Raw genomic sequence first — 69,684 nt, 5'->3', positions numbered from 1 at the left:
GGTGACCGCCCTCCAGACCCTCCAGCTGTGGTCCTCCAGTCGACCAGAGGGAGTCTCCAATGCAGGCCCTCCCTGCACCTCTTCTCCAGTTCCTGAGTCCTCTCTTCCTGTTGGCTCCTCCCCATGGACCATCTCTTCCTGGTGGTTCCTCCCCATGGGCTATTCAAGGAGGAGCCACCAGCACTGGTTGGGATGATGCACGGATGTGGATGACGCGGCAGGCCCCCGCGTGCTGGCCTGTGGTGCCTTGTGGCCTGTGCCCACGGCTGTCACTGCCTCTGAGGAGAGAACTGGGGCAGTGGCAGCCCCTCACTGGAAGGGCCCCTCCTTCCGGTCCCTGCTTCCTCCTCTCTCAGGAGGAAAACTGGTGTTCATGATCTACAGCAGAGGAATGGCTGCCACTGGGGACCCAAGCAAGTGCTCAGGAGGCCTAGAGGGCTGCTGGGTCCTCTTGTCCTAGAAGCTCATCACCCGGCAAGAATCAGGCTGCTGGAATCACACCCGCCTCCTGCACTTGGCCACAGGGCCCTGGCACCGTGGCCCCAGAAGCATGAGGACCCGAGGCTTCTGCAGCCTTGCCTTCTCAGCCCTTCCCTCCCTTGGAGCCCGAGGCCCAGGGGAGCCTCCTGGCCCCAGCCGCTGTCACCCTCACAGTCCCTGTGGCCACTGTCCACCTGGTCACTCGATGGTCCTGCCACTTTGTTCCTGCGGTGAGTGTGTGCTCAACGACAGATAACTGCCTGCTGATACTGGCCGTATGGGCGGGTGGGACCGAGTTCTGCGGTCCACAGAGCCGAAGAAGGAACAGCGGGAACAGCCAAGCATAGCAAGGGCTATTTAAGAAAGTGATAGAGGACAGCTCCCGAAGAGGAGGGGACTTTTGGAACTGAAGATCCTGCGGAAGGGGGCACCTTGCCTTTTCATAACCCTCGGAACTTCTCTCTTTCATTAATCGTTGTCTTTTTTCTTCCCCTTAGGTGCCTAGGAGCACGAACATCAAATTTTTTTGAAAAATAACCTCAGTGACTCTTTGTTCTTCCTTTGAAAACAATCGCCCCCTCTCGACCCTCGTTACTTTTACCCGTGTTGACTGCCCGATGTGAAAAACAGTTGTTAACTGATTTTCTCATTCCCAGACCCTTGTCGTTCGTACCCACGTTGACTACCTTGCCTTTCCCCTGTCTCACGGATTGGGGAAGAAAGGCGACCCTGTTTGCCTGAGATTGGGGAGGGGAGAGGTTAGAGAGGAGCAGGGAGCGAGGAGGAGAGAGAAGCATGTCTTGGAATGTAGCAGCAAGGGCTGTATTCAGGAGGGCCGTGGCCCCCAGCCATGGCGTCTCTGTCACCTGCTGGCTGCTCAGGATCTCATCAGAAGAGCTTGGGTGTGTCTCCCCAGGATGTGGGAAGACCCCAAAGTCAGCCTCACATGCTGAGCCACCTTCACCCCAAGCCCAGGTGCCACCTTCTGGTGACCCCTTCACCCAGGAGAACTGCCTACAGGTGGGGACAGGAGGGAGGAACTGACCTCCCATCTGGAACCCAAACCTCCGGCCCACAGCTCACGCTGTTCCTGCAGACCAGCCCCTGGCCACTTGCTCCACGCGTCCCGGAGCTCCTGCCACTGCGGGGTCGGCCACCCTGCCGCGGGTGCCTATTCAGAATTCACAGTGAGACCTAACCCCATTGTGGTGTTAAGACACGGGGACGTTGGGAGTGCACGGTGGCTCCGTCCTGTGGTGGAGTGGCCAGTGACTGGGGTGCTGGCCGAGGCCCTTCTGCCCTCCGCCTTCTTGCCAGGCCAGGACGTGGCACTGAGGCACCCTCTCTGAACAGAGAGCAGCCTTCTCCAGAGACTCTGCCCTGTGGGTGCCTTGCGTCTGGCTTTCCAGCCGCCACAATTGAGCAATGGATTTCTGTGGCTTCTGACTCGTGCAGTCCGTCACAGCAGCACAATAGGTAGGACACCCCCAACCCAGTAACTTCATCGACGCCCAAGTGGGAGGCTCGGACCTTGGAATCCTCAGAGCCACTTTCAAAGCATCTCAGGCCCCTGGTGGTTAATCAGTCTCATGCTGGGCCTGTGCAGCTGGACAGGAGCCTCTAGCACTCTCACGTGCAGGGCAGACACCCAGCGAGGAAGGGAGAAGGTCTGAGGGGTTCTCGCTGCCAGGACGATGGAGATGTGGTGCCCGCCCAGGGAGCCTGCGACAGACGCTGAACAATCAGAGCCTGCAGAGGCTCTGGGCCAAGAAGGCCAGAGACACCCGAGGAGAGCGGTCAGGGCAGGGACCTAGTCGGGTGCACTAAAGCTCTCCCCAGAGGCATGTCAGCTCCAGAGCACAGTGGCACTGCTGGCACAGCTGCAAGAGGAGTCAGGGCCAGGTGAGGGTGAGGAGGAGGCACCTGCCTCAGGCACAGACCACAGGTTCGACCACGGCCCAGTCAGTATCCAGAGGGGTGACATTTTAATGCAACTCTAAATAAGTTGAATTGCAAACTGCAGACTGTGGACTGGCCACCTGCTTTTATTTATTTTTTTAATTTTATTTTTGGTACTGGAGACTGAACCCAGGGGCACTTAACCACTGAACCACGTCCCCAGCCCTTTTTGTTTTTTATTTTCAGACGGGGTCTGGCTGAGTTGCTGAGGCTGGTCTTGAATTTGAGATTCTCCTGCCTCAGCCTCCTGAGCGACTGGGATTACCTGTTTTTTATAAATGAAGTTTTATTGGAATGAGAGTTAGGGTTTGGGTGAGTGGGGTGAAGCACACTTGTTCAAAAATAGGATTGGACCCTGTGTTAGAATTTTCGTATTTTGTTCATCATACTTTTTTTTTTTATTATTATTTATGATTTCTTTCTCTTGAAAGCTCTTGGCAGAAAATCAAGTGGAGTCACTTTGGTATTCAGTCAATTCCAGGACCTGCTGTCTCTCTGGGCGAACAGTCCATTAAAGGGTCTTAAAGGGTTGCCTCTGGGCCGGGGTGATGAGGTTGGCCTCCGCTTTTCCTAGGGTGCTGGGATGGAAGTGGGCTGGATCCCCATCTTTCTGCTTTTGATTCCTCACTTCCATGGGAACTTAGGGATACTTCCTGCCTCCCTCTGGGGCCCCAGGCAGGGTGTGTTAGGAGCAAGGACAGGGCACCCCAAGAGAGTTCCCTGAATATAGTGTTGGAGCAGACGGGGACCATTCTGCTATCTGGTGGACACAGCAGAAACTGCGCTCAAACCACCGAAGGACCAACCTTGCCCTCTCCTTGCGCCTTGGGTTACTGAGCTCCTTGCCAATCAGCAGGCTTGGCTTGTACCTCCCTCCTTGACAGAACACAGAACCCAACCACACCCCATCATGGGTTACCCCACCTCTGACAGCACTGGATCCTGAGCTGACCCCTTTCTCCCACCTCCCCAACGTCACTAGGGCAACCCCGAACCCACAACAATTCTGGCTGACCTCTCTCACTTGGCTGCCCCGAGGTGCGGTGGTCTGCCTTGCCGTCCATACGCCGGACTTGGCAGGCACAACACTCTGGTGGTCTCAGGTGGGCCACAGGTAGGCCGGAGCAGCTCCTGTCCTGCCTGTCTCCAAGCCTGTTCTGGGCTCCCTGGTCCCAATCTTGACCTGCTCTACGACTGGTTTGTGTGGCCAGGACTGGAGACATGTGTTCTAACCCAGTGGAGGCTGTACGAACCGGGCCATTTGGAAAGCTGGGGGTGTGTCTCTGAGTGTCCTACAAATGGGTCCTGGGATGGCAGGAGTCTGCGAAATGCAGGGTCCTCACAGGCCACTGCCTGCAGTCCACCCTGTAGGCTAGCTCTGGAGGGACACACCTGTCTGTGTGAGCCTGAAGGCCATTCTGTCCTGTATCCTAACACAAAGCTGCTTCTGCCTCTGTGGTCTTCTTGGTTTGAAAGTGCCTATTTTCCAGCGACACCTAGCACGTGCGACTGGGGAGCCTGTCTGTCTAGTTTGGAGCTTGGCTGAGCTGTTCCTTTCAAATACGAGACACCCCTAGTGGCCCATGAGCTGCCTGCTTGGCCTGCCTGGCTCCTGCCTCCGTGGTTGACCCTTCACTGTGATTAGGGCACCCCCATGCAGGGGCTTGGGCAGCAGGCTGTCTCTGGGCATCTGAGTGGCCCCTCTAGGTGGCCTAGAGCTTCCCTTTGCTGTGTGACTGAGGCCCTGCAGGGATCTGCCTCCTCCAGAGGTTGACAGTTCTCCCCGTCCTGCATCTTTAGGTTGAAGAGGCATCGTCAAGTATCGCAAAGGACCAGAGACCATCTGGGTTTCAGGTCCCTGTCAGCAGAATGGGGACAGTCACAGTTGCTGTCATGACCACCCAGCAAAGTGCTGGCTGAAAAGACTCCTCATGGCTGGGCACCTGGAGGCCAGACCCACCCACGCTCACGCCTGCTGCTGTCGGGGGAAGCGCTCCTCCTTTTTGAACTTGGGACTCCCTTTCTTTCTTAGGTTTTATTGTGTCTTAAAAACCCAGTGTGCTTCATGCTAAGTGAAAAAAGCCAGACTCAAAAGAGCAATGCCGTATGGTTTTATTCACATGAGATGCGCAGATCAGGCAGACCCACAGACGCAGAAGGCGGGCCCAGGCCCGGGCAGGCGAGGCTGGGAGAGGGTGTGATGAGCGGGTGTCCCTCCGGGAGGTGAGGCGTGGTGATGGCCTGCTGTGCGCTTCCTGGTGACCTCCACCTCTGTGAATGCTATCTCAAGGGCACCTGTGCACTTACACCTCTGCTGATCCGCCCACTTAGGTGATGTCTGGCTTCCTAGTTGGAGAACCGAGAGTTCACCTCCGAGGGCGTGCAGAACACCAGCATGTGGCTGGCTCACCCAGCCTCAATGCCGTCGGTCCTGCTGTGTGGCTTCGGAGGTGACCTCTCAAGCCCTTGAGCCTGGGAGGCCACACTCAGGGTGCCAGAATCATCTGCCACTTCTCTCTGGGCAGCTGTCCTTGCCCCACTTGACCTGGACCCTGCAGGTCTTCCCTTTCTGCTGCCCATCCCCCAGACCTGCCTCCCGGTGCCCTGCCCTGAGGGCAGGCTCCTGGCCCCTGTGGTGCCCGGCTCTGGAGGGCACCCTTGGACAGCTACAGGGTTTGGCCACTGCTGTGCTCCTCCCACAGCCCAGTCCTCACCAACCCGGGAATTAATGTGGGAGCAGTGGAGGTCCTATTTCCTCTGACCCCTGCACTCACGCACGGCACCCAGGGGAGGGAATCAGGAGAAGCAGGTCCTAGCGATCCCCAGGTCACAGAGCCAACGAGCAGCCAGGCTGCCAGGCCCTGGGGGATGAGCTGCCTTGGTCTTTTCAGAGCAGGGCAGCACTGAGCACAGGTCAGCATCACCACTTGCAGGGGACAGCAAAGGAAGGGAAATGGCAGGGGAATCCACCGTTCCTCAGAACACCACGGGCCCCACCTGCTTTACGTAAACCGTGATGTGCCAATTAAGAATCGATAGAAGGAAGACCTACAGAGCAGACGTGGGGCCAGAGGCAGGGAGGAGGACAGGGAAGGGAAGGACTGGGGACGGAAATAGAGCAGACCAAGTTAGGCGCACGCCTGAATATGTCAGAATGGACCCCGCCCTTGTGTATCACTGCAACGGGCTAAATAAACGCCAGCAGGCTCCTGGCTTCAAACAGGCGGCAGCCTCATGGGGAATCAGGTGCCCATGCACCTGCAACCCTGAGAGCCTGCCTGCAGGCGTCCCCTGGATGCCAGGGTGGGCCCTTCTGCATCAGAGATGGAGGGCTCAGGGCAGGGTTGCAGCGCCACCTGCAGGCCGCTCTTCTCTACGCCTCTGTCTCACATCTGCCTCTCCTTCCTTGGGTTTCCGGAAAGGCTTCTCAGCTTGAACTGCAGAGTGTAAGGACAGAAGAATGTTTGCTAATTTTCAGGTGGATTAAAGCATGGTTTATTGTAGAAACAACACAGTAGAGTCCCTCAGAAGGGGAATGTCTGCATGGATTCTGGAACATTCCAAGGATGGTGTTCCCACACCTCTTAAGGCCAGAATGGGCAGCACGGTGCCTGGTGGTCTGGCACATGGGCTGTGATGGGGTGGGCCAGGGTGGAGGACGCAGAGTGGGCGCCGTGCCTTCTGAGTGTGGCGGAGGGGAGGGAACAGGCTGTGTTCTGGTGTCACCTGGGTTGTCCTGTGGGCTGGTCCCGTGCACATGGGCAAGGCAGGCCCCATTGTCCATAAAAATATCTTCAGAAAAACCCAACCACGGGACCCTCAGATTCAGAGGTGTCCTGCATCTCCAGGGAAGATCCTGCTTTCCCTGTCCTGATCCTGCTGTCACCGACTTTCCATCAACCCCTGGTGTGCCTGGACCAGCCGCAGGCCCACCGCCAGGTCCCCGAAAACGGGAGACGATTTGGCAACTCCCCAGAATGGACGAGCCTGTGGTGTCCTCGGCACGCTCCCGTTTGGCAGTGTTCTCGGAGCTCCAGGGGCCCGCTGGGCACACTGCCCTGCTGGGATGAGGCAGGTGACGCAGAAGTGACAAGCCAGCGGGCAGCACCAGCAGGAAGGGCTTCGCCAGGTCTCCTTCAAGGAGACCTGGGGGAACTGAGGGCTGGCCCCAAGCAGGCCTCGAGGGCGGGGCCGCCCACCCGCTGGGCGGCATCTTGGCCTGCTCAGCTCCCATCAAGGGGAGAGACCTCAGGGGGGTCCCAGGTGTCCAGATGTCAGGTCCTGTAAAGTCAGTTGGCATGAACACCACCTATAACCGTGGGCACGTTTGAGTCCACATCCAGGTACACGCCCAGGGCACCCACAGGACAGCCACCCTGGCAAGAGGAGACCCTCGCCGGGTGAACCCTCCGTGTTAGTGTGGCCTGAACTCACCCTTTCCCAAGATCTCAGGGGTGGAGAGGCTGTCCCCAAGCCCTGACCCCCAGGGACAACACAATCCCTCTGCACCTGTGGCCATGTCCTGGCTGTGGACCTGAAAGGGGCGGTCGTGGGGTGGCTCCCCGGGAGGGTGAGAGGCTGGGACGAGATCATACCACAGTGTGGGAAGCCCCCGCCCAGGGCTCTGCCTCTGCACACAGGCAGCCTTCGAAGAGCAGAGCGAGGCCCAGCTGTGGCCTCACAGGCTGTGACAAGCGAGAGTGCTTCTGTGCTTCCCTCCTGTCTCTGCAGACCCGCAGTGGCGGCCAGGTGTGGGAAAGCCCCGACTCTGCCCCGGCACGGCACTGCCTCCCCTGCAGGATGCGGAGCCCGTGTGCACCGGAGGGCTTCTCCCTCTGATGCCAGGGGACTATTTAAGACAGGGAGGCGTCAGGTGCTGACCTCATGCAGGAGTGCTTCCCTGCTGGCCTTGGGCACGCTGGGCGGCACAGAAGTCTGCTGCAGGAACATCTGCAAGTTGGCACGTTGAGAGGCAATGGGAGGATGAGCTGAGGCTGAGCCTCTGCCTCCCCAAGATGGAGGAGGAAAAGGGGAGGGTAGAGAAGGGTCATCAGGAAACAGGCAGGCCCACCTGGCACCCCACTCTTTCCTCTGCCTGGAGGCCTGCCTTCTTGGTCAGTGGTCCTCCTCACCGAGGCCTTGCTTCCCTGCGGTCAGTTACCTGTGGTCAGGCACAGTCCACAAATATGGAAGAGATTTGAGGGAGAGAACATATCCATAACACTTTTATGATGGCTTATTGATATAACTGTTCTCTGTTGTTAGTTGTCAATCTCTCACTGTGCCTAATTTATAGGTCAGTCCTCATCCTGGGTGTTCGTCATAGTCTATATAGGATCCTACTATGTGCAGATTCAGCCACCTCTGGGGACCTCGGAATGGACCTCCCTGGGACAAGGGGGCACCGAGGTAGAGACAAGAGTAAGAAGTGGCCTGCAGTGGCAGTGGGCCCCTCTCTGTTTCCCCCTGGGGCGCCAGCCTTCATGCCCATGTGCCCTCCCTCCCTGCCCTTAGAGGACTGTAGGGACCACCATGTGGCTGCTGTGACCTTGCCCAGCCTGCTTTCTGCTCTGTCCTAGAGGTGGGAGCAAGTCCAATGTGAAAGCCCAGCCTAAGTCACTGCTGCCCTTGGAAAATGACCATTTTTCAGGCACATAACCTGGATGAAGCGCCAGGAACCATGAACTAAGGCAGCAGCTGACCCCACTCCCGGTCCTGCCCAGCTGGACTTGGGGCAAACCTCCTGGGGGCCACCTTCCCCACCAGCAGCTTCTTGACAGAGTCTGGGCCTGGGAAATTAATTTCCTGCCAAACTAGCACAGCCGGCAGGGATGTCCTCTGCTGGAGCTGTCCCTGGGTCCTGGGGGTGGAGACCCCGGCAGTGGTGCAGAGGACAGAGGGGCAGCACTGATGGGCAGGTCCAAATGGGCTGCTGCATGTGAGGCCAGAATGGCTCCAAGCCCGGAGCCTGGGCTGGCATGTTGTGAGGCAGGGGTCACAGGAACACAGCAGGAGAGACGGGCGAGGATTCTGGGAGGACAGCAGGAAATCCCACCACCTGGGGCAGTCCAAGTAAAACCTGTCCCGAGGGAGCAAGCACAGGGGAGGCCTCACCAGGGGGGTAAATACAACCTCGGTTGCGTCATTGGCTTAGCAAAAACCAAGCAATCACTTGAAGCATTTGACACCCGATGCAAGTAAAAGTTTTATACAAAATATTTTATTAGCAGTCTTTATTTCTTAAAATGATCTGACTTCCTATTCATACATTCGACACCTCCCTCTGCCCACTGGGTTGTCTGACTTCTTGTCACACTCTGACTTAGCTGGTGTCGGACAGAAGCCTGGGCGGGTAAGGACCACGCTCTCCCGTCTGCAGCACAGGCACAAGACGAGAGAAGGTTCTCTTTACTTCTTGGGGTGGAGGGCAGCGAAGGCTTGCAGGCCACCATGCTACTGAGATGAAGGAAATGCCATGGAATGACACTACCCGGCACGCACTGGAGAGGGTCTGCGCCCCTGCACGTCCGGGCCCACGTGGGCACAGCTACGCCAGCCCGAGCCCCAGCTGGCCCGAGGGGTGCAGCACGGGGAAGCTAAGAGCAGACAAAGGCAGGATGGTCCCTCTCCACTGAGACAAGGCCAGCCAGCGACACCCCAGTGGGCACTCAGATGTGAGACCCTCAAAGAAGAGGGGTGCCGCCACCTTCTGCTCGCCAATCTGCTTGGCGAGAGGGGAGACTGAATAGCTGCTCATGTGCTACATCAGCAGACGCCTCTGCTGAAGCTCTCAGTTCATTTGCAGGGATCAACAGGAGGCAGCAGGGCAAAGCAGAAAAGCAGGGACACCAGGCCCGACCGGGGCTCCGGCCACTGCTCTTCCGAGCTCAGGGTCCAGCACGCCCAGCCTCTCCCAGCCTCAGCCGTCCTCACCTGCACAGGGAGAGGGCGGAGCTTCCTCCTCCAGGGCCAGCACAGCACCAGGCCTGGCTGGATCAGGGAGGTTTGATGAGAAAGCAAAGGAACAGAGGGACCGTAGGGCAGCCACTCGGCACGCAGCATCCTGCACTCTCCCAGAGGCACACCAAGGCAGCTGCCACCTCGAGGACTCTGTCCACCTCTGACCTCCAGCTGGGAAACAACCCTTCAGTGGGCTTCTGACATGAGTGTTCACCCAAGACCCCCATGGTGCAGTTCCTGGTGCTGAAGGTGCCTCCCCAGCCGGTGGGATCATACGCCAGCACCACCCTCGGGTGTCACAGGGCTGCTCCCCTTCCTGGGGACAGTCTCCTCCCTCTCAAAGGAGCTGGGAGGGACTTGATTCACTGGGGCTGGTCAGCAGAGTAGAAGGGGTGGCTGTGGATTCTCCAAGGGGGGAGGGGACGTGCTACAGCCAGAAGTCACCAAAGGCACCAGACATGGGCATTGTGGGTTACATCCCAGCACAGGAAAGAGTGTGCCACCACGCAGCTTCACCGTGATGATTTACAAAAGCAGCTGGCTGCTTGGTTGTTGTCTTAGGTCACTGGGGCAGTTACTGTGCAAAAGTTCCCAAGAACAAAAGGCTGAGGGGAGGCAGCCCCTGCAAACCAAGCCACGGCCGGCAGGGTGATGGGGGACCCGCTCAGCACCAGGGCACTTGTGGGCACTGGGAGAGGGATGGACGCCCTGGCCTGCCTGGCTGCCCCCTCAGGACTGCAGGGGAGGGGCCAGCAACACTTGCTGTGGGTGGGCGCCTTTAAGATAACCTGTGGCAGTTGGCACGTGCCTTCCCTTCTAGCAGCCAGATGAACAGCCCTCTCGTCCCCTATATCTGTCCTTTGCAAGGACCCCAATCAGATCCTTATTTATTAAGGGGTAAAAATAATCTGTTCACAGTGGAAATTGGAAATGGGGCCGCATGAGCTTCTAGGCAGCGAATCCCTTCAGAGGGCTTTGGTGCTCTTTGGACACAAATTCTAAATCTGGGGGATCCTCGGGTTCCCTTCTGAACTCGAGAAGGGAGGGAGCCGTCTTTGGAGTGCATGTCCTTGTGGGTCCACAGCACTCCCCCACGAGGGAAGGGCTCCTGAGGGCCAGGGGGCTTCTGGCTGGCTTTGCCTGGGGACTCTGAGGCTCTGCGAAGGGCCTTTCGCTTTTCCAGCTCCACGACCAGGCCCGGCCTGTGTGCAGCGTCTTACACTTGAAGTTAAATGAAGACTTTTATAAAGGCTAAGTTTGACCCTGGTTACAAGCTGAATCTAGAAGGCCGTGTCTGTACAGAACAAGCAAACTTAAAACTACATTTTAATATGCGTTTCCATTGGATTTACTAAAAAAGATCTAGGAGTGAAAAAATAAAAAGACTCTCTAACATTTTCCAACCAAATGCATGTGCAAGTAAGATCCAGACGCGTTCCATCTCTACCAGCAGGAAACGAGACCTGCGGGCCTCCGGACCTTCCAAAGCTGAAGAGGACCTTGCGCCGCGCGGTCTAGTGCAATTATTTACAGGCGAGGACACTGGCTCAGAGAGGTTAGCGACCTGCCCCCACAAACACAGTCTTCACAGGAGACTGGCCCTAGCACAGGGGTTCTGGAAAGAGAGGGTCTCGTGGCAGCTCCCCTCTGGTCCAGCTGCTCCTCTCTCAGGGCTGCTCCAGCTGACCCATCGCCCCGGCCACAGCTGCAACTCCTGAAGCTCAGCTTCCAGGCTCAGCGGAGGTAGATGGAGTGAGAGAAGAGCCAGGAGACCTCTTCAGAATCAGCAGGGTCATCTTCTAATCTTCTACACAAGTTGGTTTTTTTTTTTTTTTTTTTTTTTTAGGCAAAACGAAGGTAGTCAGAAAGTTAGGGAGGAACAATCTAGTTGGCTTAAAGTAAGAAGCACATGGAAATGAAAGGGCTTGCAGGAGGGGGCCGCAGCGTCGCACCCTGGGGTCGGAGGGGGAGGGACAGCACGGAGCCCCGCCCCCTGCAGTGGCACCTGCCCTTCCAGGAGGTCCGCCTGCGGGGGACCCGCTCTGGGATCAGGCCCAACTCTCTACACAAAGCACGGACTCTACCCTGGGTAAGTCCTCAGCAAGTGCTGAAAAGATACAACTTCTTAAAACAGATGAAATCTATCGACTTTTGACCCGAAAAGTGACTCTGTTGGAAAAGAGAAACCTCAGGAAGATGACCTTGAGACACCGCAGTCCTGGAGCAGAGGCCTGCACTTGGACATCCTGCCCAGGACATCCAGCTCCCCAGCGGCCTCAGGAGGACTAGCCTCACGGGGCCACAGCAGGAACCTCACGGCGGGCGCCCCTTGGCGCCAGCTGCGGCAGTTCTAAACTCTGCCCCAGTTCTGGCACTTTAAAGCCTGCATGTAAAACAGACCTTTCTACATCTTCCTAGTACAGCTAGAAAAGGTGGTGGAGAGGAGGGCCGGCCCGGCCGGCAGAGGCGGGCCCAGAGCCCTCCGGCCCGTGCTCTGCAGTCTGTCTCCGGCTCGGCCGCGCAGCGCCTCGGGCCCTTGGCTGCACGCCTCCTTGGCCTCCTTGGCCTCCTTGCTGGTGCCCAGGGCTTCTACCTCTCTGCCCGGATCTTGTACCTCAGGACAAGGTAGGCGATGAGGCGCAGGGAGATGAAGAAGACCCCGAGGACAACGAAGTCCAGGTACAGCTTGGCGTTCTCCACGTCCAGCTCACGCAGGATGGCCTCCGACTTCTGGAAGTGGCAGGTCTCGTCAATGTCACAGTGCAGGTCCTCCCGGTCCAGACCGTAGATGGACAGGATGACCCCCTCGAAGCCATACCTGGGGAGGAAAGCACCAGCATGGGGCCCACATGCGGCCCGAGGTCCCCCGGGCCTCCCGGCCCACACAGCTCTCCTTCCAGAAGCTTCCTAGCTTCTCATCAGTGCCCCAAGCTGAGCACGAGCAACAGCTCCTCTAGGCTTCCTCCCAATTCTGTTTCCTCCAGCAAAACGCAAGGGGGTGAAGAGAGGTACCCACTCAGAGGAGGAATGAGCTGACACTTGGATTCCGTCTGTGCGGTCATGGTCAGGCATGACTAGGGGTTGGAACCCTGCCAAGCCATCGGAGCATCTGCGTGCAATGCCTGTGTGCCCTCTACGGCTCACCTGGCCAGCACAAAAACACTGATTTTCAGAAAGAAGACACAGGCCTCTGGCTTCCTGGTGCTGGTGCGCACGTGTCCTGTGGGGACTCCGTACCGGGGCTCTGTGCCGACTTTGTGTTCCTGAACAGTGCACCTGGGTCTGAGCTGACATTCTAGAAGAGCAGCCCTTGTTCCTAGCTGGGATCTTGTGTGTCACTGGCCTGGCTGCAGTGGGGGGCGGTGAAGCCTGAAGTCAGGCACTGCCCACAGAAGGGCCAGCGTGCCGAGAGCCACTCCACAGAGGGCAGAACAGCCCTGGGGCCGAGGCCAGCGTTCTTGTGCAGTGACCCTGGGATGTTTGCAAGGTCACCCGTTCGCCATGGATTTCTTCCTAGCACTTTACAAACCACCAGGACCTTGTTGTGGCTTCTTCCATGTAAAATTCAGAAGTATTCCCGCCGAGGCGGCTCTCGGGATCACCCAGACTTCCAGGTGCCCCTGGCTTCTCTAGGCAGCCACGTGCTGGTGCTTATTTTGTCCTTGTTCTGTGTGTGTGTGCATGCACGTGTGTGCATGTGCGTGTGTGCACGTGCACGTATGTGTGTGTGTACACATGTGCCGTGTGCGTGCACGTGCATGTGGGTGTGTGCATGTGTGTGTACACATGTGCCCGTGGGTGTGTGCACGTGTGTGTGCGTATGTGCACGTGTGCATGTGTGCACGTCTGGCTGATGGGCACTGGGTGCCTCGTGAGCACGGGTTTGCCAGCCGCAGCCCCTCGCCGCTCGCCAGGTCCCCCTGCCCCGGCTACCTGACGTAGGAGATGTATGACATCCACTGCAGGTACGTGGGGATCGTGTCGAAGCTGACGAAGAACCCTGAGAACAGCAGGACGGGGATGGCCGTCACAGGACCCACGAACGTGGCCACCTGGGGGGCAGGGACACAGAACTTACTGGGGGAACTGTGGTGTCCTCCTGAGTTCTGTTCTGTGACCCTGAGGACAGTCACCCTCGGCTGGAAGATGAGGCCCCAAAGGGTCAGAGTTTCCACGAGCCAACCGGGACTGCAGCAGAGAACTGCCCTGCAGCAGGGCCTGGTCCCCAGCAGGGCCCGCCAGCAAGGCGGAGTGAGGAGGGAGTCTCCTCCAGCGTGGTGGCCAGCATCTTCTGGGAAGGTGACCCCCGGGGCGTCTCCATGTCTGGGGACCCTCTCTGGGACACCTCAGCCCAGAGCCAGGCTGACATCAGGGACCCTCCAGGTCCCACTGGAAGGTGCCCTTCTCAGGGGGTGGCCGAGGACAGCACCTCTCCCAGGTCCTGAGGGAGGGCTCCAGCCTCTCCCAGGCATGGCACACCTGGGGCTGTCACCACGGGGCTCGAGACAGACACAGCAGCACAGCACAGAGGCTGGACTCACTGAGGCCACAGCCTCTAAGGGCAGGTGTGTGTGCAGGTGTGAGTGGGTGTGTGCAGTGGGTGTTTCGTGGTACATGGTGTGTCCTTGTTTGCTGTGTGTGGTGTGAGGTGTATTTGGTTGTCTGGTGCGAGGTGTGTATGTTATATTGTGTATGGTGATGTGTGTCATGCGCAGAGTGTATGTGTGTGATGCGTGTATGCATGTGTGGCGTGTGGTATGAGTGGTGTGTGTATTTGTGCTGTGTGTGGCATGTGTGTGTGTAGGGTGTGCGTGTGTGCAGTGTGTGTGTCGTGGCCCGGGGAGCGTATGCAGGGTGAGCAGGGTGGTGGTGAACTCGGAGCAGCCAGCCGTGAGCACGCAGAGCACTGTGGGGTCTGTGTCCGGCAGGGCCACATGGCCCCAGGCGGGCGGCTGTCCCACTGGGACTGTGCCCCCGGGGAGCTGGTGGAGGCCGCAGGGGTGGACTGGGCACTTTGCTGGGGAACGGATGAGGAGGACCAACCGGCTTCAGTGGTAAGGGGGTCAGGGCTGGTGTGAGTGGGGAGCCGCCCCACAGGGTGAGGGTGCAGTGTCCCCAGAGGGAGAGGGCAGGGAGAGCCGGGCCTTCACGGATGGGCCAGCATGGCAGGCTCAAAGGAAGCGCCTGCCTCCAAAGGCCATCGCTGGCCTGCAAGGGTCAGAGCAGCAGGGCGGGTGGGCGTTTGCAGGAGGGGTAGGGTGCCGTCCCTGTGGCCTGGCTGGGGCTGGGGTTCCAGCACCTTCTCTGGAGAGTCATCTTTCACCTTTTGACAGGCCGTGAGGCACACACCGTGGCCATCCCGCCCACAGGTGAGGAAACCCAGAGGCCAAGCAGCTGCTGCTGGTGGACTGGAGACAACCCTGGGTCCTCAGGGTGTACAGAGCACCCCCCAGTCTGGTTCCAAGGATGGCACTGGCCCGAGACCCTGAAGCCATGAAGTGTGGTCGGCAGGTTCAGCGAGGGTGGCCCCAGGCTTCTCTGGATAACGGGGCTGGGGGACCATCGAGAGGCTGGGGTGGGGTGGGGAGCAGGTACATGTTCAGGGGTGACCAGGGATGGCTGCAGAGCACAGAGGCAGCAGTACTGCAGGGATCGGGGGCTTGGCCTGAAGCCAGCTGTGTGACCCCAACAAGTCCCTTTGCCTCTCTGGGCCTCAGTCTCCCTACCTGTAAAATGGTGTGTCTGGGACTAAACGAGCTGACGGTTAGAAAGCATGGGGCGGCCTGGTAGCATGCAGCGGCACTCCATGGGTGCAGGTGCTGTGGCCACCATCCACGGTCAGTGCAACCCTCCTGGCCACCCAGGACAATGTGATCCTCCCCTCGGGACTGACCTAGTCTGGGAAGCTCAAGGCAGAATTCAGAGGAGGTCTCAGGGAGGGTGGGGAGACCCTGGGCAGCCGAGGCCTGGCAGGCCAGGTGGAGGACGCCCACCCACAGAGCTGCTCCACGGTACCTGCAGGGACGTGGAGGCCGCTCCGATCAGCAGGCCTAGAGACTGAGCCACGAGGGAGGTCATGGTGCCCAGGGCCGCGAACAGGACGAAGCGCACTGCGTCAGACGGCTGCGAGGTCATCCAGTACACGATGCTGCAGTAGGCCACGGGGAACATGATCTGGGAACACACAGCCTGTCACCCAGCGGCCGCAGCGGGGGCTGTGGCTCTGCCTGCTTCCAGACCTCCCGCCCCTGGCCTAGCCTCCCAAGGGCAGACCCTGGACACACCTGGAAGGGGACGTCGGCCATGGTCTTGGCCAGGTAGTAGGCCTTCAGGCTGTACCAGTAGTTCAGGTGTTCCCGGAGGAAGACGCCCATCTCCAGGGGAACTAGGGACAATGCAGAGGGTCACACGGCAGCCCCAGGAGCCAAACGCCCAGGCCCCTTGGGCTGAGCCTCGTGCAGCCCAGCAGAGCACCTGCCTGCAGCCTGGGCCCGGCACACTAAAGCACAACAGGATGGAGTGAGGAGGCCGATCCCAATGTGCGAGGTGATCCGCAGGTGCGTCAGGACCTGGGGCAGGAGCGGATCTTACCCTGGGCAGGAGCCTGGCTTCTGGGGTTGGGGGTCTATGCACCATCCTCCCTATTCCAGGGAAACAATCCCAGCCCATCCATAAGCCAGAGCGCTGGTGAGGAACAGGCGAGGTGAGTGGGGACCCAGCCGGCTCCCCCTCCCGCCACCTGCCTGGTCCCGCTCGGTCTGCCCGACTGCGGGTGTGGCCCTCTGCAGCCGAGGGTGTGCTGCTCTTGGAGACTCAGGGCAGCAGGCAGGAGGGCCCGTGGGAAGCGAGTGTGCAAGCGGGCTTCCCACCATGCAGCCGAGACGGCCAGGGGCAGGCCGCATGTGGACAGACCGGAACTGCCTGGAGTTCCAGCCTGAAGCACTTATCCACACCCAAGGCCCGCGCCCAGGCCATCCCCACGCTGAACATGCGAGCGCAGCCGAATCGAGGGCCCCTGATTAGTGAACCTTTGGGAAGTATCCCTCCATCCGCCTTCTACTGTGTCAGTCTCCCATTACAGATTCAGTCCTCTGGGTAACACTGTATTTTGGTGTCTAACAGCAAATACAATAAAACCTCCATCTGTTCACGTATAAAATGGAATTTGAGGAAACAGGACCCTCATGTCCAGAAAAATCATCTAATGGTCTAGGCTGGCCCTGAGTCCCCCACCACTGGGTAGGAACCCAGCTAACGGAAGGCTGGGGTGTGGGCACCACTCACAGGTCAGAACGGTGGGCATGAGGGCGGCAAACATGAGGAACAGCATGGAGAAGAAGAGGAAGCCGGAGTTGCTCAGGACCTTCTTGGCTTCGTTCCCGATGCCCAGGTACAGCAGGCCGATGAGGAGGCCGATCCCGATGTGCGAGGTGATCCGCAGGTGCGTCAGGACCTGGGGCAGGAGCGGATCTTACCCTGGGCTTCTGGGGTTGGGGGTCTATGCACCATCCTCCCTATCCCAGGGAAACAAGCCCTCGCCCTCGCCCAAATCACACGCGTGCCCACGCACGTGTGCTCACACAAGCACGGCAAGCTTTGCAGCTGCTAAAATGGGAGTATTTACTGTCCTTTGTTCACTTCTCTTCAAAACCAGCAAACAAGGAGGTCTCACCCCTGGGCAGAGGGAGCAAAAGCAGGCTGGAGACTGCAGAGCTCAGAGGTTGCCAGGAGCCTGAGGCAGGAGCTGCTGTGCACCGGCCTCTCCCAGCCAGGTGGCCTGCCTGTCCACTTAGAGCTGCTGTTGTCAGGGCTCCTGCTCAGCCGCCTCCTTCCCTACCAGGGACCACGGCCCACCCAGGGCTCATGCCTTCAGCTGCTCTTCTGAAGGGACACACGCCCCTCCACCCTGATGGGGCCCGGGCCACCCGGCTCTTCGGCCAACGGGACGTGAGCACCAGTGACCACTGCCACCCTCTGACTTCCCTCTGGCTCGCCCTCCGCGGGCCTCCAGAAGGGCAGTTCAACTGGGAGCTGTTCCTCCATTCCTGGCCCCAGAATGAGAGAGGTGGGGCTGGGCCACCCCGCCAGCCAGCCGCACGCTTACTGGCTCCTGTGGACACTGACGTCTTGGGATCGTCTGTCGCCCCAGCCCCACAGTGACAGGACTAATGCAAATGGGAGAAAAGCAACCTGAAAGCTGGGTCAGGAGAGTCCAGAGAAGCGCCTGCAGGTGACCGGAGGTGCTCTTACCGAGTCCCTCATGATGCTGAGGAAGGTCCTTCTGAAGAGGATGCAGAACTGGGTGAGGCAGCTGGCGGAGAAGCTGTGGCAGCCCTCCATGGAAGCAGAGTCCTGGGGACACACCGGGAAGGGCACCGTGAGCCCCCAGCCAGCCCTGTCCCGTGCAGAGCAGGAGTGCACAATACAGGGGCAGGGAGTAGCACGCGGCTGTGGGCCCGCATCACCTGTCTCCATCCCGTCAACCCATCTGCCTGCCTTACCTCTTCAGGGGGCCGGTGCCAGAGGAAGGGGTTCACCTGGGCGTCCCCCGCGAGGTCTCTCTTGTAGTCGGAGTCGCACAGGCCCTCCCGCACTGCCCTCACCAGCCGGCCGTTCTGGTCGCCATACTCGCCCGAGGCCACCTCCATGACTGCAGGAGACAGGCAGGTCAGGCCTGGCCCAGGACAGGTGCGCCCCGCAGGACAGGACCCTCGGGCTTGTTCACTTGGAGGGGCCCCGTCACAGCTCCCGTGGGGAAGCTCTAAGCAGCTTGGGAGCTGCCCCGTGAGGACGGCCACGGTGGAGGCCAGATGGCTCATCAGTCGACGCTCGGCTCTCAAACCCCACGCGGCCATTCATCATGTCAGGAGATGGAAATGCAGACGTGCACTGAGCGCGGACAGCCTGGGAGGTAAGGAGCCCAGCTCCACAGGCTCACTCCACCCAGACTCACTGCCCGCCGCCTGCTGCCCCGCGGGCTCACCCTGCAGGGTCTGACGCGTGCTTGAGTCCCAGGAGACACGGGGAGGGGCCCTCACCCCCAGGTGTGCTCGTGCCCGAGGACCCGAGGCCACAGGCCAGTCGCCCGCATCCCCAGGTCCGGGCGCTGCCCCTCCCCCGGCCTTCCTCAGCGGCTCCCGCCATCCCTCCCTGCCTTGTCCAGCCTTGCATGGCAGAGAGCCCCTCTGCCCCACTTCCTCTGCTGTAGCCGGCTGGCCCTCGCTCACCCCACCCCTGGGCGGCAGCCTCTGCACTCCACCCCCTGCCCCTCACGTCCTCCCTGGGCCATGCCCTGGTTCCCACCCCAACGCCATCCTGCCTGATGCCCAAAGCTCCCTGCCCCCAGCCGTCTGCTTTCCCAGGCTGGAACCAGGGTGCTGAGCACTCCTACATCAAACCCTGAGCCAGGACCTGCTGGGTTGCCTGGCGAGGTCTCCAAGCTCCCCCTGTCACCCACCCACCCCTGGCCACAGCCCCTGGGCTCCTGCCCCCTCAGCAGAGCATGTTGAGGGGCCCCTCGTCTCCCAGACCCGGGGCACTTCCCAGGGGCGAATTTCTCCTCCTCATCCCGCTTCCCTCTGCAAGTGCGCCCCCAGGCAGACTGTGGGTCCCACCTCCCCTCCCCTGCTCAGCGGCACCGGTCCCGCCTGCCCTTCTCTCTGGTGGAACTATAAACTGGGTCCTGCCCATGGCTTCTGCAAATGCTCCAGCCTCACCCCTCGCCTCCGTCCCACACCGGGGCCGTACCTCCCGCTCCCGCGACATCCTAGCCTGCCTCTTGCGAGTGGGACGCGTGTCCCAGGAGCAGTGCCTGCTGAGCATAACTTGGAAAAGTGTCATGGGAGTTACGAATTCTGGGGGCAGTAGGCCAGACATTTTACAGAGATCAAGAGAGAGAAAGGCTGGAGACAGGAAGACCAGAAGGAGGGGCGTCCACCCAGCCTCAGTGTGACCAGGGGGAAGGGTCTTTGCAGGGGATTAGTGGTGGGTTTGAGATAAGTTTATCCTGGATGTAGGGTCAGTCCTAATTCTAGGGACCGGTGACATCATGAGAGGGGAGCACACAGAGCTGGTCATCAGATATGTCCACCTGGAGACAAGAAAACTGCTTTGTTCTTTACAAGTTCCACCACAGGACGGCACGCAAGCCATTTGGGGGAATATTCAAGCAACTCCTCAGATCAAAGTGAAGCCACAAGCCTGGGACCCTCTTCCTCCCATACTCACCAAAATCTGCGGGGTTGTGGTAGGTGGGGCAGTTCAGGCCCAAACCCCTCAAGTATGGCACCAGGTTGGAGACCTTCCCCCGGTACACACACTGTCCTTGACTTAGGACATACAGCTGTCAGCAGGGAGGAGAGAGAAGAAATCAATTGACCTTGAAGGCTACAGCAACAGAAGCTGCCAGTCAGTCACCAGACTCCCAGGACCCACGGAAGGGGAGCGTCCAGCCAGCCTCAGCCTGGCTGGGAGTCTGGGGCAGGGGTCCGGGGCAGGGGTCCAGGGGCTGCTGGGAAGGGTGAGGCAGGGACCAGGAGGGGTCCAGGAGGGCGCTGGGACCTCGTACCTGGTCGAAGAGCTCGAAGAGCTTGGCGCTGGGCTGGTGGATGGTGCAGACGATGGACCGCCCCCCCTGGGCCAGCCCCTTCATCAGGGACACCACCTGGAAGCAGGAGGCACTGTCCAGGCCGCTGCAAGTCAAGGGCACCATGAGACACTGGGCAGCAGGGACAAACCCGCTGCCCCCAGTCCTGGAGGAGCCGAGAAGCTGCTGCCACGAGGATCCTCCCGGTCAGGCCCTGCTCCTGCTCCCTCAGGGGGCCGAGGGTCCTACATGTTCCTCCTGACAAGCATGCAGGGGGATTCCCACTGGCTCGGGAGGGGGATGCAGAACTGTCCAGGTGGGCAGCTGTGCCTGGGAGTGAGCAGCAGCCTGCTGGGTAGCAGTTGCAAACCCCTGGCCCTGGGCCCACTGGGGACAGGGGCATCGGCCAGAGAGGGCCAGCTTCAGGGCACCTGGGCCACAGCCTGGCAGGAGCTTCACTGACTGAGGTCTCTTTCATGGGGTGCAGCACCCCAAGCTCGCTGTGGGCACTTCTCCAGAAGGTCCTAGGTGACCTCTCTTTTCTCCTTTCCCTTCTTAGCACCCAGCCCTACTGCTTCTGTCCCCGACTCCTCAGGACAGGGCGAGGGGAAGGGTGCGTGCCTGGCGGCCCCTGCAGCTCACTGCTCCCAGGACGGGCGGCCTGCCAGAGGAGATTAAGGCCTCATTGCTTTGCTTTGCCTCAAACACCTTTAGGGGCTGCCACTGTGGGTGGGCGCTGGGTGGGTTCAGGGGACGTGGTAGACATGCCTCTCCCTCCAGACAGCCCAGGCTGCTGGCAAGTCCAGCTGGCCAGCTGGCCTGTGGAGAGGGGAGAAGCAGGCAGGAAGTTGGTGACACAGCCTGGCTGAAGTCATTCAGAGTAGCCCTGCCCGAACCCTGACGGCTCATTCTGCTGGGGACACTGGAATATGATGTGACCAGGAGCGGGTGGCCGACTCACTGCCTGTGAGCTCCAGGGCCAGGCTATAGAGCAGCATCTCTCCACAGCCCCAAACCCATGGGGGCATCAAGGGGGACTTGCTTCACGTGGCTTCTCTGAGCCACGAAGTGCTAACACAGTGGAGTTTCCAGAACACACAAGAGGAGGGCAGGCCCCTTCTCAGGGCACAGAGGTGCTGGCCAGGGTGGCTGTGCGTGGGGAACCCTGTGTCATGGGAGAGACGGGCACATTTCCCTCAGACCAGGTCCCCACCAGCAATGCACGGTGCAGGGCCGAGCACACACATGCGTCTGAGAACATGGACAGCAAAGCCTGCCACTCTGAGCGCCCGGAGCCCTCTCTGTGCTCCAGGCAGGAGGGAGGGAGGGATGCAGGGGCGGTGGTGGCTCCTCCCTGTCCCTCCCAGGCTGGCTTGGCTTACCTGGTGGGCTCATCAAAGAACATGACTGGAGGGTTGTTGACCAGCTCCAGGGCGATGGCCAGGCGCTTCCGCTGGCCGCCCGACAGGCTCCCAGTCCGCGTGTTGGCACAGGACAGCAAGCCGAGTGCGGTCAGGATCTCCTTGACCTGGAGGTGGCAGGACCAGAGTCCAGTTAGGAGCTGCGCTCCTGACCTTGCCGCCTACCAGGGCTCATGTGCAAAGCCTGCCCACCGCCCACCCTGCTGGACACACGTCACCCATCCACCCAGGGGCCTGCACGCTGGGGCTGCCGAGGTGAGAAGCACCTCCTGGTTCATAGACAGTGCTGACTTGGGCCAGGAGGCCGTGCTGCCCAGAGGCTGAGAAGCAGTGTGGACCTAAGTCCTCGCTTCACTCTGGCCTCCAGCAGGTGACCCCAGCACCTCCAGTTCTAGGCCCGGCCCAGAGCCCAACATAGAGAAAGTGTCTGAAAAGTATTTGGGCAGTGGAGAGACTAATGGACATGTAAGTGGATGGATGATCAGGCTGCTGACCAGCACCAAGGGTCACTGTGACCAGTAAATCAAACTACTGCAAGGCTCATGGTGCAGCACCTGGCACACACGAGGCCTGCTGCCCACGGCCACCACAGCTGTGCCATCCCTGTGGTTCACACAGCCCTTGCGGTTCACGACCTGCGGGCCTCTCAGGAAGTCTGTTCTGCACATGTTGGTGGAAAACAGCCGCTAATGGCACAGGACAATAAACAACTTGAGGCCACAGGCCCTGGCCCCAGGGATGTGGCTGAGCACTCAGACGAAACTGCACTGTGCACTGAGCCCTCCATCAGCTCAGGATGGGCCACCTCACAGTGACTCAAGGGTCAGCCAGCTTCCAGGCAGGCATGGGGCTGGTTTCTGCTGTTGTGACCAGGTGTACCCTGATGGCTGCTCAGGCAAGTCAGCAGGAGGTGGTCAGGCCAGGGGCCACCTTCCCACCAGGCTCCCCTACTAGGGGGCAGCAGCCTTAAAGCTCTCTCCAGAATTTGCCCAGCCTTGTCCCCACCCAGGCAGGGCGGCCCTATGGTGGGCCCCTGCAGACACAGTGAGTGGACTCCAGGCCAGTGGCTTCTTGGGAGATGAAGTCATCCGAAAGGAGGAGGAAATCTTTGCAAGGAAGATTTTGAATTATTTATGCATGGTCAGTGCAAAGTGGAGCTTTGGTGACAAAGAACCAGGCACTATTGTCGGGCAGATTCCAAACCTGCTCTGCCTCTGCTGGCAGGGGCCTGTCCTGCCACCTCCTGCACCTCCACCACCAGGCCTGGCCCCTTGTCTGCAAAGTGATGCTATGCAGGTTGGTTTGAAAGACTGGTCAGGAAAACAGTGGGCTCACTGCTTATTCCTATTCCCCTAAACAAGCAAATAAAATCACTCAGTGCTTATAACTCAGTTCCCCCAGGGCCTTGATGACCAGGAGGCTTGGCAGTGCAGACCTGCCCATGGAGACCTCCCCTGCAGAAGCAGCCTGGCCAGAGGGATGGCCAGGGCTGAGGTGCCTTTCCTGGGAAAGGAAGGCTGTGAACAGCACACGCCACTACCTGCTAGAACATTCCATTCTATTCCACTGTGTTTTCACAAGACAAAAACAACTGCCACCCAGGTAAGAGAGGGGGTTGGCAGGAAGCAAGTTAGGGTACGGAGCCAGCAGTGCTGCCAGATGGTTCTGGGGGCTGGAGGCCACACTCGGCCAAGAGGAGAGGGTTGGTGCAAACTGGAGCTCAGGTGAGGAAGGTCTGCAGGACAGCGTGCTGCCTGTGCTGCAGGGATGGCAGGGCACGCCCCCTCCACGACCCCCGCACACGAGCTGAAGGGGCGCCAGGGTCCTCTACCGGGTCCTCTGTGCTTGTCCAGACCAGCTGAGAACGGCACAGGGACCCTTCCTGTCTGTGTTCCAGGCCCGGCCCACGGAGGACATGCACACGTGGGTGCCGTCTACTGGAAGCCACGACACGGCTCCTCCCAGGAGACGCCTCTGTTCTCATAAGGCGCCATCTGTCTTTGGTCCCTTCCACTCCAGCAGGCAGAGCGGGTTCCATGGCCCTCCTGGAGACGCTGACCAGGCCGCCCAGATGAGGGGCAGGAGCCTGGGCTCATGGTGCAGGGCTGAGCACTGTCACGTCAGAGCTGGCGTGGGAGGCAGAGGGGCCCAGACGGCGGGGCTCACCATGGACCCTCCTGCTGGCCAGGGTCTGCACTGCCCACCTGGCTCTCCTCACAGCCATGACCCCACCTCCCTGGGGAAGGCCCGTACAGCCACAGCTGCAGGGAGGAGGCCCAGGGCTCCTCCCTAAGCTCACACTGGTCCCAGAAGCTCAGACTCAAACGACATCAGCTAACTCAGCTGCCCCCATTCCCAAGGCAGTAGCCGGGCCTTACATCCCGAGTCACAGAGGGAAGATCATGTGCTGGCGAGGAGGCCCAGGGTTATCCAGGGGATGCTGGGCCCAGGGCCAAAGGTGCCCCCCATGAGCTCAGCTTAGCCTCGTTGCTAGGCCCTGTCGGCAGCAAACCCCCAGGCCCTGGCTGCTCCTCCTAGCCCTGTGAACCCTGCGCTAGGCCTATTCTTAGGCCTTAGGTCTGGGGAGCCCCTCTCCCCAAGCCGCGTGCCCTCGCCCTGTGCCTCCCCCAGGGTCAGGGGCCACATCGGCAGCCTCTCCACGGAGCCTCTACACTGTGCTTGAGACGACTGTCTGAAGGGACCCCTGGGACCCCTGGTGAAGCCACCATATCTAAGAGGTTGACTGCACTTCTGGCCTCTGTGGAAGTGGGGAGGCTGAAGGACAGGGGTGACCAGGTGCTAGAGGTGGGTCCTGAGGCCACCACGGCCTCTGGTCACCGGATGAGAGTCACTTCTTGCGAAAGGAAGGCTTTGCCTCCTGGTGCCTCCAGCTCTGGCGGTGCTACTCTGGGCCCTGCTGCGGATGACTCTCCTCCTCAAGAGTGGGCAGGGCCTGGGAGGACGGAGCTGGCCGGGCACAGGCTGTTCCCACACTGGCATCTCCTCTTCTCCTCCCAAGCCAAGGCTTTCCTTGCCCATCTCCACGGTCACATGTGCCAGCTCAGTCTGCGCACAAAGGTCCCAGACTGGGCCTTAAACAGGGAGAGGATTGCTTCAGATTCCCGAGGCTAGAAGTCCAAATCGAAATGCTGGTAGGGCCGTCCCTCCTGGGGCCTTTCTCCTTGGCTTACAGACAGGGTCCCCGTGTCCTCACAGGGTTAACTTCGGTGTGCATCTGTGTCCGGTCTCTTCTGAGGACACCGGTCAGTTGGATCAGGGTCACTGATGACCCCATTTCACCTTAGTCACCTCTGTAAAGACCCCCCTGTCTCCGAATACAGGCAGAGGGGCAAGGGGTCGGGTTCCAGCATCTTTGGAGGATGCAGCCCATAAACCTCGTCTTCACTCAGGTGCAGCTGCAGGGAGCGTGAGGTGTCTGCTGCCTTAGTCACCCATTCAGAGAAGACCAGAGACCCCAGAGGGCTGTCTGCTCTCAGCCTTCATGATGGGGTCCAGCCCAGCCTTCTGCCTCTGTAAAGGGAGCCACACGCATGGCTCCATGTTCCCCACATCTCTGTCCTGGGCTGGACTGGTCCACGTCCTCCCTTCTGCCTCAGAGCCAGGCTGCACATGGGACATTTTCAGGAGCAATGAGGCATTTCTTTACTTCTCAGAAGTGGGCTCTTCACCCTGTCCCCACTACCAGTGTCTAGGCTGACCCCCAAGAGCTTGAGGAAGGAGCCCGGGGACCCAGCACATCCCTTCCACACCAGGCTGGTCTACCTCGGCTTAGCGGTGACTCTTCTGTGCAATAGGAGAGCAACAGCCCACGTGGAGTCATGACAACATGTCCTCAGTGTGTCTGACTGTCCCCCTGACCATCCCAGGTTACACCGAGACGTAAGCAGCCTCTCGTGCCACCCATGTGGACCCTGCCAATCCTGCTTTCTCAGCTGCTGGACTGTGGCCCCCGAAAGGTGTCAGAAGACACAGGCAGTTTATAAAAGTGGGATTTCACCAAATTCACCTTACGCTGAAAATCCCAGGAGTGCCAGGCAGGGGCTCCCTGGACCACGAGAGACGGCTGGGCGCCCTCGGGTGGCCTCTGGGGCCCCTGCTGGCCCTGTGTTCCAGCACCTCACTGCTCACGGGGGTGTAAGGAAGCAAACAGGTGACTGAGGGGAGGCCACGGCCTGCTGGACGCTGCTTCCCTTCCTCTCTAAAGTCTGGGAGCAACGCGCAGAACGAAGCTGCTTCTGCCAGTGTGTGGTCGGGAGGGTGGTCATTTCTAAACCGATGACACCGTCCCCAGTGCTAGTGTCTGATAACCAGCAGCTCTGTCTGAAGTGTGGTGAAGACACAATGCTCGGCCCAGCATGGAGCTGGCCCCTGCCACCTCAGCGCCCAGTCTGTCACTCCCGGACTGACAGCCGGCGCTGCCCCGAGGCCCCGGAGCCCTCTGGCGCGGTCCCTGGCTGCTGCGGCCCACGCCTGGGGCTGGGACTCCCCCCACGCACGAGGAGGGAAGCAGGGCAAGCCACGCCAGAGCAGCACCCAAGCCCAGCGCACCCTGCCGAGCGCCCGCCTGGCCACGTGCCCGAGGCCACACTCACCATCTCCCTCCTGCCTTCGTCCTTCTCCTGCAGCTTCAGATGTGCCGACACCTGTGGGGACAAGGGCGGAGCTTTCAGTGGCCATCGCCAGGGCGAGCCACACGGGGTACACCTCTGGGCCTCCTGATGGTCACAGGAAACCTGGGAGGCCCCGGCTGCCACGTCCCTGGGCTTTGGCAGGGGAGCAGAGGGAGGGAGTCTGGGGACTCCCAGGTGAGATTCCTGCTGGATGTGGGCAACAGAGACAAGGGAACCAGGCGGCAGGGCCCCGAAGACCTTCCTGGCAGGGACCAGACGTGTAGTCAGGAATTCCACAAACCACTGGTCAAATCAGGGGCGGCTTGGAACCATGCCTGGTGGGGAATCGCGCCACAGGGACCGGCGAGAGCCACTCCTCGGATGCCCCTTCCAGCTGTTGGCCAGCCCAGCACTGGGCCCCTCAGCCACCTGGTGAAGCCCTGCATGGGGACCGCCATGCCCACCGTCAGCCTGGGTTCTCTCTGCCACTGTCCCCCCGGGGGCAAGCCGGGAGGCTTGGCTCCTCTGGGCCACAATGGTGAGGTTAGAGCCCACCCTCCTCATTAGTCGGTGAAGTCCCTGAAGGGGCCGAATGAGAGACCGAGAAACAGGAGGCAGGTAGAGAGGCCACAGCCCAGAGTGGGGCGGGGCCGGCCGCCTTCCATGTGACACCGAGTGTCACTTCTGTCTGCTGCTGGGTGTGAGGGACAGAAACAGCAGGTAAAAGTCAGCAACGGCGGCCAACGCAGGCCGCGTGAGCTGGACCTGGAGGGGGAAGGTGCCACAGCGTGGTCAGAGGCCTCCTCAAAGGGGGCACCACACCCCAACCCAGAGGCAGGCTGAATTTAGTTCTGAAATAGGTGCTATTCCACAGCAGAGCCTGGTGACAAGACTGGGGGAAGACACGGGAGCCCCCAATCACATCTGCAAAAGAAGGTGGCAGTGAGCTGGAGGGTGAAGGCCACATCCTCATGCCTGCCCAGTCCAGCCGCTCTCGCTGAGCGCTAGGCCTAGGGGCCCAGGACGCAGGCAGGACACAGGGAGGCTGCGGGTGCCTAGAGTGATGTTTACCAAAGACTGACGGCGAGCCGCGGCCGAGGGAACGCTTCAGCCCAGGCTGCGCGTCCCGGTCTCCACACTCCTAAGTCCCCTGTGCCATGAACGACCACTCTGGGCCAGTCAGACACGCGGGCTCCCCGGCACAGACCGTTAGTGGGGCTGGGCCAGTGCAGAGGTGCCCCATGCCCACAAACAGCAGCAGGAGGATGAATGAGACAAGCCCTGCCGCCCCCAGGCCCTTCTTCACAGAGCAGCTGGGGAGCAGGTGGCGCATCTGAAGTCTCAGCCTGCCCCTCTCTGCGAGTTTAGGAGCCTTTGGACTCACAGGCAACACTGGGGCTGCCACTCACTGACGCCACCGGAGGCTCTGCCCAGGGCACACCAGAAACCCCCAGGTGGGACACTAAGCAAACACCCAGCTCCAGAGCCAGCAGCCCTGGCTGAGAAATCCATGTGTGCCTGGAGCGCACCAGCTTGCTGGGCCCACCAGGGACACGGAGAAGGCGGGAGGCAGCACCAAGAGGGCGCGATGGACAGCCAGAGCTCTGGGCTGCTTGGCAACCTTCTTTCTGTGGGAGGCATTCAGGAGGCTTCTGCTGCCCTCAGATTAGCGTGCCCCGCACGCCGTGGGCTGGGCCTTTTGAAAATGGCGCTGGAGATGGGCGTGGTTCTGCACCCCTGTAATCCCAGCGACTCAGGAGGATGAGGCAGGATTTCGAGTTCAAAGCCAGCCTCAGCAACTAAGTGGAAAGCGCTCCTGGGTTCAATACCCAGTACCAAAAACAAGCAGACCACCAAAACCCACCAGCCCTGGACACCCAGAGTCCTGGCACAAGGCGAGGTCATGGTGTTCAGTCACATCCAGGCTCTTCTGGAAACCCACTCACAGGCTCCACCCGTCCAGCCTCCACAGTGGGTTTACCTGGACCGAGTGAAGACACGGGGGCTTAGCAGGCTTGGGAAGAAACTGACTGAGCTGCGACAACTGAGCACGGGCAGGGCCGTCTGGGCCACCCGCCTTCCTGCCCCCCACTCCCACCCCAGCTGGCCCTGCGAGGTCCTGCAGAAACCAGGGCTGCAGGAGCTGAGGCCACGCACGGCAGGAGGTGAGAGGATTGCCTCCGGAGTCAGGTTTACCTGCAGGAGCCCAGTGCCCCGTGGCTGCGTGTGTGGCCCAGGCTCCCAGCTTAGCTCTCACAGGCCCTGCTCCCCCTCTGCTGTCCTGCAGCTGCACACCTGGTGACGGCTAGGGTCACTGCAAGCTCAACAGGTGATCAACAAGAGCTGACTTTGCTCTGCACCCGGCAGGCAGGTGTTCGGAGGGTGACCAGGTGAGTTGGGACTCGGGCCAGAGACACAAGGATGGCTGATGGAAGCCGACTCCTCAGCCCACGGGGAGGAGGACTTGTGGTTATCATGGAGATGAACACCCACATCAGTGATCAGTAATCTCAGCAACCCCACCATTTGCCAAATGAGGGCCACTGAAACTCATGGTCGTGGGGGTTTGTTGTCCGTGCAGCTGTCCACACAGCCCGCCTGGGATGGACTCCACCAAGAGGGGGGAGGCTGCAGGGGCCTGGAGGGCGCCCGGCCCACGAGCAGCAGCTCCTGATGCAGGGGCGGGGCGGGGCCTGCAGCGCTGGCAGTGGCAGCTCACCATCATGGCCTCCTGCACCGTGAGGTGCGGCAGCAGCATGTCGTCCTGCATGATGTAACAGGACACCTTCCGGAAGCAGCGCAGGTCGCGGGGCATGCCGTTGATGAGGACGGCCCCCTTCATGCCGGTCTCCCTGCAAAGCCAAGGACGGGGAGGTTTTCAGACCAGCTCCTTCCGCAGCTCTGCCTCCTCGGCTTGGAGGGGGTGAACCAAAGAGGAGGGCCTCCTTCCCGCTGGACCCGTAGCCACAGAGGCACGAGGGGCAGGAGGGCTCCGAGGCCCAGGGCACCACTGGGAGACAGCACCCGCTGGAAGAGGCCACACAGGGAGCTCTCGGGGACGGTGCATCTGCCATGTGCTTCCTGCTCAACAAAGACACCGGGTGGCTCCAGGTGCAGCGCCCCACTGGAGGTGCACCCGGGTGCAGGGTTGTGAGGCCGGCTTCTGGCCTTCGTGTGCAGCACAGGCGACGGCAAATGCCCTCGGCTAGGGACCACAGTCAGGGTGCTTCTGGAAGGACACTGGCAGCTGCCTTGGGCTCAGAGCTCAAAGAGAGAGCCAGGTGGATAGTCCTTCTGCAAGGGGACCATTCTGTGCTCACAGGTGAGCTGTCCGGAAGCCTCCGTGTGCTCACGCGGGGGAGAGGGGCCTGGCCCAGCAGCCCCATGGCTCATCACTGGCCTCCTCCTGAGGACCCATCTCTGCAGCCCTGCCTCCCAGAGCCATGGAGAACAGGAGCGTCCAGCCAGCCCCTGCAGCAGCTGGAGGGCCTTGCAGTGGGGCCTTCCTCCCTTCAGGCTCCCCGGATATCCAGGCCTAGAAGGACAGCCTCCTGGGAAAGCCAAACACCCTCAGGTCTTCCAGGAACTGTGGGGCGTGATGTGCTGGAAAATAGCCCCTCTCAGAAAATACTCCACCCCCACACCCCTCTCATGATTCTGGGTGCTCAGAATTTGGTTCCAAATTTTAGATGTGTTTGCAACAGGCAGGAGTTTGTCATAAGTGAGATTTGTAAAAATCCTAGTTTCTGGTAAGAAGGAGTAATTCAGAAGCTCTAAGGAAGGGGTGACATTGGCCATTTGTCTCAGTGAATGAAGTAATGATCACAGTAGCCCCCTGATCTACAGGGTCTGCTAACCCACAGGTAGTACTGAACTCTGTTTATACTATGTTTACTCCTATGCTGTACATACACTCATGATAAAGTCTAAAATTATAAATTTATCTGGGAAAGAGATAAGCAATAGCTTATGAGAAAACAGAACAATGATGACAAAGTACTATAGTAAAATCACCAGCATTGCTGCTCTTGAACTTGGGGGCTACTGTTGAGTGAGATAAGGGTCACTTGTCTGCAGCTGATCTGATAACACAGACAACTACAAAGTGACTAGTGGGCAGGTAGCACATACAGGATGTATACACTGGACAAAGGGATGAGTCTCCAACCGGGTGGGGCAAAGTGTGGTGGCCTGAGATTTCATGACACTTCTCAGAAGGGTCTGCAATTAAAATTGTATGAATTGTTTCTTTCTGAAATTTCCATGTAATATTTTTGAATCATGGTTGACCGTGGGTAAGTGAAGCTGCAGAACCCAAAACCACGGATGGAGGAGTATCCTCAGTGCTGCTGGGAGCTGGTTAGCGGAGGACAGGCCTTAAGGAAGCATGTTAGAACTCCGTCTGAAGATTCGGCTTTCCAGTTATTCATCAGTGAATGGCACTGGGCACGGCACCAGGGACTGATCGCCAAAGTTGCCAACAACCACATTATAAGCCCTGCCCAGCAGGGCCCGCATCCTGCTCTGGAAACGCCCCTCTCTCCCAGTGCGCCCTGCTGTGTGTTCCCACGGTCCTCCTGCTTCCCTCTCCCCAACTTAGCCTTCCCACTTCCTCCTGTCCCAGAAGGGCCGGCCAAGGCCTGACCCTCAGGATGCCACTCGTCTGTCTGCCTAGTCTCTTGTCCCCCACTCACCTGTGGCCGTCTGCAGCCCTCTGTGCTGCTGTCATCCCCGCACTGTCCCCTCACAGATCCTGAAGCTCAAGATGCCCACACCCCTGTGCTTCCCCAAGTCCGTGTGGCCAGGCCGTCCAGCAGCTACCACAGTGGACAGCAGGACACCCCAGTGATGGGAGGTGGAGCAGCAAGCGTGGGGGATGGCTCTGCTGGTGGGGCTCGCTCACCTGTATCCAGCCAGAATGTTCATGAGTGTGGACTTCCCAGCCCCGGAGGGCCCCATGATGGCCACCAACTCTCCACTGTTGAACTTCCCAGAGATGCCTTTCAGGAGGGTCTTATATCCTGCAAAAAGCAGACGGAGTTCATTTCTGTCACAGGACTCCCAGCGTGGTGCATGGACAGCTTGCCTGCAGAGCTGAGGCCAGAGGCCCGCTTCTCGTGCAGGGGGTGAAACGCAGGCCGAGGCTGGGAAACAGGCCTCGAGCCGACTTCATGCCTGGTCTACCTCCCTGACCATTCCACAGGTGTATGAGTGGTCACAGCTGCCAGCTCGTGCCTAAGGCCTCAGAGTTTGCAAAGCACTTTCCCCTCCCTCATCTGGCCTCTACGGGTCCACCACTGCCCCTCAGCGAGGAGGCCAGGCCACTGGCAGAGCCCACACAGCCAGGCACTGGCCCAGGCTCACTCCCGACACACCAAGGTCCCACGTGCCTGTGTTAATTAAACAATCCACTCAGCATTTCATTTACAAACTATTTATATTTTATGAAAGCATGAATTATCTAGTTATAACTTATTTATAAGTAGTTGCTTTATAATTAATCGATACAGTATTAATTCCTTAATTAATAATGAAGAGCATCCCATCATGTCAGCACTTCAAACAGCTTTGGCATCTCCGCCAAGTCTCCCATCCAGGAGCTTCATGAAGGGAAAAGCTACCTGTCCCAAGAAAAGCCACGTGACCTTCCTCAGCTGAGCGCTGGAGCGCGCTCGGGAGGACGAAGCCCAGCTCACGGGGCTCCACAGGGACACCTCGCTGCCGCGTCCGATCCCCACACACCCTCCCGTGGCCAAGAGCCCGGCTCCCACAGGCACCATGAGGCGGACACGCGGGGGTCCTGCCCTCGTCATCGGACTCCCCACAGTGGCACCCAGAGCCCTGCCCGGGTTCCTCCCGGCTGCCTTCCTGCCCTTCACAACTGGACACCTAAACATGCCAACTGTCGCCAGGTGGAGTCCCTGAGGCCCTGCTGAGTGAGGCGCGGGGAAGCGGAAGCCAGAGGCGGTTGTGGCACTGCCACTCGGGCTCATTAAGGACAGGAGGGCAGCCGTCGCCCCAGGAGGCCAGGGAGGGTAGGGGTAGAGGGGAGCTGGTGCGGCACAGGGACCGCCCTCCACCAGGACAGGCCCACCAGTGAGGAGGACGAGTGGGCACGGGGCGGGGAGCCCAGGAGCCCCTGGGTGCCCAGCTGCACTGCCCTGGGCGAGGGTCACGGAGGCGCTTCCTGCACAAGGCCACGCTCCCGGCACAGCGGCTCAGCAGAGCCAGCGCCCGCCGGGAGAGGTGTGCTCCCAGGACCCATGACGCCATCAAGGGAGCACGGAACGCCAGGTCTTTCCGCCCGTCGCTCCGGCTGGGGCTGAGGCTCCTCCCGAGTGAGCCTTCCTGAGGCGCTCTCCTCCTGAAGCTGGGACAGCGCCCGGCTGGGCCCCACAGGCCAGAAGGGCCTGAGCGAGCAGGCAGGTCGCTGAGACGACCCCAGCCACGCAGAGACCAAGCGCAGTCTGCTCGTGGCCCTTTGCCCCTGGGGCAGCCCAGGGCCGCTTCCCAGCTCCCAGGCAGGGTCCATCTGTCCACTGGGGCACAGTCTCAGGGCCCTCTGCCTTGACAGTGCCAGGGGCTGGCCCTCGGCCCGGGCTCCATGCTGGGGCGCCAGATGACGTTACTGACTGAAGGAAGCTCATACAGGCTGTGGTGTCCACAGCCAGAGCCCAGGAGCAGGATGGGGTGGGGAGACGGGGAGCACCCAGCCCGTTCATGGGAAAGGCAAGCAGGGACACAGACCGTGGCCTCACCATTGGCAGGTCACCCAGCTGCAGTTCCAGGCCTGACCGCAGTGAACCCAGGACCTCGACACAGTCTGCGGCTGCCCTCCCTCACAGAGGGACATGGTCCCAGGGTAAAGGGCACAGGTCACTGAGGGGCACAGGGTGCTGTCCGTGAGCTGTGTGGGGTCCAGCCGGGGAGAGGACCCCGGCCCTGCTCGCTCTCCCTCCCTCCTCTCCTCTCACTCTTTTCTCTGGCCGTCTCTCTTCTCTTTCCCTCCCTCTCTGTTCCTCTCTTCTCCCACCACCCCTGCCATTTCTTCTTTCTCCGCCTCCCTCTCTCTCTGGTCCTCTTTCCTGCTCTCTCTGTTCTCTGACAAGCAGGAGCCTTCCTCCATCTTTGGGGACACACACATTGCTGGGTGGTGGCAGCTGGCTGCTCCTTTACCACCAAGCAGTGACTCTGGGCACTGAGAGAGGGTTTCCTTAGTTACGCCTTCGCTGAGTGACGTTGATGTCATCGGCAATGCAGATCCTGGATTCCAATGATCGTGAGAAAAAGAAGGGGATGCTGAGGAGGCTGGAGGGAGGCTGCTTCCCCTAGAGGCTGGCCAGCCCAGAGAGGCCCCGCTGGAGCCCAGGCACCGACCGCGGCTCCAACACGCACTTGATCTGCTTCCCAGCTGTCCCTGTCCCTGGAGGTGCTGAGAATGCCAGACTGACTTCTCCACCTCCAGGTGCTGCGCCTGGAGCCTGCCTGGCGTATGGCCACCCAGTGTCCGTGGGGCTCAGGAGCAGAAGGGCGCCCCGGCCCAGAGGGCCCAGAGTGACCGCCACGGTGGGAAAGACCTCTGTGTGAGGCAGCACCAGGGCCTGGGGCTCTGCAGGTCCAGCTGCTGCCTGGCCCCAGCGGCCCAGGGGCTGGACGGTGTCGTGAAGGGAGGGGCCGCCCCAGAAGCCCCGCAGGCTTCCCTCTGGGCCGAGTCGATGCACAGAGCCTCGAGCAGAGAACCGCTGGGGGTTTCCTCTCAGAGGGAGGCACTTTTCCCCCCAAAGGAAACAGCTTCCTCCCTTAGAAATGGAGACCACACTCCAAACGGGATCAAAGGGCCCTTCCTTTGCAGATGGGCAACTGCCCCTCCAGCCTTGAGCCTCGGTGACAGGATGCTCGGTTCTGGGCCGGGAGGATTCAGGAAGCCCGGGAAGCGGAAGGCGCCCACTGCTTCCATTTCCTACAGGCCTTACGGGAGAAATGAAACCCGCGGGCACCTACAAAGATTGGGGGCACACAGCATTGTAACTCGGGGTGGGTTTCCCTGTTTTGTAGAAACGCGGCCTGACAGGTGTCACAGAACAGCGGCACTGGGCTCCCTCGCCGTGTCTGGCTGGTGCCAGCCCATCATTCTGTTTATGCCTCACAGCAAGCAGAGAACTGTGTTCTCTGTATACTGCAGACAGCATTCAAGGGTCAGAGAGGGTGAATGAGTGTCCAAGGCCACACAGCAGTCAGCAGAGCAGCCAAGGTTCCAACCACTTCAGCCAAGCCCCGGGGACTCTTTGCACTTGGACCACAAGGGCCTTGGTCAGCCCCTGCCGGGCAGTTCTGGGTCCTGGCAGCCACCTCCACCTCCCTGTCCTGCAAGCAGGCTTGTCTCCACCGAGTAAGAGCTCAGGACCCTGCGCCTAGCCTGCCGGTGTGACGTAACTAACAGAGGACGGGAAGAAGTCACATGCCTTTCCTCAGAAAGAAGAAACCCCGGTCACCCAAGGGCAAGCTTGGCACAGGTGTGGGCAGGGCAGTAGCGGAGCTGAGGCGGCACAGTGGGAAATGAAGGTGCCAGGAGACCCCGGCCCCCGGAGCTCCTCACTCTTGCTTCCATTCTTCTTCATCCACAAAACATCCTCCATTAAACCAGAATTCCTGCCAGGGCGCGGGAGGGCGGCGCGCCCCTTGGGGAGGACTGAGCCCTGTTGATGTGAGGACCGACACTCGCAGGAGCTGCTCAGGATCAAACCGCTCCTGCTGCCCCGGGCCACCTGGCAACGCAGCAGCGGGCGGAGGCGCTGCAGCGGCTCACCAGCAACCTGGGTGGAACGCCGGCCATGGCGGAGCCCCTGGGAGCCATTAGGCCCGATCCTGGCTACCTGCAGAAATAACAAGCAAGCGAATACCCGACTCAGGGTGCGTCCAAGAAGCCGCAGTCGGGAAGGGCTACGCTTCCTAGGTGCCCGGGAGATCCGCCGTCCGCTGTTTCCCAGCCTCCAAAAGAGGCGGGCATCTCCCGCGTCTGGGGCTGGGGCCAGGTGAAGGGGTGCCTCAGAGAAGCAGGCCACTGTTCTGTGACCGTGCAAGAGTGAAACGCCACACCGAGAGCGCAGGTCCTGACCTCTCCAGGGGTTAAGTGTGCCACAGACAACTGGGCAGACAGGACGGTCATCGGGTTCAGAGCCCAGCTGGCAGAGGGGCTTTGCCACACCACCTCTGCAGACACGGGTGGCCGGCAGGGGGCAGACAGAGGAATGTGTCTACTCCAATGCAGAGATGCTCAGACTTCTGGGGGAGGGAGAGGGGGTGGAGAGAGAGAGAGAGAGAGAGAGAGAGAGAGAGAGAGAGAGAAGGAGGAGGAGGAGGAGGGGAGAGAGAGAGAGGAGGAGGTGGGGGAGAAAGGAAGAGAGACAGGGAGGGGGAGAGAGGGAGGGAGGAAGACAAGGAAGGAGAGAGAGGGAGAGGGGGGAGAGAAGGGGAGAGGGAGGGGTGACGGGGTGGGGGGAGAAAGAGAGAGGTGGGGAGAGAGGGGGCAGCTGTCCGCATCACCCTCTTCTGCACCTGCTGCCGGGTATACCTGTCAGCCGGTGCATCTGAGCCTCTGAGTGGACTCCTAAGTCCTGCCTGTCATTTTCTCAACAGGGGACATTCTCTCCCAGGAGACGGTCAAGCAGACTGTCCTGGTCTGCTCCGATCACTCCACATCCCTGAGGTCATTTTTCAACTACAAGATCACACCCTGCCAGCCTGCCTCACACACAGGTGTTCCTGAAACCCCCTTAGAGATGCCCCCTGCCCAGGAAACACGCTGCCACTGTGACCCCAACACGCTGCCCCAGGTGGGCTGGGAGTGGCCTTACTCTCCTACAAGACGGTTGTCAAGAATTGGGAAGGGAAGCGGGCAGCCGCCACTCCTTTGGAGGCCCAGAGGGCTGACTGTGCGCGCTGCGTGCTGCTGGGGTCTGCTTTTTCCTTCCTGCCCCTTGGCTCCTTGCAGAAGAGGGGGCTGGGCTGTGTGTGGATCGAAGAGGGAAAATAAGAACTCCATCTGCTTCCCCCTGTCACCCCATGCCACTGGTTGGTGTGCTGAGGCCAGGAAGGGGTTGTGGGTTCAGAGCGTCCCCGCCCTGGCTCCTTAGCTGCCGACAGACCTGCCACACACAGACCAGCTGCTCTGCTCCTGTGAAAGCAGTTTAGCAAAGCCACAGCTAAACTGCTCAGCGGACACCTGGGAAGGAACACGCCGTCCTCAGTTGCTGGCCCTCAGTTCATGCTGCAGAGGAGGCAAGCCCAGGAGGGACAGCACTGTCCACGCTCTCTCAGCCTCCTGGAGATGAGTCCAGGGCCCGGCTTGGGTGCTGTCTAGAGGTGTCTGAGGGGCCACCCCTGATGCTGAGGAGGAAGTCCTGCTGTTCTAGAAGAGAGCAGAGCTGCTGTCCTGTCTCTGCCAGGGGTGCTTCTTCCACCCAGGGCACCAAATCTGACCAGAGCTCATACCCTGCTGAGGCTCAGAAAGCAGAGTAAGATCGGCACTCTCGACAATTGACCCTAGAGTTCCCACAGGGATCTCTGGGGGGGAACCAGCAAGAATGTGGGAGTCCAAGGCAGTGGGCCCCCCTTCCAGCCATGACCACAACCAGTGGGGGGCCTCAAACACCCTCTCCTCCTCTGGGTCTCTGTCCCTCCCCAGAGCTGCTTCCCACACTAGGATTCACTGGGCATGAGTCACGTATGGCTGGAATTTCTTTGGAAGCTGAGGGTAATTCCAGGTTTCCTATGCAGACCTCCCCAGGGTCCTGACAGGATGGCTAGGGATGGGTAATCCCGAGGGTATATTCAATGCTTGTGCAAACTGTGATTTTATTGAGGCCAGGCCCAAACTCACCATCACACAGAGAGTGGACCAAGTTTCCCTGACTGCACGCGGCTCTTCATTTCACATAGATGTTTTCCAATTGCTTTAGTGGCCTAAACAAAGACCACTAAAAGAAACATTTGTGTTCCAAGCTAATTAAGAAGAGGTGATAAACACAGATCACTGACTATTTTTAAATAAACATGCATCTTTAACTTTTTTAAAACTGCAAAATCTTGCACGACATGTTCACAGAACTCTGGAGCCAGGCATTTCCCAGCTATGCCCGGCAGGACCCACCAAACCCCACCGGGTTCCTCCTCCTTCCACACACACCAGGGACCCTGGCTGAGGCACGAGGAACTGTTTTCTACCGACCCTTCATTCTTTGCAGTAGAAAGCACGACCAGATAGTCCCACCCTCCAGATGAAAGTCAGTGCTGACGTCAGGGGATGTGGGGATCACCTCAGTCGAGGACTGTCTGGTCTGGTTAGCACCAAGATACTCCTGGCCACTTCCAAGGTTTGACACCGGTGGCTGGTCAGTTGCACGAAGGGACAGAGAGGGCGGGCAGGGATGGGGGGAGGGCATCTGCCCTGGGCAGAGGCTACCGGGTGGCTCAGGAGAGGGCTATCGCCACCATGCGCACGGTCTCCTGTGCACTGGGTTGGGCCTCTTTAGAATGGCAGTGCAGAGCCTGGTGGGCCCACAGGCAAGTGCTCCATCTTGGAAACTCCTTCCTCACTCGTTTGAGGGACACCTGTCTGAACTTGGGGCTGTGCTTTGCCCGCACCATGCAGGGGAGTCCCTGGACTGCATTTCAGTGGCCAGTCTAGTCAGGTCCTGAGTGGGTGGCAGTCCTCTGCCTGATTTAAACACATCTTGACTTCTGGAATCCTGTGCCCACTGAGGGAGGCAGTGGGCACGATAGGGGTGTGGCCAGGCCTGACCCTCCCAGCACTGCCTTTTCCCAGGGCGACTCTGGACCTGGCACCGCAGCTTTAGGGGAGGGTGCAGGGCACCCAGCACAGCCAGTCCCTCCCAGCACAGCTCCAGGCACAGGTCTACGGACGCCGTGCTGTGGTGACCGGTCCCGTGTCTCCTTAGTAAGGGCCAGCTGGCATGGGAGGCCTCAGCTGCTTGAAGACCCCTGGGAAACCATCTGGAATTCTGGAACAGCCCAGTGCATGGTCCGGGTCATGGCCCAGCTCATTCTGGTAGTCCCCAAAGTTTCCAGTGCCCGTCTCTGGTCTTCTGCCTCTAATCAGCTGTGTGACCTTGAGCAAGTTCCTTTGGTTTTCAAAACTGTTTTCTCATCTGCTATTGAGTGTGAAGCCAGCATGTGACCTTGAGGGTGTCGCTGAAGTGGCTCGAAGCACTTTGCTTTGAGCCTGGCATCAGAAGGGGCTCAGTAAGTGATGGTAGCGTGGTAGCCGGAGTCACAGAGTCAAAATGTGACCCAGAGGCACTCTGGGAAACGCAAGTGACAGATAACGAGGGCCAAAGGTCCCTCTTCATCTGGCCCACGGGAACGGAGGATCCTGCTGTGCCCGGCACGCATGCGGCGCGTGAGTTCCCACCCAGGAGCCTGGCCCAAGATCGACCGCTCCGGACCCCGTTGCCAGACCCCGTTGCCTGCCTGCAAAGCCATTCCTGGGACACTCCTGCTCCCCAGGTGCTGTCCATCTCTGGAAGATTCGCATCCCTGCCCCAGAGCCGATCTGCCCCTGTCGTATCCAGAAGAACCAGTCTCCTGAGGGCCAGTGCCCTGGAGGAAGGTGAGGGGACGCTCCCTGTGACGTTCCCAGCACGCCGGGCACTCGGGCCACCTGGCGCTGGCACCCCCTGGTCAGTGCTCACCACTGCACTGATGCTGATGCAGAGACCCCTGGGGTCTCCAGACCTTGGCAGGAAGATGTGATCGGGGTTCGCTGCAGACACCACCCCAGGATTCGGCAGAGAGTGGTCACCTGGAAACCTACCTGACGGGGGAGGCAAGTGTCCTGCCTGCACTATGGCCCTAGGGGCCAAGCCCTGTGCACATGGGATGGAGGCTGCCTCCATGATCCCCACAGTCCCTAGGGGAGGTTCAAGCACACCCATATTTCAGAGGAGGGAGTTGCTTGGGAAGCCAAGGGGTTTCCCAGGGGCCCCTGTAAGGGAGGGGTCTACACTTGGACCCAGAGACTCCCAAGAGGCCACCCAGCTCCAGCCAGTTAGGCAGAGATGGGCCAGGAAAGAGGGTGCGCGCCTGCCAGATAACAAGAGTTCCCAGAGGCTGAACAACAGATCCTGCTCAGAACTTTCTGGAAAGCCAGGCAGGGGGCAAAGTCACCCCCAAAGGGATGAATCCAGAGTGCTGTTCCTGCACCTGAGGGGCAAGAGCAGGGACTTGAAAGGGCTGTGGGTAAAAGCAAGGCCCTGGCGGGGAGGTGCAGAGACCTGAATTTAAAGCAGCCCAGTAGGACGGACAGGAACGGTGGTGCTGAGCAGCTCTGGGGCTCCCCCAGGGTGCTCCAGCCTCAAGTGGAGGAGGAAGGTGCACAGACTGAGCGGGCAGCTCTGTAGCCCACTGGGGTCTCCTCCAGCATTTGCGCCTGGGAGGGCCCTCAACGATGTGCCAAGTGTGTGTGCACCCACGCGCACCGTGCACACACAGGTGCACATGCACACACATGCTCATACACACCCCAGCACGCACACACCACGTGCACACCTATGTATGCACACCATGAGCACACCCACCGTGGCCAGGGTCAGGAACTACAACAGAGCTGGAAGTCATCTGCACCTGCTGATGGGCTTGGAGGGGTTTCTTTCCTATCGTCGTCATATTTTAATCCTTCCAAAATCAGAACTGGTCTTCTCCCAGGTTTTTGAACTTGGTTAGAACAATTGAGAAAATACCTTCCAACTGTTCAAATCCCAATGGCACCAACGAGGCTGCCAAAGGATCTCCCGTATGGCACGCTGACACCTGCGCCGTGGAGCCGGGCTCCCCACCAGGCAGGATGGGAGCCAGGGTTGGCAGGCCGGCCGAGCTGCAGACTCCCTTCACTCCTCGGGGACAGCTGAAGGGCTCCTGGTCAGAGCTCATCGGCCAGACGTCTGATTCTCCAGACCTTTCTCCCTCCCTCTCCAAGAGTGACCTCACGGCCGCCGGGACAAAGTCCGCTTTCCTGGACAACCAGGGGCATTTCCTTCTTACCATCCCAGCCTCTCTCTGGTACCCGTGGGTTTGGCCTCCATTTGCCTCATTACACAGCAAAGCCACACCCACTGATCAAAACTCTCCTTGTTTTTGGTGCTTTCTAAAATCAAAGGGGCTTTGGAGTCAATGACAACAGCAGAAACAAGGTTTGGGACATTGGGTTTAATGAAATCAAAATGGTCCTAAAGCACCAGTACCAGTCACAGGGAGCAAGAACGAGGGAAGACATTGGCACTTGTGCCCAAATATGCAAATGGCACATGGCCCCGCTGGCTACCCTCAGTGGGCCTTGGGCGGGAGGTCCACTCCGACACAGGTTTGTCAGCCTGACAATCCACTGGGCATGTAGCCACTGCCCGCTCTGGAGGCCAAATGGATGACAGAGCAGCAGGCTCTGTGTCCATGTCCCGGGCACTACCTCAGTGGACTTATGGTGGTCAGCTGGCCACAGCTACAGGTTGCTTTTTCATCTTCTTTCTTAGAGCCTGCTGGGACCCAGCCTCCTGGCTCAGTGGCCTTCCTCGTGATCAGCATCCCCTGCCCCCGGTTCATCTGTCCATCTGCCCATCCCCTGCCCCCTCCCTGCCCCGTTGGCTCTCCCTCCTTGGCTTCCTGGTCTCCTCGGTTTCACTAACTCCGAGCAGAAGCCCCTCTCCGTCTTCCCACCTGCCTGGATCCAGGTATTTTGAACGGTACGGGGCACAGACTGGCACCCAAGGAGAGACAGGGAGCGGCACTCACACCCCTCACCCCACAGAACGTCCTGCTGACAAGTGACGTCACCAGCAGGCAGCTTCCCTTCTGCGTCCCCAGGAACCAGGAAGTCTCACGGTGCCACTCCCAGGTCCTCACCTGGGACCCAGGGGCATTCTGACATCTGCACCTTCCGTAGTGGTGGGCCCGGGCCTCTGGTCATGACCCTCCCCACCCCTTGCTGGTCGCCCCTGGAGTCTCTGCTGGAGGACCTGCACTGACTCAGGGCCAGGCAGTGTACTCTCTTAGTCTCACCAGACGCTACAAGGCTGGTGTCTGGGTTCTAGATGCTTCTCCTGCTGCACCCTGAAACTCTGGTGACCTCTATCTCCCTGCCAACGTGGCATCCAGGTGCACTGGCACTTGGAAGGCGTGCTGGATCCTGAGGAGCTCTGCTGAATGTCTTTCCGTGGCCCCCTCCCCAGTGGCTCCTGGACCTTACCCACCCCAGTCCCACTTGGCTTGGGTGACATCAGGGAGAAGGGTTTCCCTATGGGACCTCCTTAGGCCTGTCACCAAAGCAGAGTTAAAACCCAGGTGGCAAACCTTAAAACTCAGAAGGGCCCCGTGGGGCCCATGAAGAGGAGGCAGGTGCCGGGAGAGTGGGGAGGGATGGCCAGGCAGGGGAGGGTGACCCCAGCCTGCAGCTTCCAGGCCGAAAGAATGTCCTTGTCCTTCCAAGTACCCTGTCTGTGAACAGGGGTTTGCCTTGGGACATGAGCAAGCTGAAGGACATCGGAGCCACGCTCTGTGAAAGAACCCCGTAGGACACCACAGCCAGAAGCCACAGACCCTGAGGAGGCCCCGGGTGAGATGCTGGGCTGTTCTTGGAGCCACCGTGGCCCCAGGAGGTTAATGGACTTGACCAGTGGCTGCCGTGGCTCAGATCCTGTACCTGGTCCTCACACATGGGCTGTGGTAAGTCCATGTGCCGGAGCCGCTCCCTCCTCTGTGAACCCGGGTAACAACACCTCCCTTGCCCCTGGTGCCGCGGGAAGACAACGAGAAGGCTCCTGGAGCGCCTGACACCTGGCTGGCCATCACAGGCACGGGTCCCACCCTGTCCCCACACACCTAGGCCACGCTCCCTCCCCGAGGCTGCCCACCGTGGACGCCTACCTGTGCAGATGGCCGACACGTTACTACCCCATAGTCAGGACAGTGGGCCCTGGAGGCACGGACGCCCCTTCCCTCCCGGGCGTGACAGAATCCCTGTGCCCCAGAAAAGACCAGTCACAGGGCAGCAGGAGCGGTGGTCAGGACGAGAGGAGCCGGCCTGCAGGGAGCGAGGGCAGGCTGTCGCCCCTGCTCCTGTCCCCGGACCGTGGCTCTGCTCTGCTCTGAGCCCCTTCAGGTCTGGGGGCCTGGCGCCTCCGGAGTGCAGGGCGAGTCTCACATCCACGGCAGGTGCGGCCCTGGCCCACGTCCAAGTCGGCCATGGAGCGAGCAGGGGAAGCACCACGGCGGGGACCACACAGCCCAGTTACCTTTGGACCAGGGAGAATGAGCCCGTCCTGTCAGTGAGCTGGGGGGAAATGGTCCCTCCCATGCCTGCCAACCCTGTGGCGAAGGTCAGCCCCATGGCGGCCGGGCTGGCCTGCGGAGGAGGTGGGCATCCTGGGATCAGGGGCGCTTCTGGCCCGGGCTGCAGGCTGCTTCTCGGTGCAGGGTCAGCACTGAGCGCTCAGCCTGTCCCGAGAGCCTGTGTCCCAGCTCGGTGAAGAGCCTCAGCCACCTCCGCAGCCCACGCCGGGGAGAAGAGCTCACAGACGCAGGCAGGCACAGAGGCTGGACCCCACTTTGACCCCGTTATGAGGCCTCCAAATGTGGCTGGGGGCCAAGGTCCCCGAGACCCGGCTGGTACGCGGTGTCCAGAGGCGGCACCTGGCTCTGGAGCCCTCCAGGAGTGACACGCTCCTGCTCGTCAGTCCCGTCTCCCGTGGCCCTCGGAGGCCCGGACCCCGTGCCTGGCGTGTAAGCACACGACACGCGTGCCGTCCTCCGTAGCGAGGGCTCTCTGCTTCTTTCTCCCCAGTCCCACCTCTTGTTTTGCTTTACAATGACAGAAGGAGATGTGACGGTGGCGATGACGATGACAGCCAAGCTCCGTGGCCTGCGGCGTGTCCCTGCCACCCCACAGTCCACAAGTCTCCTCGGGTAACCCTCCTCCTGTGACTCTTTCCCCACAAGCTGCAGGACACACTTTAAAATTCCCATTTCACAGAAAAGTGAGGCCGGGAACCCTGAAATCTCCCGCAGGCCCTGCGTGGGCGGGCCGAGGACGCAGCTGCGGTCAGGCGCTGGAGTCCACGGCGCCCTCTGCGGTGGTCATGCTGGTGCATGTGAGGAAGGCAGAGTGCGGGTGCCGCCACCTGGCCTGGGGACGGACACAGCCTCAGCCACCTCTGCAGCCCACACCCTGGGGCCTTGGGTGATCACGGCCACCCCACATGTCACTGCCGTCGGGAACCCTTTGACTCCCCTGCTTTTCTCCCTCCTGAGCCTAACTGTCATTCCCTAAGCAGGAATCAACAACCGGGGTCGCTTTAAACTAAAAGCTTTTTCTCAGCAAAGGAAACTACCGACAACGGGAAGAGAGAGCCGACGGGGAGGGAATCTCTGCCACACGCACTTCAGAGAGAGCACTAATCTCCAGGGCACACAAAGAACTCAAAAACTTCACGCCAAGAATGCAAATAACCCAATCGAGGAATGGGCTAAGGAGCTGAGCAGACACTTCACAGAAGATCTACAAGCAATCGACAGATAGATGAAAAAGTGCTCAACATCTCTAGTAATAAGAGAAATGCAGATGAAAACCACCCTAAGATTCCATCTCACCCCAATTAGAATGGCGATTATCAAGAACACAAGCAATAATAAGTGTTGGCGTGGATGTGGGGAAAAAGGTACACTCATACATTGCTGGTGGGATTGCGAATTAGTGCAGCCACTCTGGAAAGCAGTGTGGAGATTCCTCAGAAAGCTTGGAATGGACCCACCATTTGACCCAGCTATCCCACTCCTCAGTTTATACCCAAAGGACTTAAAATCAGCATACTACAGTAATGCAGCCACATCAATGTTCATAGCAGCTCAATTCACAATAGCCAGATTGTGGAACCAACCTAGAAGTCCTTCAATTGATGAATGAATGGATAAGGAAACTGTGGTACACAATGGAATATTATTCTGCCATAAAGAAGAATAAAATTATGGCATTTGCAGGTAAATGGAGGGAGAATATCACGCTAAGTGAAATAAGCCAATCCCAAAAAACCAAAGGCCGAATGATCTCTCTGATAAGTAGATGATGATATGTAACAGGGAGTCAGGAGGAGGCAAGAATGGAAGAAGGAGGGATTGTACAGAGGAGAATGAGGGGTGGGGAGGGGTGGGGAGGGGTGGGGGGAAGGAAGGATAATAGAATGAGGCAGACCTTGTTACCCTATGTGCACGTATGATTATGCAAATGGTGCGACTCTACTTCCTGTACAACCAGAGAAATGAAGGTCGAAACCCATTTGTGTACAATGAACCAAAATCAAAAAAGAAAAAGGGAGGCTGTGTGTGAGGCTGGGGCGGAGCAGATGGTGCTGCGGAGCGTGGCGTGCGGGGGCGTGGCAGTGCTGGGTCGGTGGGCACCTCCACCTGGGCTTGGCGGAGGTGGCCCAGCCCTGCGCCTCCCACCAGCAGGGCCGCACCTGCTCCACACCCTCACTGCTCTAGGTGCTTCTCTCTACACATGTCCCTCCCCTGTGCCGATCCACTCTCTCCTTGATTCCTAGGCTACCACAACAAAATACCATACAATTTGTTCATTAAAACAACAGAAACGTATCCTCCAACAGGCCTGAACATCAGAAGTCCTAAATCGAGGTATCAGGGCTGCAGGATCCTCCTTGCCTCTCAGCCCTGGAAGGCTGCAGGTGCTCCTGGACTTGGGGCTGCATCCCTCTGGTCTCCGCCTCCATCTTCTTGTGCCAGTGTCTTCTCCCTGTGTCTCAGTATCAGTTTCCCCTTCTCTTCTTCAGTAAAATCTTACCTTTGGATTCTGAGTCTACCGGAACCCAGAATGACCCCATCTATTTGCACACCTTTGTATCTTCTTTTCAACAGCATAATTTGCAGGTCCTGAGGGCTGGGACATACCCTTGTTGGGGGACACCATTCAAACCCCACTATCACCATTATGGTCCAGGATCTTCACTCCAATGGTTACCAGATGTGGACAGGTCTATGGTCTCCTCGTGGTGCCCAGGGGACGCTAGCAGCGGTGGCTTCCATTGACATCCTGCCCGCACGGCGTCTGCTCCCTCCCTGCTGGACGCCACGCCTGGCCTCTACATCACTACATGGACGGCTTCCCTCCTCGGCGCCAGGCACTGTGTCAGAGGCCCGGCCGGAGTCAGGACCTGGGCCGTGCAAGTTATGAATCACTGAGGTCAGACTTTGCAAAAATACTTTGTTTATAATAATGAAAAGTTAAAAATAATAATTCAAAAACTGTTGAAGAAAAGATGCTTTAACCCCATCATGAAAATAGGAGAAATTTCAAATATTTTTACCCTGAAAATTAATTCAGAGGGCAAGAGGAGCAAGCTCACCAAGAAGTGAAGACAAAGTCAATGGAAGCTCTCAGAAGTTTATAGTAGTTTCCATTTTGTACCCCAAACCTGCAAGTCCAGTGTGAAGCAGAATGAGGTTCTGGTGGCACGGGTCTGGCTGAGCACACGTCAAATGAACAGTCCTGTGGCTTTAACTACAGGACTTGGTGGTCTTTCTTTGTACTGGGGGTTGAACTCAGGGACGCTTTACCACTGAGCCACATCCCCAGCCCTTTTTATTTTTATTTTTAGACAGGATCCTGCTAAGTTGCTGAGGGCCTCACTAAGTTGCTGCGTCTGGCCTTGAACTTATGATCCTCCTGCCTCAGCCTCCTGAGTCACTGTGATTACAGGCGTGTGCCATGCCTGGTACTTTTTAATTTTTTACAAATTTTCTTTAACTTATTCTAATCAAGCTATAGGAAAATTTTCCATTGATGGTAGGAGAAAAATCACCTCGCTCAGAACAAACTAAATACATGCATTATGAGATACAAACATACATGTAAAAAGACCAAATGTCAAAAAAATGGTGTATCTTAAACTAAAAATCTCAGTCTGAGTGGTGGGGTGTGGCTTGGGGTGCAGCGCTTGGCATGCACAGGGCCCTGGGGTCAGTCCATTCCCAGCACTGGACTGGTTTTTAACCTGGACCTTGCTTTCCAGCCTATAACACGAGCAGACTGAGCACTACGTGAATCTTCAGGTCTTCTCCTAGCTCTAAGACATGCTCTCACTGTTAATGCGATCATACATGTGTACCCATGCCCACAGCAGGAACACACACCTAGTCACTGTGGCTCACTCTCCGCCAGGCAAACGAGGAAGGAAGTAGAATCTGCAGAGTTAGATCCCATCCCTTTAGCCCAGGACAGAACAGCAGCAACTGCAAATCAGTCTCAATCTCTCTCCCTCTCTCTCCCTCTCTCTCCCTCGCTCTGTCTCTCTCTCCCTCCTCTCTCTCCCTCTCTCTCCCTCTCTCCCCCTCTCCCTCTCTCTGTCTCTCTCTGTCTCCCTCTCCTCTCTCTCTGTCTCTCTCTCCCTCTCTCTCCCTCTCTCTCTCTCTCCCTCTCTCTTCCTCTCTCTCTCTCTCTGTCTCTCTCTCCCTCTCTCTCTCTGTCCCTCTCTCTCCCTCTCTCTCTCTCTCTCTGTCTCTCTCTGTCTCTCTCTCCCTCCTCTCTCTCTGTCCCCTCTCTCTCCCTCTCTCTCTCTCTCTCTGTCTCTCTCTCCCTCTCTCTCTCTCCCTCTCTCTCCCTCTCTCTCCGTCCCTCTCTCTGTCTCTCTGTCTCTTTCTCCGTCCCTCTCTCTCCCTCTCTCTCCCTCTCTCTCTGTCCCCTCTCTGTCCCTCTCTCTCCCTCTCTCTCCCTCTCTCTCCGTCCCTCTCTCTGTCTCTCTCTGTCTCTTTCTCCGTCCCTCTCCCTCTCTCTCCCCTCTCTCTCCCTCTCTCTCTCTCTCTCTCTCTCTCTCTCTCTGTCTCTGTCTCTCTCCCTCTCTCTCATTCTCTCTCCCTCTCTCTCTCTCTCTCTCTCTCCCTCTCTCTCCCTCTCTCTCCCTCTCTCTCCCTCTCTCTCCCTCTCTCTCCGTCCCTCTCTCTGTCTCTCTCTGTCTCTTTCTCCGTCCCTCTCCCTCTCTCTCCCTCTCTCTCCCTCTCTCCCTCTCTCTCTCTCTCTCTCTCTCTGTCTCTGTCTCTCTCCCTCTCTCTCCTTCTCTCTCCCTCTCTCTCTCTCTCTCTCTCTCTCCCTCTCTCTCCCTCTCTCTCCCTCTCTCTCCCTCTCTGCCCCTGGAGCGACGCAGCCTGTGTCCTCTTTGTGTGTGGCTGGAGAACTTGGTGAACGCTGACCACCAGGCGAGGCATGGAGACAGTTGAACGCTCTCCAGCACCTTAAAGAGGGGACACTGACCTGCCAGCGATCCCTTCCCACGGCTGGTTCCATTTCCCCTAAAGAGGAGGCTGCGCCTCACGTTCGGTCCCGCCCTGTGTGCACAGACGGGAGTGACCGCCTGCCCTTCCTCGTGGCCCCAGCCATCCTCAGGCCAGCTGCCCTTCAGCAGGCAGCGTCCCTGGCCTCCCGCCTCTCCAGACCCCCGGCAGGGGCGGTTCTGCCTCCACTCCAGATGGAGAAGAAGGCCAAGTGCACCGGGCAGCACCCTCCCCGCCTGCATGTCCACGTGCACGTCACGTCCAGCGAGGGCGGGCCTCGGGAATACCCAAGGGATGCGCTCCACTGCTGGCTGTCCCCAGGATTTGGCCAGTGACATCAGCCCCCGCCTGCACCTTCCTGGCCTCCTCTCCATCTGGAGCTGCTTCTGCTTCAGCTCTGAGGCAGCCTCAGCTTGCCCGTCTGGACTCCCTTCGCCTCCTGCAAACAGGAACCCAGCTTCGGTCCTGCTTCTGCCTTGCTACCTGTCCCTCCCGTGCCCTTCCTGTCCCACAGGGGGCCTGGCGGCCTCCTCGCCTGCACTGGAATGCAGGATGTGCACAAGGCCCGTCTACAAACAAAAGGACCCAGCTGGCCAAGAAGGCTGCATCCTGCGGTGGGTGCCGGTACCAAGAAACATCCCTGAGAAGCACATCCGGACGAAGAAGGGCAGTCTCTCCCCACTTCCCAATCCCAATCCTCTTATCTGGATCGAGTGCTGGACGTCATCCAGGAAGTACGGGCCTTCTGGCTGCTCCGTCACTGTAGAACTGCAGATTCCCACGCCAGGGGCTGCCTCACAAACCCGACTCCTCGGCAAGTCACGGAAAGGAAGGACCTTCCAAGAAAACCCTGCTTTCCACCCCCTGTGACCCAGAAGTCCACTTCATCTGCCCACGCCCTGGCACTGTGCACAGGTGTCCAGAAAACTGGGCCACATTGGTGTCCAGGTGCACAGTGTCCAGCAAACACCACCTCTGCTCCAGGCACCCAGCTCCCACGCTGGGCCTGGGGCCCCTGGGGCAGAGCTGCTGTGTAACTGGGCGTGCTGGACACGGCAGTCCCAGGAGTCTCACCTGGAGGTCACTCTAGCAAGGCAGTGGTGGGCACAGTGGAGCCCGCTGGCCCCTACAGGGTCTGCCTGCAGCCAAGCCATGCTCCCTGCACCTCGGCTCCACCTGCAAGCTCGGGCTTCCTTCTGCCCACGACTGGCCTGTGTGGATGTCCATCCCCAGGGCACAGGTGACTCTCAGCCCTAAGCGGGTGCTTCCAGGCTTTCCAGGTGGGACATGGGTGTCACGGGACAGTACTGCCCTTCAGCTGCAGTGGCAGGCAGACCCCACGGCTCAGCACATGCTCGGGTCAGCCTGGCCACATCCACAACCCAAGGACAATTTTTAAAACCCACGAATCACGATCCTCGCAGTTAGGAATCTGCCGTGATTCAGGTGAGGAAAAGCTCAAGTTCTTGACCAGAAACAGAGGATGGCAAAGTCAGGTAATAACGTAAACGATACCACACACCAGAGTGCGGGAAGCGAGGTGCAGGAGGTCGAGCCAGCAGGGCTGGGGCACAGCACCTCGCCAGCCAAGTGCTGGCTCTGGAGACCGAGCTCAGGGCCCGGACTCGCTGGGCTCAGGCTAGGTGAGCACTCCACCACTGGGCCACACCCAGCCCCTGGCTGTCTCCCGTCTAATCCCAAGAGCAGGTACGGAGGATTGGAGGACCGGAGGATTAGAGGATCTGATTAGAGCCCGCTGTGCTCCTACTGTGGGGGTGCGGAGCCTGTTAGGCACCGCCAGAGTCGGGGACAACAGAAGCCCAGGCTGGGCTGTGTGCTCAGCACCTGTGAGCCTCAGGGCTACTCTGGGGGGCTCTCTCCACCCCAGGACGACCTCAGACTCCGGCCTCCATAAATGATTTTGTCACCTACAGTGATATCTTAGTGGAGGAGAGCACTTTTTTCTTCTAGCAAAAGCAAGGAAGGTTTGCAGAAAGGAAATAAGACTGTGAGGTTAGAACTGTACCCCAGGCGTCCCCACCACCTGTCTGCACAGTGATTGAGAAATCTGTGACAGATGCGTCTCCCTTCACATGATATTCCACTAGCAGCCCTCAGTACCAGCCCTCAGTACCAGTCCTCAGTACTAGTCCTCAGCACCAGTCCTCAGCACCAGCCCTCAGTACCAGCCCTCAGTACCAGTCCTCAGTAACAACCCTCAGTACCAGTCCTCAGTACTAGTCCTCAGCACCAGTCCTCAGCACCAGCCCTCAGTACTAGTCCTCAGCACCAGTCCTCAGTACTAGTCCTCAGCACCAGTCCTCAGTACTAGCCCTCAGCACCAGCTCTCAGTACCAGCCCTCAGTACTAGTCCTCAGTACTAGCTCTCTGTCCACCTTCTGCAAAGGAATTGGCCAGTGGGTAAGTTGGACGGCAATGGGTAAGAGTGAACGACCTGCTCTGAGGGCTGGGACAGCTTTGCAGACTAAGCGAGCAGCACCCTCCATCCTTCCCCGCCCCCAGCTCACACACAGCCACACGCGGAGGCTCGGGCATGGCGCTGTGGGCCGCATGAGGATGAGAGGCAAACCTGGACTCTCTCAAAAGGTCCCACACAGCCTTCTGTCCTGTTGAGCCTCTGAGCCTGCTGTCCCCAAATCAGCACGCTGGGGTCAGTGAGCTGAAGGAGCCCAGGGGCTCCCCAAGTTCACAGGGGTTCCTGAGACGGTGCCCACCCCACAGAGCAGAGGTCTGCATCTCTGTTGGTTGACAAGGACGCTCTCTTTGAGGCCCTGGGGGCCACCCGAGCTTCTCTGACAGACCCCTCAATCCCTCCTGCCACCAAGGAAGGGTGGGCAAGGCCACTTTCTGCCTCTTCATTTGAAGGGTCAGCTGTGGCTCCCAAGTGGCCATCCCTTCCTTGAGAGTTCCCACAGTGAGATCCTGGACCAGGAACACCGAGGTGGCCTGGGCACATTAGATGTGCAAACCTGACTGGCCCACACCAATGGTGGGTCCCAGGTGCCTGTGCTCAAAGCCCTCCGGCCAACTGGGGTTCCCGGGGGCCTGGACAGGGCTCCAGCAGCCTTTAGCTCTGGAGGCCTAAAAAAACAGGAAGCATGAGCAGCTCCGAGGTCACTGGGGCGGCTCAGTTCCAGAGGACTGTGGGTGTGGAGTGTGGAGGAAGCAGAGCCAGCGGGGAGCAAACAAGCCCCAAGGCCGGTGGGTCCCCTTCTATCCCCACCGAGGTGTCTTCCTGAGAGCCAGCACGCCCCACTGGAACTCAACGTCAGGTCAGCGGTCAGATCTGCAGGTGCTCCGCTCCCTTGGTTTTAAATAGAGTCACCAGAGTCTCCTTTAAGGTGGCCTGCCTGTCACACAGCTGGTCTCATTCCTCCGCACCCTCGATGGCCGGTGTTCTTACAAAACAAGCAGCCAACAGCTCGGGCATTCTGAAGACGGAGCCGAGGGATTTCTTAGGAAGCCGTGCGAGTGCCCACCAGTCCCACGTCCCCTCGGAAGCGCCCTGCACGCTCTCCTGTTTCCACTGTGGTGAGCGCGCTGCAGCCACCGTGGGGAGGGACGCCCACCCTCACTGTGGGCAGCTCAGCAGACGCTGAGCTCTGGGGGGCCAGCCTGGGTCTCAGCCAGTGACCTGGAGGCGGCCACATCTGGGCAAGGGCAATGCTCTCAGCTCGAGCTGCCCAAGTCAGAGTAGGATCCCCAGGCGGACCCGCTCCTTCACTGCGTTCTGAGGGGCTGCTCCCAACGCTGCCCGGCATTCCGCTGAGCCTGCCCGGATGGGCCTGCTGGCTCCCACTGGTCTGGCCATGGACACTCCCCAGGACTGTGGAGGGTGCGATCTGGGTGATGCCTGCCTGGTGGCCCTACACTTGGCACCTCCCACGCTCACCAGCTGTCTCCAGTGACACCGCTTCATTCCCAGGAACAGCACGCAGTCAGCAAGCTCGGTGAAGCTTCAAGTTCAATGACGATGGCGTGACCTGGGGAAGTCACAGGCTGTGACATGTGACCCTGAGGCACACAGGAGGAAGGCGGGGGTCTGGCAGGCTGGTGTGGGTCCTGGCGTCCACCTGTCACAGGCAGGTACTCTGAGCCCAAGTCGTGATGTCTCCCTCAGTAACAAGGTAACGGGCCTCATGGAGCAGTCGGGGACAGGGCCTGGCAGGCGCCCGGGGCCTGGTCAAGGCTGCAGCACACCACATCTGCCACCTGTTTCCTCTACTTCCTCAGGATCCCTCACAGCCCAAGATGAGCACACACAGGGCCACCCTAGTGTGAAGATGAAATGACACCCCTCCCTTCCTGGGGCTTGGATTTGAGAAATGAGATGCTGGAGGCCTAGAACCACCAAAATGACCACAGAGGAACCTTCTAGAGGTTGGGCCCCCTGCCAGCTCCCGACTCTGAAGAAGTCACTTGACCAAGGTTGCCCCTGAGTGTTGTGACCATCTGTCTGCAGCCGGCTGCACTGGGGGGTGTACATCGCCAGCACTGGAAGCCACTGGAGCACCCGTCACCCAAGGACACGGCCCCTGGGGCCTCAGGCCGGGTTCTGGAGGCAGCTGCTGGGTCTTGCTGGGCTTCACCACCTGCAGCCCTGTGACCCCAGGCCAGTCCTGAGCACCTCCTGTTCTCTCCTCGCTCACAGGGTGGCAGGGAGGAGCACGTGGGTGAGACGTGGAGGACACAGTGGCCTGGGGATCACGAAGCCAGTGGGCGCCCGAGCCCCCCCGCCCCTCGTGCTGGCTCTTCCCACTCCGAGCCCTGGCCTGCGCGGCTTCCTTTGAGAATGTCACGGAGGGGATCCACCTCCCTAGGCCATCAATGACCCTAGGAAGTGCTGCTGGTGTTTATCAACTCCTCATGTCAAGCTATTTGATCCCGCAGGTGGGGATCGGCGCCCTTCACACTTCCCTCTGACAGGGAGGGTGCGTGACCCAGGTGCTGGCCAGCAGGGCAGGGCTGCAACGGGGTTCACAGCAGACTTCTGACTCCGAAGCCCACGTCCCCAGCACAGCACCTCAGTGCCTCTTCCGCCGAGAGTGTTTAGCTGAGGGGTGCGAGGCCTGGAATCATTTCATTAAAAGAAACAGGAAAAACCATAAGCTGGCTCGGAGTACGGCTAATTCATCTTAGCCTCTTTCTATTACACATCAGCTTGGAGTTACTGCAAAGAACGGGAACTGTGTCTTCTATAAGACGACAGGAGGACGTGGTTTACAGCAGGTGACTGCAAGTGCAGGAGCCACGTTCCTGGACGGCCTCTCTTTGGGTGGCAGAGGCCGGGCTCACCTGGACACCCACACTGCCCTGTCCTGCCACCCACGGCCAGTCAGAGCAGCAGGCATGACAGCCTCCACGTTCAAACATGAAAATCTAGCCACAGACTAAAATACGCAGGGCCGATAAGATCTCGCACCCCCAAGGTGGCCTACATCAATCTCCCTCGCGAGGCAGACTCTGAGGTGCAATGTTGTGGTGGAGCTTTGTTTCAGGGGTGGAAACTTCCACTCCACCACTCACAAATGGCCACGGTTACACACAAATAGCCTCAAAGGTCATCATCCAGTGACCTGGACATTCTAAAAAGAACTCCAGAAGGAACAAGGCTGCACTACCTGTCTGCCACCTGTCAGTGCATGAGTCTTAAAAAAGAGACTGTTGTCAACATCTCTGAAATGAGGGTTGATTCAGTCCCAATATGACTCAAGGGTGGAAACCAGGGTGCGTCTTAGAGCAGGAAGAGTGACTGTCAGAGAAGAGCCTCAGGAAGCTGTGGACTCTGCGCGCAGGCAAAGCAGGGCACTCAGAACATGGGGATCAGAACACCCGGGTTCTGTGGGAGACACTCCGGGCTGCCTGGCAAGTGACCACGGGGTTCCAGCCACATCACCTCCGTCCCTCACAGGATGTGGTCAGAAACCTACAGGACTGTGGGAAGGCGGTGTAGGCCACTGCTCCCGAGCCAACCTGCACCAAGCTGGTATTACCATGATCAGTAGGAAAAATCCATAAGGAAGCCAGGACTGTAAAAACCAATGCTTTGGTCAAATGGAGCTACAACTCCAAAATGCACTGGCCATTGCTACTGTGTGTGGTCCCTCATGAAGCAATGCCTTAGTTCTTACCCATTGTGACCCTGGGACTGGCACTCCCACCAACTCCATCTACCCCATGGAAACTCAGGTCCAAGGTCACATGGTTCATACGGGAGGAGCCAAGACTCAAAAGCAGGTGCCTGACAAGGAACCAGGCTACTACCACCACCTAACACCCTATCTGCCAACCTCGATGCAGAGAGGCCAGTGGCTGGGGTGACCTAGGAAGTCACTGCAAGATCACTTCCATGTGCTTTTCTCCTCTACTCCCGAGCCCTCTGTGGGTTACAGGAACAGACTCTTCTACTCTGATTTCATCCGTCTGTATGCTGACCGTGAGCCAGGCCCTGGGCCAGGCAGCAGGGATGCAGGACTCACAGACTCGGCGCATCTGCAGAAGCTCAGAAAAGGAAAGCCCCAAATGACACAAAGAATGCCCGGCTCCCAGGACAGAGGGTTGTGAAGTGCCCAGGAAGGGTCCTCCTGCCCACGGAAGTCAGCAACTGAGGCAGGCTTCCCCCAGCCTGGGGAGGCCAGGGGGTTCCCCACAGAGGCCATCAGCTGGGCAAAGAAAACACAAACGCCTGAAGAGGGACACAGGAAGTCTCTGTGGGGAAGGAGAAGAGGAGCTCTGGTTTCTGGCTCACCATCAGCGCAGGAGTACTTAAGAACTCTGTGTGCAGGCTTTACAGCAAAGCCAACTCTACATGGCCACACCAGACAAGCAAGCAGTGGAAACCCAAGACAGGAAAACCATCAGTCCCAAGTGGTCTCCTTGCATTTATCCAGGAACCCAGAGGTTTAGAAAAGCATATGAGCAATGGAATTTAACACTGCACGAGGCACCCAAATTAAGCCCAAAGAACCATCCGGCCAGTGTCTAGAGAAGGCCAGGAACCCCAGGTCTTCCAGATCCAAATGGAGCACAGCTGGTAGAAATCATGTATGTCATTACCTCTATGGGTTCACCAAAACCAATAGGCAAATAAATACACAGATGCTACAGAAAACACACCCAGAGCTCAGCTGTATTTGTCCTCGCCTCCTCTGCCATGCCCAGGATGGAAGTGACTCAGCAGAAGGCAGGGCGCTGTCACCTTGCACATGACCCTCTGAATTCCAGCTGGCTTAGTAGAGCCACACCTCAGTTTCAAAGGGGAATTCATGGTTCCAAAACCAACCCTGGTACTTATCCAATGCCACCCACCAGCAGCCCTGCCTCCTGGCTTCCCTAGACTGAACTTAAAACAAGAACTTCACAAGGTGTCTCATGTGAATCCCTTGTTAGACCCACGGTCACAGAGCAGCTGCAGAACTGGGGACGTCTCCCTGCCCTGAGCAAAGCACTACGACACAGGCTCCCGCCCAGCGCCCTTCTCCGAGGCTGGTCGGTCCTCCTGGTGGCTGCGTGCTAGCCCCGTGTCAGCGGAGGACCCCAATTTATCTTAAAAAGCAAGCCCCGGCATCAAAATAACCCTCTGAGTCACTGCTCAGTCCACCGAGGCGGCTCCTACTCAGAGGCCCCGCACTCCCCGGGTGTGCTGCGGGGCTGGATGGGGGACGAGAGCGCGCACAGCGCCGGGCTGAGACCCGGACCGGAGGCCGAGCATCCGGGCCAGGGCGGCCCCGCAGCATCCTCTCCAGCCTTAGCAACAGCGCTCGGCGCGCGCAGCCAATCGCACCGCGCCCGGCGGCCGCCGAGGTTACTAGCGAGCGTTGACCGCTAGTAACCCCGCGCGGGCGGCGGCGGGCGACCGGCCGGCACTGCGCAGGCGCGGCCCCGCGCATGGGCCCCACCTGCACCTGCGTGCGCAAGGGGGCCAGGCAGGCAGTTTCCTTGCAGTCACTCAGAATTCAGACTTCGGGAGGAATTGCAAATCCTCCAGGCGGCCCCCCACCAGGCCTGCGGCCAGTCCTGCATCTGACCAAAAGGAAGCTACGTGGGAGCAGGTGTGTCCAGCCGGCACCTGCACCTGCCTCAGTAAACCCACGTAAACCCAGTAAACCCAGTAAACCCAGTAAAGCTACGGCTGTACTGGGCAGCCAGCCCCTCCCCTTCCCGTGGCACGCAGAAGACCATTGGCCAAGATGAACTGCCCCTTGGATTGAATGTCTGTAACCCATCACGGGTGGTGGTGGGGTTGTGGACACTGAACACAGCCCAAAGCTGCCCTCTGCCTGAGTCCATGATTGGGGGGATGTAAAGAGGGCTTTGCCGTCACCTCTTCTGCCTCCAGGGCTGGGGTTTGCTTATCTCATGAGCAAGGAGGGCTTAACGCAGCTTGTAGTCTGAGGCGTTCGACTTGGAGCATTCAGAGAGGCCATAGGTTCGGGTCTGAATCCTCGCCTGCCTCTTCTTTGCAAGGGGTCCTGGGCGGGCTGTTTGCTCCTGGAGAAGATGGCTGTATGAGGCGCCTTCGGGGCACCCGAGGGACTTAATGAGACAATGTGCTAAAGCAAACAGCTTTTGCTCAGTAAACATCGGTTATTTTTAATTAAAAAACACTTCTCCCAAAAAAGTGGGAGGGGATCTGTAACAACTGAGAAATCCCATAAAACTCCTGCCAAAAGGTTCACTTTCAAGATGGGTAGCTGGGGTATCAGGCGAGGGACTTTTGGTTGGAGTGCACCAAGTTCCCTTATGACAGACAGGAAACAGAAAATGTGACTCATATTCCACTGGTCCCTCAAGCTCCACCCTTACCAGGGTATGAACAGAAAACAAGAACCTGCGGGCAGGGGAGCCCACCACTGGCCTGCCCTCCACAGAGCCACTCTGGTGTCCACCTCTCAGAGCAGTGCTCTGCCCTTTTTCCTCCAAGGGCCACATGTTCCTTATTTCCTCCCCTCAGGGTAGCTCTGGATTTAATAGACTTATTGTTTTGGTCTTGGAGACCCCACCACCACCCCAGTTTGTAAGCTCCAGTCCAAGACAACTTGTTCTGCAGAGTTCCAGAAAGCAGGAATTGGATCAACTAATGATCATTACTCGAATCAACAGACAGATGCATTTTCCAAGAATGACGGTTGTGCAAACATGACCCTGCTGCCTGGGAGGCCCTGGTTCCTGGTGAAGCACTCAGACAGACCGGCAGTCTGCAGTCAGGGTGATGCAAGAGGCCTGCTCCCCGGCGTGGGAGGGCAGACGCGGGCAGCTCCAAGCTCCTGTTGGCTCAGAGATTGGGACTCTAAATATAAGTCTCAGTTGGACCTAATAACAACATTGAGGTCACTCTGGCATGTCTTACTTTTGACATGGAATGGCCTTTACCCCATGGGGCACCAAGGTGACTAACGACACACAGCTGGCAAAGTGGGAAGTGAGACTCTTGACTGCTCATCGGGCTAGATGGACTCTGCAGGCGCATCTGCCACTATCCTTGACCCGGGAAACCGCTCTTGACACCTTTTCCCACATGAGCAAAAACGCCCGGCATCAGATCTGATAATAAGCTTTCTTGGGCACAGGATGGACTTCACCATCATGCAACGGATGGAGAATTCACCACGTGGCAAACCCCATGTGGTCTTTCTAAATATTTCTAATCTGACCTGCATGGTTACCCTTGTTCCTTAAGTAAGCAAATCTGTTTATTCTAGAACTGAACTCGACAGGAGCAGGTGTATGGTTACTAAACATTTTTTTCCTGCCAATGTATAAACAAAAGAAATGGTTTCATGTTCAAGAAAATGTCACCTGTGGTTACTCCTTGCACTGGCAGATTAGGGTCTGGTTTAAGGGGAGGGCTTCAGTGGGGAACGTGAAGTCTGCATGCACCATTCAGGGAGGGTGAGTGTGGCATGCACGTCCTCGGAAAGCAAGGCAGTGACACCAGCGCCCTGAGCCGGGCACAGGCCTACCTAGTGGCCTGCAGAAGCCAGATGGCTCAAGAACAGGAGCCCTCCCAGGAGAGTGACACAGAACTGGCATGCCTAAATAAGGATCCTGCCAATCAGAGGGCAAAAGCGCAGAGCAGACACCAAGGTCAATGTCACAGGGTCATCTAAGCCATGTATAGAGGCTGTGGGGCCCTGAGATACAAGGCTTTGTAACCAGGTCAGCTGATGATGGTCTGGCTTCCCAGGCGGCACATCAGGGAGAGGATGTGCAGGCTGGAGGGGGGCTGCCAGGCCCTGGCTGTGAAGACTGTCCTTGTAAACCAACAAACACAGGCACTATGCGCTCAGTCACGTGAGTCTGCTGAGCTGGCACGTTCGTGACATTGTCTCTAAGCTTATTTGGGGGCCTCTAAGGCGGAGGTTCAAAACAGTTCCAGAAAGCCTTATCACTGAAGGTGCTGTCCCTCAGGGCCCTGAGTGGGTGGCCTGCCCATCTGTCCCCTGGGAGCCACCAAATACTGAGAACCTAAGAACTGGCCCCAGTGAGGAAGAAAGGAGCTCTCCAGTCCTCTGAGTTCACAGAGGCAACCTCGGGCTCTTGGGCTCCTCTTTGTAGACACCCCAGCCTTGAGCAAGGTATCTTTGCAAGGAGATTGGGGCTGTCGCACCGCAGTAAAAAAATGAGCTACAGCCTTAAAGAAAGATAAAGACAGGCATTAAAAGCAATTTCTCTTTACACCCCAAAGAAAGCCGCCTTAGCACAATAGTTTCCAAGAAACACAAAAGCAATTCTTTTTAGGGGACTACAAATCTCCCCTCAAGTCCGAGCAGCCCTTTGAAAACCCACAGCCATCCTGGGGATCTCTGCAGCCTTCACTGGTCAGCACCTCCATGCCTGTGCCTGTGAGCTGAGCCATACCACCTGGCACATGGTTCCAATCCAGTCGTCCTCACGGAATTCCTGAAAGGATTTGCTAGTGGTTCACCCCCTCCTCTTAGCTAGCCTGTAAGGACAAGTCCTGAAAAACAGCTATGGAAATTAAGAGAAAGCAAACTTCAACTTGAGAAGGGTGTTCAAAGGCATTTCTGCAGCTTAGCAGCAAACCAATACAGATAATCTAACATGGAGCTGCCCAGAACATTGAACCCCTGCCTGGGTTTCGGCAAGAATGTGGCTGGGTTGGTTTCAAAGTTGGAGTGGTATCCCATGGAGTGTGGCCAGGGGGAGACAATGGCCCGCTTGGAGAACTGAAGAAAATCCTCCAAACCCCAGGTGTGACTGCCTTTGTTCCCAGCCTGGACTTCTTCACAGGGTGATCCCAGGGAGCCTCTCCCCCTGCTCACAGGCTCCCCTCCCGTCGGGGTTGGGGGAGGGGACAGAACAGCGAGGGTCTGCAGGGGGCGAATTCCTCTGCATCCAGGGGAAGCTACATCCAGAAGGCTGATGAAAAGGAAGAGGGGAAGACCCCAACCGTGCCATCTGCGCAGGTTGAGTTCCCCTCAGGGCCAAGTGCTCCTGAGGCTCCTGAGGGGAACTGACCTTGCCCTGAAATCCCAGGTCTGGTTTCAGGTCCCACCTTCCCTACTGTGACCTTGGAAGGTCTCCAGACCTCATGTCATAGTCTTGAACAGGTAGAATGGACAGAATTCTCCCCGAATCTTCCAGTGTGCCAAGCCAGCTGAGGCAATGCCCTAAGGAAGTCAAATGGTTTAGGGCACATGGGTGGCGGGGAGGGCAAGCCTACAGAGCACCCCAAACACACCATCTGCTCATTGGGGCCCATCACATCCAATACAAATGAGTCCCTATGTGTATAATCTCCTCCTCATTCTCATCTCTACCTCAGAATTTGGTTTATCTGGACTCTTCTTCAAAAGTGTCCCAAGTGCTACCAACACGTGTCTACCTTATAGGAAGCTCGGGCTGTTTCCCAGAGTCACAGTAGGGGTGGTCTGAACCACAGCGTGCTGGTCCATCCCCCGATACAAGAGTCTGTGTGACGGCACCAAGGTCGTCAGTGTTCCGAATCACCCGTCCCATCCACTCAAGCTACGTGAGCGAATTCCTTGAGGGAAAGTAATTACTGTATCCAAAGCCGGTGAAATTATCCTTGGGGTGTGCTTCTTCCTCCTGAGAATAGCTCCTTTCACAATTACGCTCTCTACTAGGAATCTATTATGTGAGCTACTTTGTCCTCCAAAGACATCATTAATCATATGGTGAAAATGTAACCACAATTGAAAATGCAGGATGTTTTGTGAAACGCCAAGTTCAATGCTTGGCAATGGCCAAGCTCAGAGGGTAAAGAACATCTCCTTAAAAATACTGAAACAGACCCACTGGACAGCTTGCTTCCAAGGATGCTGAAGTTCTCTCTTCCCTGCTTTAAAATAACCAGGCGGGAGTTCACAATGCCAGCGAGGTCTCGGCCCAGCTTGCTAGTAGGGCGTTCTGTGTGGAGTTGCATTGGAGCGCCGTGTTCCAGGAGAAACTTCCGGGAATGGCTTTCCTGGAATCCTCCGGCGTCTCGGAAATGGAAAGGAACAACTGCTCCCAGCTTTGGCTGACCATGGGCAAGGCTCTTCTGCACCTGGTCCCTGTTTCCTTCACCAAACTCCAGGGCAGTCAAAACCAGGGCTCTCAAGACTTCGCCTCTCACGTGGTCCCCTCAGCAGCGCCGTGGTGTCTCGCCCCACAGTGATCGCTACAGTTAGCTCAACTCTGGGAGTTTGAATTGTAAAAACTGAAAACAGGCAACTCAGTACTGACGGCTCATCAGGTGACAGTGTAAGAGAAGTCACTCCTGTGCTGAAGGTCACCCTATAGTCACACAGAGATGACTGCCACCATGAGGAAAGATATGCAGAGAGTGGCTAGGATTTGGCCTCCCAGCCTAACCCGGTCACTGCTGGGGCCTGAGATGTCAGAAGGACAAAAGCAGGAAAAGAAGGAAGCGTCCACCCGCACAGGTGGGGCAGTCTGTGCTGACCGAGGAGCAGAGGCAGAGGCAGGCCACGTGGGAGTGGTACAAGAGGAATCCGCATACACCAGCGCCCAGAGGACACCTGCAGGGCCGCGGGGCCAGATTTAATGCATACTTTTTGTTCATGTTGGGGTGTGGCCGCTACTGGGGAAATAGGGTACCGAGTTCAGAGTCAGCTGGAGAGAGCTGAAAGGCAGGCTGGCAATGAGAGCAGGCAGCGTGGAGGGGACATCTGCAGCTATGACCCTTCAGGAGGGAACACTCCAGGCTTCCTTGGCTCTGTCCTCAGCCCAGTGTGTGACCAAGGCACCATGACACTCCTGGGGCACCTGAGCCTCCAGGAGGCCCTGCTTCCTGCTGGCTGTGTGGACCCTGGCATTTCAGAAGGCCCCACACTGGGCAAGCCATGGCCAGCATGTCCACCACAATGGGAAATTGCCACCCCAGTCCCAGGCCTGTCCCCACCTCACTCAGGAACACAGACAACTCCTAGCCTCTGTGCCCCTTCTGCAGAGTGAGAAGAGAGTGGGCAATTATTTCGCACCCTAAACTCACGCTGGAGTGGTAAACCACCTAGACTCTGATTTGTAGATCCCAGGGAAAGGAAGGACAGGGCCCATAGGACAGGGAGAACAGGGACAGAGCCAGTGCACCAAGGAGCTCCTCCGGAGGAAGAGGAGTGCTAGGGAGGAAGTCTGCCAGCAAAATCACACCTCGATGGTTGAGAAACTAATAACTGGGACACACCAGGCCAATCTCATCTGTCATCCACTCTGGCTCCACCATCTCTGACTCATGGGCAAGTCCCGTAGACCCATGTCCACCTCCTCCCCTACAGAGCCCACAGAGGTTACTATAGGACAAGCACCTACCCAGTGGCTCCTGGCTGAGCTCCCTGAGGGCCACTGAAAACAGACAGTTGTGTCCCTTCATCGCCAAGAAGCCATAACCCGGAGGCCAACTCCAATGGTGGATGTGAACAGCTTGAACGCTTAGTGAGCACAGGGTGGACAAGCCACATGGCCAGCAAGGGGGCGGATACTAGCAAACCTCAGCTGGGCAGCGGTGTGTGCCAGACTTTTTGTGCTGGGTTTCGAACCAAGATGCTGCCAGGGTTTTGCATGTCTACACGGCTGCACTGCAAGCTATCTTCATGTCACGGATGCCATCCCATCTCTACCCACGATGGCATCTGCAAGGCCACACACAGCAGATGACAGAAACCACTCTGTGCCCCTCACAGGTCTGCCACACTCTATCTACAAACCAATGAGGTCCAAACATAAGGAGCCCGCCCCACCGTCTGGTGGTATATGCTTCTATAAAACTTCCTTCGGGTTAGAAGGAAAAGCTATACCCCTGTATTGAAATTCCAACAACCTCAAAGAATGGGCCCAAACCTGACCTGGCACAGGATTTTTTCTAAACAAAACAGGCTGGCATGCTCTGAAAATGTAAGTGTCAGGTAACAGTGCTCTACAGTCGGCCCCTGAGAGGGCACAGGATCTGCTCCTGGTTGTACCAACACAGGCATAATCACCCAACAACCACCTGGTCTCACGGGTCCCAGAATCAGCCTTGATTAGGTTCCAACTTGTGTTTACAACCAAGTCCACGCCACCCACATTGGTGATCTTAAAGGTTCAGTTTCAAGAGAAACTGAGAAACAGTTTGTAGAGAAACAAAGACATGAGGGAAAAGAAGAAATAAAAATAAAAACATAATGTCTTGGTTGGTCCTCTTCAAAAAGAAAGGTTAAGTCCAGATTTGCTGGGAGTCCTAAAAGTTATATTATTCCAGGGTGCCTGAGTCACTTATTCTGATCAAAATTCCTCTCAGATTTCCAAGTTGCTTCTGGTGCTTCAGTAGAAACAAGAGACCAGCACCCTCCTTCCCCAGCCACGCACACCCAAGGAGGGGTCACCAAGGGACTGTGTGTGGACGTAAAGCCCACAAGAGGCGGATCGGGTGGACAAAGAAGTACCAGCCCAGGGAAGCATTAATGCTCTACACGCTGAAAATCAGGCGAGGAAGGGTGACCGAGGAACTCAGACGCCCATGATAACCCCTTGAGCACCCGACTAACCTGTGGCAATGTCCCACACTGAGTTTTTACCTATACAGCCCACTTTCCAACAGCTTGCTTTTCCCTACAGTCCACCAGCACCTCCCGTCTAAGAGTCCTTCCAGAGTCCTGAAATAAAATGATGGGTTCTCAGAGAGGTGATGGCAGGCGCTGGCTGCCCGGGGAGCACCTGCCTTCTGGTTAACTCTGCATGGCTGGAAGTCTGCTTCGCCCCGAAAGACTGACATAAACCACGCACAATGTCCACCAAGGACAGTCTGCAGCACCTGCCAGAAACAAGCACACGTGAACACTGCTGGCTTCTGTCAGGTTCTCAAGCAGGCGGAGCACACCTGGTCCAAAACTCTGAAACCCAAAATGCTCCCCAGTCTCTACGTTTTGAGCAATGTCATGACACCACAAGTAGAAAATTCCACATTCGACCTCACATGACATGATGCAGTTAAAATGCAGGTGCACTCAAAAATTGCATAAGGTGTACGTGAAATAGACAAAGGTCATGTTTAGACGTGGGTCTGTGCCCTTGGTACCTCATTATGTATCAGCAAACACTGTAAAATCTGAAAAAGAAACCTAAAATCTGAAATACTTTGGGTCCCAGGCATTTCCCATAAGAGCTACTCTACCTGTAATAATACCACCAAACTTTACAGTCACTGTGAACTTTTAGATCACTTAATTCGAACTTCACTTCATGGCTGAGAAGAAGCTGGCATAAAGCATTAAATAAATCAGCCTGGATGGCAAAGGCACGGGAAGGGAATCTCAGTCGCCCCAGACCTAGATTTTCCCCAAACGACCAGTGGCCTCCATCACAGTCTCTTCCCAGTTGGGTGTCCAGACCAGCCTCCCTCCCTACCTTTCTTCCTCCACCACGGTCCTTCGGGAACCGAGTAGGAAAGGTCCTTGAACTCAATGTTCACAGCTGCCCTCCGGGGCAGGGAGGAAAAGCGCTGGGCCTCAGTGAGGTTATTGTCCACCTTCTTCAGATGCCCGTTCAGAAGGTCTGTCTCAGCGTCGTCCACGTTGCTGGACACCACCTCGTCCACCGAGACGCACACCGACTTAGGCTCCGCCATTGCTGCGGAGTAACTGCTGGCATTCTAGAAAAACGAGGAGGAAGCACGAGATGTGTTATCTGGCCTACGGACATCAAGAAAGTCAGGAGACTGGGCACGAGGCTCGGGTCATCCATTATTAACAGCACGCTTCTCTCGCCGTGAGAGCGCCTTTGGCAGCGGGCAGACACCGACCACAGGAGCTGTCACCGCTAGCCATCACTTTCTCTTCTATTAAAAAGATAAAACATTAAACTGACCTTCCTTTGGAATCATAAAGTCTAATCACAAAGCCATATTATAAGTGACTCACTTGCTTCAGTGGAGACAACACTGGCTACCATAAAAAGTCATCTGTTTATGGTCAACTCATAAAAAGAGGCTCCTAAGAACCGCGTAACTTCCTTTTGTCATCCCGTAGCAAACGCACAAGGAGAGCTGTGGGGTGTGTGGGTGGTCTTTGCACTTTCCTTTTAAATTCCCCTGGCACTTGCTACTCCCTCACCATGTCTTCACAAGAGCACTGAGGAGCGAGCCGGCTCGGCGTTCTCTCTGTCACATGCACAAGGTAACGGAGGCACAGTTCATGGAGCTGCTCCAAGTCCACCCTCAAGTGAAGAGCTGGAGTGATCTCCAAATTTGAGTCATCAAAACACATCAGGTGTTCACCTGGCTGCAGCACACCAGGGCTCATACCTCATATTTTGTAGCCAGCATGTTTTGTTTTGTTTTGTTTTAACGGTGTTGGGGTGGAACCAGAGCCGGGTACACGCCGGGCAAGGGCTCCACCTCTGAGCTGCACCCTCCACCCTTGCACTGGCTTTGAAGCTCCAGCCTGGAGTCAAAGGGACAGTAGCCTACAGGCCAGTGGAGACCCAGAGCACATATGCAAAGGAGGGGTGGGCTTTTCTCATGGCTTGGCAACTGACCCACGGGTAAGACCCAGGACCTCCAAGCACATGTGCCCGGGCAACAGACATGGTGCGGAACATTCTCTCCTGAATCCCAAGCAGTGGCCTTTCACAACACTCCACCGGCTGCGGACTGTGCCTCTGTGAGAGAGCCTGCCCCTCACTGAGCTGCCCACAGGTCACTCCAAGTGCCCTAGGCTGGGGACAGTGCCCTTGTCACTTGTTCTAAAGTGGAAACTCATTGTGTTGTTCTCGTCCCTGGGTTTGCTAACTATTTCTTATCAAAAACCCAGAATAAAACCAGAAAATGGGTTATCCATAAAACCCCCAGACACCACAAAACTCAACTGGTCACCTCTGCTCACCAGCATGTCCCCTTGAGGGCAGATGCCTGGATCACAGAGAAGCTGGAGTTACCTAGTTATCTAGAAGCTCCAGAATCTAGTTCTAAACTTGGAGGTTTTAAACATTTGAAACACAATTGGAGGGTGGGCTGGAGAGATGGGCACAGCGACTCTGGATCTCTTGGCAACGGAAAATGTAGCTTCTCATTTACTAAAAGATCTACACACCACACCCCTCGAAGGCTCTCCCACTTCCCAAAACCTTCACCAAATGAGAACTCTAGCTCATCGGCTCCAACCCACGTGGAAGGAAACAAAGGTGAGAGTAAGGAGAGTCAGCGCGGAGCACATGAGCTGTTTCAAACGCCACCCTAGGCAGGCTCGGGCATCCCCGGGCAGCGCGGGGGAAGGCTGGTGCCTATCCTGCGTGCTAACGAGACCCAAGCACCCTGCAGGAGCTCCTTGGGCTGCACCCACCTGGCTGGGTCCTTAGAGGGGTCTGGGAGACCGCTAGTTCAGTGGTCACGTGACACTGGTGATATGACAGGAACGTGCCCCTGAAGCCCAGTCTACCAAGCGTGCACCAGGGCCTTCCCTCTGCCCATTCCACCTGCCCCTTGGGCCTCACCTGCTGCTCCAGGTATCACCCGCGTGGACTCCAAAGAGCCTGGGAAGCACCCGGTGCCGGCCTCGTGGGGAGGGATGTTGAGGAGCAATGGGCAACCGGTAGCTCAGGCCTGGTTCCAAACTCCATCCCAATCGCTGCCTCGCCACATGAACGGACAGGCAAGAGTGCTGGTCCCAAGCCCAAACGTGCTGCAGGCTGGACTCCCTCCCAGGACCTCCAGGGCTGGGGTTAGTTAGGGTGGGGTGGAAGTGTTCTGGTGTCCCTCCCTACTTGTGGGTGCCCTTGACCTCTACCTCTTGGATGCGTGCTGCAGTGGATCATGGATCTCTCCCCAGCAAATAACACAAGTATCTGACCCCTGAGAAAGCTCAGGTGATGGCTTCTTGTTGAGGAAACCCCTCGGAACACAGGGAGAAGTGGCCAGTGTCCCATCCATCAGTCATGGCAGACATGAGACATCAGAGGTCTGGATTTTCCCCTAGACCCCAGATCCATCTGGTCACTCACTTACTTGTTCATTCATTTGACAAACTGAACACCAGATAAAGCCAGTCCCTTAGACACAGCCTCTGGCCTCAACAAGCCCAAGTCCAAGATTGAGCCCCAGGCAAAAAAATAAGCGATCACAATAGGGTGAGGCCTGAGGCCACAGGAGACTCACAGGGGGCACAGGAGACTCTGGGGTGGGGGCTCCGGGAAAGTCTTCCTGCAGAAATACAGTCTTGGCTGAGGTCAGCAGGTGATGGGGCAGGCGCTGGAGCACGGTGCTCCTGCAAGCCAACAGCATGTAAAAGACCTCACCACAAGAGAAAGTGGAACATCCAGAGACCTGCAGGGAGCATGCGCTGGGCAGTGGGAGAGCAGCAGGCAGGGGGCTTTGGTGTAAGACGAGACTAGAGGGGCAAACAGGGTCCCCTGGCGAAGGGCTCACAAACACTGTCAAGGAATTTGCACTTTGTCTGAGGGTTGGTGGGAGCCACAGAGGGCTCTCAAGCCGGGTAGTGCCAGGCTGGGAAAGCAAGACGCAGCACAATCCCCTCCCGCACTGTGTGACTGGGATGGGGTGGCTGCCCTGAACCAGAGGGTGGTGAGGGGGCTGGAGACAAGTGGACAGGCCAGCAGCACAAAGCTGTGTGACTAACCTGACTTGGAGTGGGGACAGAAGCTGGCATCAGGTGCTCACAATGTAAAGTACTGAAGAACGATGCCCGAGCACACCAGGGAAGCCACTGTCGACAATGGTGGCTACTGATTCCACAGCGACAGCACGCCAACCCGTGCAGACTCTAACGGTGGGGGAGGGAGGTCACCTGCTCCAACGTGGGAAGCACAGGGAGGCCTGCCTGGCCACAACCCCACGTTAGGGAGTGGCCCTGCTGGGGTCCAGCTCCGAGGGCTCCCACCCAGCCACCTTGACAAGGCGCAAGCACTGCTTAGCTCTCCGTGGCCACAGCTGGTGGGTCTGCAGGGTCACATCTGCTACGAGAATCCACTGCAGGCTGAGGAAGTCCCACAGCCCCGCCCATCATACCCCGGCCGGGCACCCACTCCCACCCTTCCTCCACAGATGTCCAGCAGCTCCGCCAGAAACCTGTGTAATGGGAGGCAGTGGCCTGTCACTCCAAAATAGACCAGCTCTCTGGAAACATCCTCAGATGAGAGCTGCCGGCAATGTAGGTTACAGCTAGCTTTTCCTCAGCCTCCTGAGCTCATTAAAAATAAAACAAACACCTATTCCCTCCCGTGTCCCTCGTACTGTTCTGTTGCTCTGTCTGCTAGGCCTCCACACCCACCCTCCAGTGCTGCATGACGTGTGGTAGAGTCTAAGTCCATTCCTGCAGGTGGAGGGGCTGGGGAGACCCTGTTTGGGCGGTTCCTGGCTTCCACTGGTGAGAATGTTTTCCTGGGTGTGAGGGGAGTGTCCAGGGAGCTTGGCCTGAGGGCTGAACCCACCAAGAGGTCTATGTGGCAAGATTGGTACACTTGAGGATATGGCAGCCAACAGAATTTTTCTTAAAAAGAGTGCCAGGTTTTCAAGGAGGAAAATGATTCTCAAACAAAACAAGGTTATCTGGAAAAATAAGCCCAGCCATTAGCACCTACCTGTGAGATACAGCTCTGGGACTGTATCAAACCACAACACAACATTTAAAAAAATTAGTATAGAAAATCTATATCTTAGAGCGTTCTGATTCATTTTCCCCACGAACAAGCCACCTCTGCAGCTCTAAAAGAATTTGAAGATTATCCATCATTTAAAGATCAGAAATTTCCTTCACATGCAGTGAACATCAGTAGCCTTCATTTTCCATTACCAGCATAATTTAGGAATTCCAAGTAAATGAACAAGTGCAAAAGGAAGATTCCTCAGGTGTTCCTCCAACCTTCAACTAGATAAAAGTAAACATGGTGAGGAGGGACTGGATGGGCTCCTTCCCCCAGCTTTTTTCCATTGTCTTTTATGCCTAGCAAGTCAAAGGCTGGGCAGTGGTAGGTGGGGGCTAGCCTGAGGGTCTCTTGGCAGCCTCTCCACCCCACTATCAACCTCCTTAACACTCCCCCATTCTATCCGTTTACACGAAATCATTATATAATGAGCTGGCGCGCGAGGCATGTTCTACAGTAACCTGTTTGGAATCACAGGATGCAGTTGTCAGAGAAGAGCATGCGCACAAAGCCTGCTACCTTTTTTTTTCTCTTGAGCTCAAGGCAAGAGGTAACTGTCGGTCAAATCCTACTGAGCTCTGCTGACTTCAAATACAGGATGCTAAAAATGAAATAAAGGAGAGGGGAGGGGGGACCCGCGCACGCTGTGCACTGAGCGCTTACAGCCTATGGGAAGGAGCCGGCAGGATAGTAATACACAGATAGATGGTGGCGAACCGGATGATCCGAGTTGGAATACGGAGGACTTGCTATGTGTACTCTAGATGGCCTGAAACCTAGCCATTGGTACCTAACTGCAATGTCGGTGTGCTAGGCACAGAAGTAAGTGGAAGGTCCTAGGATGAGGTGAGGTGGGTGGGCTGTGGTTAGTTTGTTTTCTCCCTGGTGTGAGCAAGCACGCAAGGGCAGATGCTTGACCACCCATGGGAACAGCACTTGCGGTAACTGTCTAGCCGGCACCCCTTCATCCCCTTAGAGCTGGTTCCCTCGGGAGAAGAGAGACGCACGCCTCTGCCCCACCCGGGGCTCCCCAGCGCGCAGAAAGGTAGCCGGCAGGATCCAGGCTCGCCCCTCCTCTGTCTCCCCAGGGACTCCGCTGCCCCCTCTGCGAGTAGCTGTCCCCAGGGAGCGCAGGGGCAGCGCAGGCTTCTGCTCTCGGAAGCCTATCTTCTTTGTGTTCCCCTAGACTGTGCCCAGAGTTCCGGAGGGTGGCTCGGGAAGCCCCCGCTCCCCAAGCCCACTGCCGTGTGCACCGGCAGAGAGATCGGACACTCCCCTCCCTCAGGCCCACGCTACAGCCCCTCTACAGTGCGTCAGGGTCGCAAAGGCCTCAAGCCCCTCACCAGGAGGCGGAGGAGGTCAAAGCCCTCTGTGCACTTGTGGGGTTGCTCGCTGCCCGACGCCCTACTCCTGGCCCCTCCGTCCTCTCGGCGTTCTCGGCGAGTGCAAATAGCATCCCGAGGCGCCAGGTGGCCAGGGCGGGGACCACTCGGAGTTGGGCATCCCTCGCCGGGGAAAGAGGGCTCTGGGTCAGCGCCCAGAGGGCACGCTCCCAGGGAGGGGTGTGAGGACAGGCGTGAGCGTCTTTGTGTGTTTTCTGCCCTCCTGGAAAAGAAAACCCAGCCTGGCCGCACAAGATGCGCTCACTCACCATGGCGGTGCCGACCGAGAAAGCGGCCATCAGACAGGCCATGCCCCGGGGGCGGCGGCGGCGGCGGCGGCGGCGGCGGGGACGAGGCAGCGGGCGACGGGGACGAGGCTGCGGCGACGAGGCTGCGCCGGCTCCTGGCTCTGCCGCTGCGCCCAGCGCTGGCTCCGGCTGGGCTACCGCCTGGGCCGGGCCGGCGCGTCGGCCCCGCCCCGCGCGGCGATTGGCCAGCGCCCAGGGGGCGGGCGGCCGGCAGGTGCGCGTGCTCTTGTTTTGCTCCTGCCGGGGGCGGCCGGCCCGCTGCGGGTCCCCGAGCCGCCAGCGCTACCTTGCGCCTCTGGGCCTGGAGGACGCTGTAGACCAGCCCCCGCCCGGTTCCCTGGGGTCCAGAGCTCGCGGGGGTTGGGCCAGCGCCGCCCGGGGCAGGCCCGCGGGGACACCCGACTGCGGGGTCTGGAGCTCAGAAAACCGCTGCCTGCAAACCTGGGGGCGGCTGTGTGGACCACGCAGGAGGGGGTG

At 58.1% G+C, this 69,684-nt stretch overlaps 1 protein-coding gene across 1 annotated transcript; it reads right to left on the bottom strand.

The window, feature by feature from the left end:
* Nucleotides 1–10,692: 10,692 nt before the first annotated feature.
* Abcg1 (ATP binding cassette subfamily G member 1) lies at nucleotides 10,693–69,335 on the bottom strand. The gene is made up of 15 exons (XM_047564132.1): nucleotides 69,169–69,335; nucleotides 63,270–63,513; nucleotides 30,940–31,057; nucleotides 28,756–28,888; nucleotides 26,019–26,069; nucleotides 21,367–21,512; nucleotides 19,967–20,090; nucleotides 19,627–19,741; nucleotides 17,901–18,049; nucleotides 17,650–17,751; nucleotides 16,684–16,852; nucleotides 15,684–15,784; nucleotides 15,415–15,573; nucleotides 13,333–13,451; nucleotides 10,693–12,217 (listed from the first exon to the last, which is right to left on the bottom strand). Exons 1-15 carry the CDS (start codon nucleotides 69,208–69,210, stop codon nucleotides 11,989–11,991), a joined length of 2,001 nt encoding a protein of 666 aa, XP_047420088.1. The 5' UTR covers nucleotides 69,211–69,335; the 3' UTR covers nucleotides 10,693–11,988.
* Between the last annotated feature and the right edge of the window lie 349 nt (nucleotides 69,336–69,684).

The sequence above is a fragment of the Sciurus carolinensis genome, chromosome 9 (assembly GCF_902686445.1).
Source record: "Sciurus carolinensis chromosome 9, mSciCar1.2, whole genome shotgun sequence".
In the NCBI taxonomy this organism is placed as follows: Eukaryota; Metazoa; Chordata; class Mammalia; order Rodentia; family Sciuridae; genus Sciurus; species Sciurus carolinensis.
Note: the sequence above shows the minus strand (reverse complement) of the source record. Positions and strands in the feature narration are given on the sequence as shown.

What these genes read in the sequence shown, in the direction of transcription:
- Abcg1 (XM_047564132.1), bottom strand. Translation starts at nt 69,210, where the DNA reads ATGGCCTGTCTGATGGCCGCTTTCTCGGTCGGCACCGCCATG. An exon ending in ACGAAGGCAGGAGGGAGATG is followed by an intron (nt 21,513 to 26,018) that starts GTGAGTGTGGCC and finishes TGCCACCTCCAG; the next exon opens with GTCAAGGAGATCCTGACCGC. An exon ending in CATGCCCACCGTTCTGACCT is followed by an intron (nt 15,785 to 16,683) that starts GTGAGTGGTGCC and finishes CATTGTCCCTAG; the next exon opens with TTCCCCTGGAGATGGGCGTC.